The sequence below is a fragment of the Coptis chinensis genome, chromosome 4 (assembly GCF_015680905.1).
Source record: "Coptis chinensis isolate HL-2020 chromosome 4, ASM1568090v1, whole genome shotgun sequence".
In the NCBI taxonomy this organism is placed as follows: Eukaryota; Viridiplantae; Streptophyta; class Magnoliopsida; order Ranunculales; family Ranunculaceae; genus Coptis; species Coptis chinensis.
In genome coordinates, this window is record NC_141459.1 from 89,452,369 (window position 1) to 89,524,457 (window position 72,089).

The following is a 72,089-nucleotide window of genomic DNA, read 5'->3' on the forward strand; positions in this document are numbered from 1 at the left end:
TAGCTCTTCCAAAGTGATTGTGGTTCGTTCTTCTCTCTTTCATCGATTTTGAACTTTTCATAGTACAAAGTTTTCGTTTTTGAGTTCTATGCGATTTTTCTTTTGGGAATAGGGGAATTTCTATGCGTTCACACCTACTCTGCCTCTCTCATACGATAATATCCACTTGAATCGAGCAAGGTACGGGTTTTCATCTGATTTTGTTTGGAAATTCACAATTATCATCGAGGTCTTTCTTTTGAATGGGTTAACTTGTTCTAGTTTTTCTAATTTATCGATATATTTTATCCATTCAACTGCTGACTTGCTTGTATAACTGAAGTTTTAGTTGCTTTACTCTTGAGGAAAGGAGTTATTTGTTTATGGAGTTCTTGTTCTCTCTATTTTTTTTTGGCTGCATTTTTGCATTTCATGAGTTTGGATTTCGTTGACGAATACGGAAGGAAATTTCGCATCCAGTGCACTCTCTTTACAGAGATTTCAAACATATATTAATTGATTTTTGTTTGTTGTTTTCTGTTAGTAAGTTTTGATAATGGATGGTGTTTTTTTTTAATGGATGTGTGGTAGCACAATGACAATTTGATATTTTTTTTCAATTTTTCATAAGTCTTTGTAGTGAGAAATTTCTTTTCTACAGATGACACTGATGGAATTCAAATATTTTAATTAAATGAGCCCCATAATGAAGAGACAAGGCATTTTCTGTTTATTTCATTATCTCATGCTCTCTGTTTTTCCTTTTGGGTCTGGGATTAATGATTTGCAATATCCGGGAAGAGGACATCGCCATTGAGGATAAAGGTTGCAAACATTGCTATTGAAGAAGGTCAAAATGCTTGAAATTGTAAGTCATGCGGGGGGTGATAGTAACTATTGAATAATAGTAAGCCTTCAATTTGTTTTGACCATGTGCACTTTATTGTTGGCAGTTTTGTGAGTGCTTTTGCTTTCTTTGGAATATATTGTCTTTGAACCTTGTGCATGCCAAGGATGCTTTAACAAACCTGAATATGAAGGTATTGTTCTTGGAACCCGACAACAAATTAAAAAACATAATCCACTTTGCGTTTTGCTTAAATTGTGCGTCATGTCGGCATCCCCATCAAAGCGGTGGAGTAAGGACTCTATTTCTATTGTCTTAAAAAGGAGCATACATTTGCAAGATGTCCATATGTACGTCTTGAAAATATTGTGACTGCTTTCTGGTTTATGCTTGTTAACTAGCTAGTTGAAGTGGATCCGTATTTGTTACTCAAGTTATTAGTTCTCTTGTCTATGTATGTTTACTTAAGTTATTAGTTCTCTTTGCCTATTCTTACTCCCTGTTGTGGCACCCACATAAAATGCAATACACCGACAGTGACGAATTGTACATTAAATCGGAGCCCATAATGAAACTCTGTTAAGAGGAAATGCCTAACCTATATGAAACTTCAACCAAAAATGAAAATTCTAGAATGCTGAATTTTACCAACATAAAGAGTTTGGCTTTAACGGCATAAAGAGTTTGGTGAGCGGTTAGATTGACTAATGTCGGTTGCAACTAGAGGGAGTAAGTATAGGGAGTATATACAAAGGGAGTCATGTGATACTTTATTGCTATAGTAATATTGCGGTAATCATTTTTTGTAATTTAATTGTCTTTATTATTGTTACAAGATTTCCATTTGCTTATGTATATGTATTGTTGTTGCTTTGACCAATTTATGGCTTTGCCTCGGGGAGATCCTTTGTGTTTCAAAAAGAGCTGTGGGACACAAGGATTTGTTTTATATTGATGACAATTAAGGATGTTGAATTTAAAGATGTAAGATGCTCTTATTTTAAGAGGCGTTCAAAGGCTTTCCATCATGACGGTGTACTTTCTTTGGGGTTTGTAGGTGATCAAAGAACCTATACCAAAAGTACCACTTGATCTGCAGGAGCTGCCCATTGGTTAGCTATTGAAGAGTACAACCTACCATTCCAGAAAATGCTCCATTGGAAAGGTCCGTGTCTTAGTTTTTGCATTTTTTAGTTTTTCATCGATAAAAAAGAATTGCACTCATACAAACATAACTATTACAAGATCAATACCAAGATTAACCACAAAAGGTGAAGATCAAGGACCAGACCTCATTACACCCAAAATGGTGTAGTGGACTTGGGACATTCCTCATTCTTGCATTATTTTCTTTATTTTTGGCAGGGTGCATTTTCTTTTACGTTGGTTAGTATAATGATGTTTAGTTCTAGTTCACGTTAGCTAGTTCAATGGTGTTGAATTTTGGGATGGTTGTATATATGCTTAATCTAAGATAGTTGCAATGATGTTTAGCCAACGGGACAAAATGGTAAATATCTGAGATGATGTCTTTGGGAAGTTGCATCCCTGTTATGTAGGCACCACTGATTTCTCTCTATCTTGTAGGATGAATAAAAAAGCAGGTTGAGGAGGGAACTTTGTGGGCAATTAAGGCGTCCCCCCACTCTAGTGTTGGGTGCTCGAAGCCTTGATGGTCATGTTAATTAGAGGCTAGGAGATGGAGTTTGAATGGATTTTAGTTACATTTCCGTGGGTGTAATGTTTTCATTCTTAACTTGAAGTGCATTGTTAGGCTGTAAGAGGGGTCCAAAAGGAAGCTGAGAAGTTCTCAATCTCCAAGTTGGCATGCCATCCGGTAAAACAATTACAGTCACTATATATCTATGTACTCATTGATTTAACTAAGTATCACATCCCTAATTTTCAATTTCAAATGTTGTTTATATATATAGGGCCCTGAGCAATCGGACAATATACAATGCGGTATTCATCTTGCAGAAATAATGGATGATCCTTCTCCTCCATTGAAAGTGAAAACAATAAAATTTCACATTTTTACTTTAGTCATGATATCTATACCAACGGTGTTTTATCTTTCTTTTTATCTCTACCAATTGTATTTCATATATAATGTATATGTTGTTTCTTATATTTCAGATAAAGATTAATCTTGATCATGAAAATGCTTACACCTACAAGGAGAGAGATAGATGAAGTTTGAAAAGACTTCGTTCAGTTCATAGAAGAATGTATTGTGAACTATCCTCATGATGAACAACCACAACGCTAAGATGACGTGAGTGATCGACTTTGGTGAGATTAGGTTCTTCTTTTCATTTGGATTTGGATTTGGATTTGGATTTGGATTTGGATTTGGATTTAGATTAGGATTAGGCTGATTTATATATATTAGATTGGGAATGTATTATTTACTTTATTGTGTTTTATGAAGAAGTACAAATATATATTGGTTATGTTATCCAGTTATCCAAGGGGATTGGAATGTTTTAATGGAATTAACACTTTATGAGTATTACTTGAAAATTAACGGATAATAATATTCAGGTATGTAGTTTATTCAGGTGTACGTGTAGTTTATTGCAGGTCCCCAATTTTGTGAGTTTTCATATATATATATTCACATTTTTTTTTTCTTTTTTTAATAAAAAAAACAATATATACATATCATGGTTTTACCCAAACCGTCATGACTAATGGTACTTTTTATGACCGTTAAAGGATGAATGTATAACTGTTTATTTAAAACCGTCACAAATGATATGATTTGTTGTGGACGGTTTTGAAAGCGAGCTTGTTAATTTTTATGGTAGACATATGCTAGTCCGGAACAAATATTTGTGACGGTTTTGGGAAAAAAATAAATGACTCTCACTCCGTCACGGTTTTGGAAAAAAAAAAAAACAGTGACAAAAGACTTTTTGTCACTGTTTTTAACAGTGATATAAAGCCTTTTTTCTTGTAGTGTAGTTACATATTTGTCTAAGAGAAAAATGGTTAGGAAACCTGTAGGGTTTTTACCGATATCTCATGCATGATTCCTACGATATGTATAATTACACTATATCACATGCATAAAATAGCGTAGCGGAAACAGAAGATCGTACCTTGGTCACAACTTTCAATTTGAAGTTCCAAGCTTTGATATACAGGAGAAGATGATGTTCTTGGCACACTCAAGATCTTCTTCTTCTCAACTTAGCTGGAGTCAAGTTCCAACCACGAACGGGAAACAACCTTTGTTCATGAACCAAGAACCGACAATGGCTAGGGAGGTTACCACCTATGGAATCTCCACAAATTACTAGCTTCTTCTTTAGAAAATGTTGGAGGCTACCATTAAAGGAGAGAGAGCTTTTCTTTGTTGGGATGATCAATATGTGAGGGGTGGGGGGTCTATTTATAGAGCTCTCCCACCTCCTCAATATTGGATAGGATAGAGTCCTATACTCATCTAATATCAGATAGGATAGAGTCCTACACTCATCCTAATACCTGGTGGTTATCCTTATCTTGGTGGTTTATCCTTATCCTGGTGGGCGTTTATATAGCCTTATTTCCAACATCTCCCACTCGCCCACAATGGCGAAGAAGGTTTCTAAGATAAACATTTAAGTAGAATGCTCAGCCATTTGTGTGTTTCACACGGCAAATGGTTCGTGTGACCCTAGCACACGTATCATGATATCTGTGAAGTAGCAAGTCGCAATGAAAAACACGACACAGTAATCTACCATGAAAGTGATCTTAAAGAAGACAAATCCGGAAACCTAATATCCGGAGAGTGTGTGTATACCCCAAGATCTGTTTGTTTCATCACTTTGACAAATAGCACTCATCCCTATGAGTCCACACCATAAAATCAAAAAACGTATCACATGATTCACAATTATCATCAATTGTCTTGGCGGGTAGAATCCCGGTGATTGTGTGATAAACCGCCAGTTCTTTTACCTTTTGCCGCAAAGTCATTGTCGTCGAGTTCTACCAACTTCCGGTATGCATCAGTCGACCTTTTAGTAAGAGCTTGTGGGGAGCAAACCAAAGTTTACGAGTAGTCCTCTTTATTTTTCTTAACAAGGTCAAAAAGTTCAAGGAGGGTACCATCCGATATGTCTTAAACAAAAAACATATCAATAGAGCTCACATAGCAAGAATTTTTAGGGATATTTATTTTCTTGCTCTCAGGTGGTCAACTATATACATGTTGTGTGAAAACATGTCATGGCAAGAGTATCTAATTTGTTTACTCAACAATAGATATCTGTATGTCCACTCATGGCAACAACTGTTTGTAGGTTTAGACAGAATCTTCTCTATGAAGTCTGTTTCTTCTTATCCAATTATAAGAAGGGGCATGACTCGGCACTAGGTCCACCCTTTCCATAAGGTTTAGTGACTTGTCAAGCTAAACTCCCACTGTTTAAAATGGAAGTGACTATTCATGTGAGTGAACCAGTCAACCCTACTGACATACATATGAGATGATAAACAGTATAATGAGAGTGCAATCGATCTGGAAAAAATGCACGTTTATTCATTAAACCATCAAAGTGTTCTTAGCATAATCACATCTTCTTTAACCCAAGCATTTTTACATGTGCAAGGAAGAGTTCCTTTGGAATAGGTTTGGTTAGTGGATTCGCAACCATCTGATTAGTGGATATATGTTGTAGAACCACTTTCTTCTTCAATATCATTTGTCGTACGTAGTGGTACTTTAACTCTATATGCTTGATTCTTCCATGGTACTTTGGATCTTTAGCATATGCGCGCAAGAGCAGCCATGTTGTCAGTCTAGATGTGAACCGGTTCAGTAGCTCTTAAGAACACTGACAAGTGTTTGATGAATTATCGAGCCCAATGACCTCTTTGGTGGCGAGGAATATATGTAATATACTTTCGAGCTTCCATAGTTGAAAGTGCTATGGAAGTTTGCTTTTCTTTGCTCCAGGATATAACACCTCCATTCATTATGTAGGTATATCCTGAAGTTGACTTCCTATCATCAAGGTCTCCAGCCCAGTCGGCATTGAAGTACCCAATCAGCTTAAGATCTTTCCCTTGGTAGACAAGTGAGTAGTCCACGGTGCCTTTAAGATACCTCATTATCTTCTTGACAACCTTCCAGTGTGCGACCCCAGGATTTGTTTGGAACCTTGATACTAACCCAACTGCATAGCAGATGTCTGGCCTTGTACACAACATTGCATACATAAGGCTTCCGACTGCGCTTGAATATGGTACCATTTTCATAGCCTAAGTTTCACTAGGATTCTTGGGAGACATTTTAGACTTACTGGGAGATCCACTTGCTTGCAATCAGTTATGTTGAATCTTTCCAAAATCTTCTTGATATATGTCTCCTGAGACAAAGATAACAAGCATTTGGGCTGATCCCGAGTTATTTTAACTCCTAAGACATAACTAGCTTCACCCATGTCCTTCATTTGAAGTTTAATGACAGCCACTCCTTAGTGGAATTTATCAATGCCTTATTGTTACCTACTAACAAAATTTCATCCACATATAGAGATAGAATCACAAAACCATTTTTAGATGTCTTGACATATATGCAATGGTCTTCATTTACCATTTCGAATTTGTCTTGAAGCATAGCTTCATGGAATCTCAGATTCCACTGTCTAGAGGCCTGTTTTAAACCATATATGGATCATTAGGTTTACACACTTTGTGTTCGACCCTTGATTGAAAAACCCGATTGGGTTGATCTATATAGATTTCCTCTTCCAATTCTCCATTGAGAAAAGCAGTTTTGACATCCATCTGGTAAAGCTCTAAATCTAAGTGGGCAACCATTGACAAGAGGAGACATATGGAGGCAAAATCTCACTCTTGGTGAGAAGGTGTCCTCATAGTCTATTCCTTCTTTTTGGTTGTAACCTTTGCAACAAGCCACGGCTTTGAATTTGTCTATGTTCCCTTCCAGTATTTTTCTTGATCTTGAGAACCCTTTGTTTCCCAATAGATCTCTTTGTTTGGAGGTAGATCAACTAAGTCCCACACTTTGTTTTTCTTCATCGACTCCAATTCTTCCTTCATAGCTTCCATCCACTTACTTGTATTGGACCCAGAAATAGCCTCCTTGAACATTTTAGGTTCATAAGATATTTCTGTAAGTGCATTGGTCATATTTATCTCCCCTTCAATCTCAAACCGACGTTTGGGGATATGGCCTCTAATACTCTTACAAGGTTGGGATTGATCAATTAGTTGACCAATGTCATTGTCACTGGAATCAGGGTTGATGAAAATTTCATCTTCGCCTTGTTCATCAGCAGTTATAAGGTTGTCAACTTCGTAAAGTTGTATATCCTTATCAACCTCACCCCTCATTGGGTATTGATCCTCTAAGAATCTGACGTTACATGCTTCTATTTCTGTGACATGCCCTTGAGTATCCTCCCCTAGGAAGACATACCCCTTAGAAGTCTCACTATATCTTATAAAGACACACTTCTTTCCACGAGCACTCAACTTCCCAAATTCTCGATTTTGAAATGTGAAAGGTTGCACACCCCCATGGTCTAAGGTAGTTCAAAACGGGTTGTCTACCAGTCTATAGTTCATAGGGTGTTTTGTCATCAGATTTTGAAGGAACTAGGTTAAGTATGTGCACAGCCGTTTACAATGCATCACCCCAAAATGAGATGGGCAAGTTAACCTGAGCCATCATAGATCTAACCATTTCCAGCAGGTTCGATTCCTTCTCTCAGAGACACCATTCTGATGGGGTATAAGGAATATTTAGCTGTCTAGCTATACCCTTATTTTCACAGAGTTCCTTAAACTTATCAGAAAGATACTCACGTCCGCGGTCAGTTCTTAAGGCATTTATTGTCCTATCAAGTTGATTCTCAACAAGGTTCTTGTACTTTTTAAAACAGTCCAAGGCGCCTCGATTTGTGAGACATCAAATTACACGGTCCCATAGCGTGTATAGTCATTTGTGAAGGTAATGAAATATAATGCCCCATGCCTTGCTGTTACATTCATTGGTCCACAGATGTCAGAGTAAATAAGTTGTAAAGAATAAGTTGCCCTTTGGTTTCTTGGTGGCTTTTCCAAAGAAGACAACTTTCACTGAGGTTTCCATTTTAACAGAGGTTAAGTTACCTAACAACCCTCCCTTGCTAAAAGCGGTCTATCCCATCGCGTGTCCAATATGTCCTAGTCTAGCATGCCACAATTGGCAACCAACCATTTTAGACATAAAAACTTCACTTTGTGCTAAGTGTAATGTCATAAAAGAATTCATTAAATAAGCATGACCTATCAAACTGTTATTTAAAGATATCTCAAGCGAGTTCTGGGAAAAATTAAACACATAGGATTCTTGAAGTAATTTCAAAACTGATAGAAGATTTCTCCTAATTGAGGGTACAAAGAGTACTTCTTCAATAAGGATGGATCTCCCACTCGCAAAATCCAACCTACAAGTGCTTGTGCCCAAAACATCAGCTACACTTTGGTTTCCCATGTGGACTCTCCGAGTTCCTTGTGGAAGTTTTAGGAAATCTTCAAGCGGGGACCTATCGGCTTATGTGTGCATGTCATTTGCTGATTCTACAATCCAATATTGTGATGAATCGACACGATAAAGATGAAGACTTATCACATTGACAAGATCTTAAAGTAAAACTTACCTCGAGGAGAAGGACATGCCCCTAGTATAGTGTCCCATTTGATGACAACGGAAGTATTCAACACTAGTCATGTCCATCGACTTCCTAGGTTTTTTTTCTGCGTAGGTGGGGCTTGGCCTTTTCCTTGCCTTTCCCTTTTCCACTTTTCTTGTTCCAAAGAGCCTTCCTATTTTTATAGTTGACAACATTTGCTTCAGTTTGAACAACAGGCTTTTCATTGAGAAACCTTTGTTCCTCAAGCTCACATTTCCTCTGCACCTGTGCAAAGTTTGTGATACTGTCGTCATGCGTTAAGATAAGACTAAATTGTTCCCAAGTTTTAGGTAAATACCTAATGACAGCTTGAATTTGCTGTTCATTTGACAAGACCTGTCCTGCTTGGGCTAACTCAGCAACCATGTTCCTCATCACTGTGCAATGTTGTGTCATAGAGGTATGGGGCAACTTGATAAATTTGTCAAAGCTCATTTGTAGCCTCCTCAGCTGTGTAGTAGTCGTACCCCCAAGGTCCGCCTTTACTGCTTCATATAGCTCTTTAGCCAATCCAAGGCCATCATACCGTATCATGAAGTCATTCCTCATGGTGCCAAGTATGGCAATTCGGGCAACATTGTCTCTGCTTGTATACTCATTGTACTTCCTAAGTGTAGCAATTATAAGCAACTTGTGTTATTCCTTCATGGTAGGTTACGCATCGTCGGTTATTACGTCAATGACCTTTATTACGTCAATGACCTTCCTAAACCAAAGTTAAGTAATTAGCCTAAGTCCTTTCCTAAACCAAAGTAGCGGGGATTTTCTTATCGCCATTTATCCAAGTCCTTCCAAAGGTAAGATATTAGAACGGAATTTTATCATCTCTTAAAATAAATCTAAGTAATCCACATTTTCACATATGAGATGATCATGATAATCTACTAGCATGATTCTAGCCATTAAATAAAATCAATGCATTTGACTATCAATAGCATAGAATATGCAAAAAATCTACTACTTAAATTTCCATTTAATAAAATTGTTTCTACACAAAGGAGTTTTCTATCTTTCAAAAACAATGTGGAACTAAAAAGAGGCAGTCAACCATGAACATAGAAATGTCCTGGGTGCCCAGGGGAGTCATCCTCATCCTCACAGTCACTATCAACTATTTGAAAATTACTAGCCACTTCCTCTGTTTCCCTGTGAGGTGGGAAAATAAACCCTGATGACACATCATATGGATTTGGTTCCTCAAAGATCGTCCCATAATGTCGATGTAGGAGAGATTTAAGTGGTCGAGCCTCTCATCTCATTCCTATCTTGAATAATGCTTTGGGGCTCTTTTGGTGTATATTCGGTGATGGTGGCTCTGTCTTTATCTTATCGATTTCAAGACAAGATATTTGCAAAACTCTCCTATATTCCTTTGCAGTCATGCGTTTCTTGGAAGCCCGTCTCCCAAGATTTGGTTCAATTTTCCTACAAGTCTCGGGTCTATGCGACTTAGGCATTGTGCCTTAGTTTTCATATGACCGTTGATAGAAAACATACAATTTTATTTACATGCAATAGTAAAAATCCAGATTTAAATAATTACTACATGGTAAAAATAAATATCCTAATGTCAAATTTTAATCGTGGAAAAATAAAAAATTTAAAGGAAAAAATTTTTCCTAAAAAAAATTTCCACTAAAATAGCCAAATTATTTCCCATAAATAATTTATTTTGCAAAAAGAATTAAGCAAATTCTAATTAATTTTAAACAACCTAATTATTTAAAAATTAATTAAAAGATTTTGAAAAAAAACAGTTTTCCAAAAAAAATGTAGATCACAAGATCAAAACTACAAACAAAAGCATGCAAACCATGGAAAACCTGGCTCGATGCCAATGTAGGGTTTTTACCGATATCTCATGCATGATTCCTACGATATGTATAATTACACTATATCATGCATAAAAAATAGCGGACATAAGCGGAAGATCGTACCTTGGTCACGACTTTCAATTTAAAGTTCCAAGCTTTGATCTACAGGAGAAGATGATGTTCTTGGCACACTCAAGATCTTCTTCTTCTCGGCTTAGCTGAGTCAAGTTCCAACCAATTTAGCGGGAAGCAATATTTTTTCACGAACCAAGAACCGACAATGGCTAGGGAGGTTACCACCTATGGAATCTCCACAAATTACTAGCTTCTTCTTTAGAAAATGTTGGAGGCCACCATTAAAAGAGAGAGATCTGTTCTTTGTTGGGATGATCAATATGTGAGGGGTGGGGGGTCTATTTATAGAGCTCTCCCACCTCCTCAATATCAGATAGGATAGAGTCCTATACTTATCTAATATCAGATAGGATAGAGTCCTACACTCATCCTAATACTTGGTGGTTATCCTTATCTTGGTGGTTTATCTTTATCCTGGTGGGCGTTTATCCAGCCTTATTTCCAACAAAACTGGATATTGGTTGGTCTCATGGCGTACCATTGGATAACAACAAAGGGAAGTTTAAATGCAATTACTGCCAACTAGAATTTCATAGTGGTGGGGTCAGTCGCCTAAAACAGCACTTATTTGGGGTTGGTAACCAAGTGGCAAGGTGTAAGGAAGTCCCTCGGACAAGTAAGAATTGTAATGCGAGACCTACTACAGGATGGCACAAATAAAACACTTAAACGAAAGCAGCGTGAAACTCGAGTCGAGGAGACAATGTGCGCAAATTTGGACGATGATTCCAGTGATTCTGACGCAGAAGAAGAAGCAAAAGCATACGAAGGGAGGGGTTAGGAGTTTTAGGGCATGCAACATGCACGAAGAAACTCTGTAGCTAACCAATGGGAAGAAAGACAGCTAGAAAGGGAAGGAGAACATGCAAGAAATTTTTAGGCATCGTACTACTTTTGTGTTAGGAAGTGGCTCTGGATCAAGCAACAAAGGAAAGGGATTCATGGGTTTGCGGAAGTCCAAAACCATGAGACAAGAAACAATTGATCCATACACTATTAGACAGCCGGGACACGACCAACCTAGTGTCAAAGACATGGGTAAAATGAAGACATGGAGGCATAAGTTGGGTAGATGGATCAGTTCATGGTTCAATTTTGCCGGAGTACCTCCACATGCATTAACGACAAACAATCCATACTACCAACCAACTATTGATTTAATCACGAAATGTCCTACTGGAGTGAAAGGACCAACTGTTGAAGAGGTACTGGGAAAATATTTAAAGATGGAAAATGATGATATCGACAAATTCGAAATGGAAGTGGCAGAGAAGTATCCAACTTATGGATGCACCATCATGTGTGATGGTTGGTCTGGGATAAGAAAGATATCCCTCATTAACTTTATGGTCTATTGTGATGGGGAAACAATTTTCAAGAAGTCTTTCAATATCAGCATTGAGTCGAAAGATAACAAAATCGTATTTAAGTTAATGAAAGAGGTTGTTGATGAGATAGGTGCAGAAAATGTGGTGCAGATAGTAAGCCCGATCAAGGTTACGCCTACAAAAGGTTGGAAAATTGCTGATGAAGACATCAGGATATAATTTATTTTGGACACTGTGTGCTTGTCATTGCATAGACTTGATGTTAAAAGATATTGCCAAGTATCATCGGGTGGCGAAATAGTTAGATCTGCAGCAACTAGATTCGCCACAAACTACTTGTCTCTCAAAAGTCTCCAGCAGAAAAAGATATCGCTTAGGCAGATATTCATGGATCAAAGATATCTCGACACCCCATCGGCTAAGTCTGTAGAGGGTATGATGGCTGTAGAGCAAGTCACTCAAGAGCATTCTGGAATGATGTTAACTATGTTGTACAAATTCTTGAACCTTTGTAAAGATGCCTAAGGTTGTTGGATGGTGACAAGAAGCCAACAATGCCATATGTACAACAAGCCTTTGAAATAATGAGGGAGAAGATCTCTGAAATCCCTAGATGTGGTTGGGTCCTTGATATTATCGACAAAAGATGGACAAAACAATTACTGTATGTGCTACACACAGCTGGTGAGTTTACTTGATTTAGTTTGAGTTAATTAAATTATTTCTATTTCAAATATTCCTAAAAGTTATGTTTATTTCTACTAGCAATGTATCTGAACCCCGATACACATTGAAGCTCGGATTCTCCGATCTCCACAAACAAGCAGTTATAAAAGTAGCAAAAGTGCTATTTAGTGATGGTAGAAAACAAGCAAAAGCATTGCATCAGGTAAAAATAAGAATATTGATATTCTCAAGTTAGAATTTGAATTTTACATTTATGCTGGGTCACTAACACTTTGGTCTATTAGATGATGTCGTTTCGGGATCATGTTGGGGAATTTGGTACACATGCAGCGTAGGCTGGAATAGCAATTTCACACCTTGGTAAATGAAATAATTTTTTCATACTCTCAATCACTCAAATGCATTGTCTATAGATAATTAATATGTGTTTTTTTTTGTTTAAATAATGTAGCTGAATGGTGAGAGTTGTATGGTGGTGATACAGAAGAGCTAAAGGAGTTGGCGATCAAAATCCTTTCTCAAACAACTTCATCATCTGGGTGTGAGCGCAATTGGAGCACATTCGGCCTAATTCACACGAAACTTATGAACCATATTGGCACGCCAAAATTGATGATGTTGGTGAAGGTCCATGTTTCGACCCCCACCTACGTGGCAAACGTTCATTAGTAGGGGTCTCTATTTTATTCATTTAATCGACAGGGCTAAAGCCCAATTTGCAATATCATGGATCAATGTACATGCCCATTAACTCATGTGTCTAAGGCTGAACCTTAGCCACATGGCTTGCCACTAATGTACATTGATTTATGTCCAGATTCATTTCTTATCAAAGAGATAATTATCAGTTGAAAGTTATAGTCTATCACAATTACTCAAGCTACAAGATTACTTGAGCTACAAGGACTCTCTACTCTACCTATATAAATATCAAACTATTTTTCATTCAGAACTACGTTCTTGAGACTTGATCCCACTGATAATTTGGGTACGTAGGCAACCACAAGGTACAGTCTCATCATTCCCCCGATCACCACTATTTTTCTAATTACTTTTCTACGTTCTTCGTCTTTTTCATCAACACTTGGTGTTTTGATCATATTTGGTCGAAACAGTCCATTACAACTTGCGTTTGAAGCAAAGACGTGTGCAAAATACAGATAATGATCAAATTATTGACCTCACCCAAGTATTTATGTATAGTGAACAAGTTGATCCATTGGCTGATTGGGTTATTGATAAAAATCTTTTAGCGCATGTGTTGGATACGGAATCAGGTAGGCCTGACCCAGATGTTGAAGATATGGTCGACAGAGTAATAAGAGAAGATGACAATGTGCCTAGTTTCAGTTTGGGCCCCGAATTTGACACACCTCTCCAAACACAAGATAATTTGTTCGAGAGCATCTCTGGTGATGACGAGACACAAGAACCTGATACTGATGATGATGATAGTGGTGGTGGTGATGGTGGTGGTGGTGGAGGTAATTTTAACGTTCAATTGCATGACTCAACTGATGAGGAAACTCCATTGGACCCACAAGTATATGAGGTTGCACCCAGAAACAATAGTGGTAGAGGAGTTTTTAATGACAATTCCCAAAAAATGTATGAGCCAGGGCGTGGAAGTGTTGGTAAAAGAAGACAACGAGGACACATTATACGAAATGATGTTGATATTGATTCAGTTTCTTCTAATTTTGAAGCAATGAGTATGAGTTTAGGGACACGTGACCATGACAGTGAGAGTGTATATGGTAGTGGTTGGGGATACAACCAATCAAGAGATAACAATTATTCTAGGGGCATGATCAGTCACCCTGCGGTAGTGCGTCATATGGTTCTTCATATGGATATTGGATGGAGGTTGATCAACAACCTTATGGCGCACCACAACTTGAACCAACATATGGACAACTCTATCCAAGTTATGAACCTGTTGGAACTACACCTGGATTTGTTGCATTGCACCCAATGTATAATTATACCAACACTCCTCGAATTGGAATCATGTTAGAATTTCCAACACAAAAATATGAGTGGCATGTTCGACAATTTCTCGATGGTGGGTATAACTCTGTATACACTTGGGTAGGGTATTGTGAAGCAGTTAGGATTCAAGAATCGGGTATGGAAGTTGACCAACCATGTCACTCGTTTTATGTATTGATGACTTGATGTAACTTATTTATCTTATTTTGTAATTTGAGATTTTGAGTACATTAGATTATGACATTGTGGTTAATTATTTGTCAATATTTTTTTATGGTTTTCTTGACAAATAAATGTTGCTATTATGTCTTCCGATATTTCCGATAGTTTGGACTGGTCACGAAAAAAATAGATATATCCGATATATATCGGTTTTTGGATACACCGATATATTTATCGATATCGATATTTTGGGCGTTGCTCCAACGAAGTCTCTCAAAGCAACTGGAAAGCACGTCTCTTTCTCTCCGCTCTCACCTCGTTATTCTCTCTTTCTATCTAGTATCGCTCACTTGTCAGTTTTCCCCACCCTTAAATCTAGAATATTTTAGATTTAGAATTTCTAATAGTTTTGGTTTTAATTAATAGTTTTGTTGTTGATTAATTTGGGGGCTTTTTTGGGTTTGTCGTCAATTTCGCCAATTTCTCGTTCGATCTCTAACCTCAAAAATTTCGTTTAGTTTATTTATTTATTTTTTTGTGTTTTTAGGAAGAGGCGAAGTCAGTTGGGCTATTGAGAAATGAGATGTTGGCTAATTTGATTGGGTGTTGTTGTGAAGGAAATGAGAGGTTGTTAGTTTGTTTTTATGCGAGCTAAACGCTTAGCTAAGCATCTTTTTCACTGTAAGTAGTTTTTTTAGTTGATTTAAACAAATGTAGGTTACTACTTATACTTAAGTAGTAATGTGCTTAGTTATAGACTGTTTTGGACTATTTGTGCAGTACGTATGAGTTTGATTGTCTGTGTTATTTCTTACTAGTTGATGCCCGTGCGGACGGCACTCATGACACACTAAACCACCACCAAGAATGGCAAATACAATCTAATTTTACCACCAAGAGATCCAACCACAATTGAACCACCACCAATAATGGAAAAACGAAAAGTTCGGTCCCTCTAGAAAACCGATGTCCGACGGATGTACTCTCACTTGTAGATTCTGAATCATATCTTTTCGATCACGCTTTATCCCACCTACAAATCCTATTATCATCCAAACCCAAGAATATCGATGCGAAGGGTCCAACTGAGACCCCTTACTATTGTTAGTTATATCACTCATTGTAATATCAGTCCCGTCTTTCTCAAACTTCCATTCCAAAACTATCCTCCTCATTTCAATGTCAAGCTGATGAAGCCCAGTCGAATAAGAACTAACCTCACCCGTAGTCGAGTTCATATGCAGTGTATTAATCTCGGCCCTCATAAGAAGAGCTTTTTTCGGTGTTGAAATCGAATGGCCAAAATGTGAACCAAATCTAGAACTCCCATTATCAAACTTCACATAAACACCCTTCCCTTAAATCCCATCACTAAAATTCTTAACAACCTCAACACCAGAACCACCAACCAAAAAACTATTCTCCAAGCACCCAATGCCAAACTCTGTATCCCTCCTCCTTGTGCTGCCTCCTCAAACTCCTCTATCAAATTCTGAGTAGCCTCGCCGACCCACCCCCATCCTCTACACCCTCCCAAATTAAAAATCATCCGCCGCCTCCCCCTTTGCCAACCTTATAAAGTCCTTCCCATAAACCTTAACCTTATTAGCCTCATTAGCTACAACCCCTTGAACATTCTCAAACAAATAGTCTTGAAACTTGGTAACAAAGCTTGGATACCAGGAGGTGTTTTTTTATATTTCTAGTGAGTGAAAAAAAAGGAGTGCCCAAAAAAAAAACGAAATTGATGCTGGGCTCTAACTCGAACCCGCGACTTGGTGTGAGAAAAGCCCGTAAAAACAAAGTGGAATTCGTTCCCGTTAATGTCATATTCCAACAATTAAATTCGAACCCTTATCTTGAGGATTCACAAAAATTTGGAAACACACAAAGTTAAAGAATCAAAACGGAGCTCTAATCAAAAAGCACGGCGAAGACTCAAAGTAGTAAATAGTAGAACACCTAATTGAAAAGCACTGAAATACATTGACTTTCATATATATATATTTAGGAATTAACATATAAAATTCTAATTCAATTAAGTCTATTATTCAGCTTTAGTATACATTGACTTTGATCTCGCCACAGTTACAGGAGTTTAAACATTGGAAAAAAAAGAGAATAAATATTAAAAACATGCATTTTAATCACTGAAGAATATTGTAAAAGGGTCGATTGAATGTAGAAAATATACTAACATATTTCTGAAACACACTGGCTCATCGAATGAAGGAGGTGATTAGGGTTAGTATGAAAGTAATGGGAAATGCTCCCACCAAAATCAACTAACAAATAAGATTCCATTCTCTGTTTTTCTCTGTATTTGAATAATTCCCAATTTCCCACATTCAAATGGCTTACATAGGCATGAACTGAGTTAATAAGTCATATGAGTTATTTAAATGTGGCTCAAACCGGACTTTTAACTTGCCAACGAGATTTTGGTCGAGCCCTATAGGCATATAGCTAAGAAAAGCTTTGATTATCGAGATGGTGTGATCAACAATCCTGTGTTTAGCGGAAAAAATGATCAACAATCATGTAGCTGACTGCGATTACACATACCATCACTGGTCTTCATCAACTCTTCAATAGCTTGCCTCTTCATCAACCCTTTAATAGCTTGCCTGACATCGAAAATCCTTAAGTGATAAACAATTGTAAAAACTGAGATAACAAACTCACATTGATATTTGAGACATTTTAATAACATTGTTTCAAATTGCTGAAGTGAAAATTTATAGAAAGTGATGTCTTTGGAGTGAAAGAAATTCGTGCGGGTCTGCAAACTCTTAACTAATGTTGACTAAAACTTTTGTGAGCTGTTGAGCTAAACTTTATTTACCTTCATGCTGCATGATACTCACTTTTGGAGTGGAGGGTTTTTTATTCTTTTTGATGGTGACGGAGTGGAGGGTAAGTAGTGGAGTCCCTTTGTGTGTTTTAAGAAGATTTGAATAAAAAAAAACCCAAACTTCGTCGGTGTTCTCTCGGCTCGAACATGACTTGACTTGTCTTGCGAAAAGCCCATAGAAACCAAATGGGATCCGAAGCAGATTGTCCTGTTTCAAAATTCTAATTAGAACTCGTATCTCGAGGTTAATCACTACTCAGTAACCGTGGGATGGTGATAAAAATGATCCTGACCGTCTTTTATTATAGTTTTGTCCTGTAGCTAAAAAAAACACCCTATCTTATTAGATAGATATTTGAATTGGTTTAATTGAAATGAGTTTGGCTGGAAATGGTTAAGGGGACGCACAGGCCATGAAATGGGCTATGAGATTGAGAGTAGCGCTGTATTTGGCTCAAGCTTTGGACTATTGCAGCAGTAAAGGGAGAGGTCTGTATCATGACCTCAATGCATATAGGGTCTTGTTTGATCAGGTATAATGCCTCTTTTAGAAAAATGCTTATTTTCTCAATGAAAGGTAAGTTGCTTCCTATTGTCTGGACCTTATTTTTTAGACGGTTGTTTGTGGGATGGTAATCGAGTGCTCTCATGCTTTGGTCTAATGAAGAATAGCTGAGGCGGGAAGAGAGTTCAAGATTGAACTTGGCATTTACACCTCCAGAGTACATGAGGACAGGTAAATACTACTTAATGAAGAGGCGATTAAAGGGGCGTATGAAGATCCGTTGTATGTTCATATTGTGATGGAATTATGTTATGGGGGAGAGTTGTTTGATAGGATTATTCGAGAGAGGGCATTATAGTGAGAGAAAAACCGAAGTGACTAAGATTATTAATGGGAGTTTTGAGACTTGTCATCGGGTTTGGTGTTATACATAGGGATTTGAAGCCGGAGAATTTTTTGTTGGTTAATAAGGATGATGATTTTTCGCTTAAAGCTATTGATTTTGGACTTTCGGTTTTCTTTAAACCAGGTATCGATAACAATTGATTTTATTTCCTTTTAAGCTTTAAGTGAATTAGAGTTTGAGTAAATGCGCATTAAGGATCTTGAGTGTGTATTATATATTTGTTATGCATGTTATACTAAAAGGCAATGTTTTCTTCTTTGTCGGATAATAAACCATTTAGAGAATAGTATTTGTTGATTTATTGCTTCGAGAAATTGAGAAGCGGTTTGTGTTGTATGTTTCCTTTGAAGGGTGATTTTGCAAATCATCCTCTCTTTATGTCGATGTAGGGCTATTATGAATCATGCATATAAAGAAAGAAAGCCCCCTTTGGATGGTCTGATTTCTAGAGAAGTAGAGAATTATATTATAAGGTGTACCTAACTAAGAGCATGCCACAGATAAGTGATAGGTGGGAGCATTTTAAGATCATTAAGCCATTTGTTTCTTCTTGTATTTTTTATGGTGGTTATGGGAACATCATGTTTTAGAGGTGAATAGATGTTCGACTGCCCAAATGGATAGAGAATGTTGGGAGTTGGGAAGATATTGAAGATAACTCTTTACATGCTTATTGACGGATGCATTATGTTCACAAGGATATATTTACTTGTTTTAAGAATATGCTCCTGGGTTGTTTAACTGCATTTGATTTTTTGGTATTGCAGGTCAGATTTTCAGTGATGTGGTTGGAAGCCCATATTATGTTGCCCCTGAAGTACTTTGCAAGCATTATGGTCCAGAAGCGGTTTGGACAATTTGGGTTGATCTTGTATATTTTCTTTGAGTGGTGTACCGCCTTTACGGCAAGGTGTGTGTTAATATTGCTCCACACTTTTTAGTTCAACAGATTAGTGATTTTTTTTTTTTTGCATATTAAAATACAGAAACACAGCAGGGATATTTGATTCAGTGTTGAAGGGAGTCATTGACTTTGAGTCGGACCGTGGCCTTTAATCTCCGGCATGTGCCAAGGATCTTATCAAAAACATGCTCGTTCTAACCCGTCGGATCGTTTTGATTTGCTCATGAAGTCTTATGTATGTTAGCACATTTTATTCCCAGGAATAGTTTTTTTCATCTATATTTTGTATAGTATATGCAGGAACATGGTGATGAAATTCATTTCCAGTTGCTTCATTTGGCAAAAAATTCATTTTACATCTGTTTATCTTGATACGGATAAAAAAACAACATTTATTTCTTTCTATGTTTTCTTAAATGTCTGCTATTCGACGTTTTTGATTAATACTTTTCACATTTTGTAATAGAGTGTCTTCATTCCTAGGCTATTTATGTCTCGTTATGACAGTGAAGTGTCTGCAATCTCTGTTGAAAAAGTATTATTCATATAAACGTAAGTTCCTTCCATGCTACAATGTCAGGCTCATCGCACAAGGGAGCCCTCTCAAGATCGGATTAGCTGTTTTTAGGCCGCCTTGTGCACCCGACAAACATTTAAGAAGAAAAATTATTCTGGTATGCTACAATCTTGTGAAGTCTTATGTCTCACTAAATTTAGTGAGGGTAAAGCTGGATATAGAGTATACGTCAAGATGTAGATGACTAGTCTAGCCGTCCAGGGCTCCCTTTTGCTTATATATGAAATGCAATTCAAACTATGCCCAAAACAGACCTTAAGTTTGATGCAATACTAATCTAAAGATGCAGACTTGGACAGATTGATGTATATACGTATCTTATTTTTATTTTTATATTTTGAAGTTATCTTGTTCCTTCACTAAGGCTAATAAGAAGAAGGATATGCCTCCTGAGTCCTTCCAGAATAAGTGACTTGTTAACAGTTTATTATCATCACTGAGATGCATTATTTTCATTCCCTTTTTATTTAGGTCATCCATGGATATGTGAAAATGGAGTTGCTCGATGATCGTGCGTTAGATCCAAATTGTCCTTTCTCGCCTTAAACAGTTCTCGGCTATGAATAAGTTGAAGAAAATGGCATTACGGGTAACTCTTTACATTTGTATATGATACTGAGGTATTTCTATATTTAGGTAGCTATATACATATTTTAAGAAATCACCCAAGAGGAGGGCAGGGTTTTGGCAGGATCCTTACCAATTTATTTAAAAATAAGAAACAGACTGATTACAAGGTGTTAATACTACATGGATGCGTAGTATTAACACCTTTCCTAAAATCATTGGGGAGCGGATAGTATTATTTCCATTATTTGTATTGTAAATATGTAATGCACTATTTATGTCCTTGTGTTCTTGCTTACGAATTCTATTGTCTGAAATTTTTATCAACTACAAGAGTGAAGCTTATTCATATTTGGTTGATGCTTCATATCATTATTTAGAGTTGCTTCATACACTCACACACTTGCATAATTGAATACACAGATATGTTTTAATTGCTTGTTCTAGACGCAAGTCATTTTTTTCCTTAAATAAAACTAGTACTTCTTTAATTAATCTTTGTCTGTTATTAGGTAATAGCTGAAAGCTTATCAAAGGAGGAGATTGCTGGTTCGAAAGAGATGTTCAAGGCAATGGATACTGACAACAGTGGTGCAATCACATTCGATGAACTAAAAGCTGGTTTGAAAAGATACAGCTCTACCTTGAAGGAGTCTGAGATCCGTGATGGATCTTATGGATGCTGTAAGTTTTGAAAAAGTTATGAGGACTTGCTAGTTGATTTTTTGGCATATATTTGGTATGTTTGACATCAAATAGTTTGGTTGGATATGGGCATCCAGATGTGGATTAGTTGAGGGCAAGGGCAGAGGAGGCAAAGTCTCAACTTGAAGAGTTGCGAGCATGGAAGGTAGCGGCTGAAGAAACACAAGCAGCACACAAGACACAATTTAAGTAACAACAACGACAGTTGGACTATCTCATGGAGAAGCTTGGTGGTCCTCTTTCAATGTGGTATGATTTATGAACTTAATTGTTTTCTGATCTATGGTGGTGTTGATTGATTGGGTTTTAATTTGTTTGAGGTCCCATACCCATAGAAAGCTAAATTCACTGCACCATTGGAATGAATAAGCCTCCGTATCATGCATCGCTATCTGGGTTGCCTTCATTGAATTTTCTGCCTGGGCTTTTCACTATGATGAAGTCAGTGTAAACCTGAATATCATACTTGTATCTCCTCAAAGGTGTAGTGGAATATGTATTAGCAATGTCGTCACTTCCTAAAGTAGGAGTGAATGATGGCTATGTTACTATTCTACACTAGTGGGATCTGATGTTGAATATGCTTGTTCAGTTTATTGGCTAAGTGAACTCTCCTTGATCAGATGCTATTAGCATGTAATGTGTATGCACTATGAGGCAATGGGCTATATGTATTTCAAATCGGGACATGATCACTTAGTTAATATATTTAGTTAAATATGCTTGACAGATGCCTAATAAATTAGATAAGTGGGTTAAGGCAATATTGTTTTCTTATTTGTTATAGGAGTTTGTCATGTGGTTGTATGTGAACTAAACACGTATTTTATGAATCTTATTAGTTTGGGATATGGGGGACTTGTTAGGTGTAGTTTTCTACTATATTGCATTCTGTTTTATTTCGCATGACTTGTCCTTGATTAGCATGTTATAACATTGAACTACTTGTAACCTTTGTTTTTGTCTGTAAGACTGCTACCGGTCAATGAGCACTTAACTGACACTATTCCAGTGAGTATATGGGCAAAACAAAAAAAATAATGTAATCCTTAATCTTTCATCTTTTTTTTATTTTGCCGATTGGATACCAACATTGGCAAATGGGTGTAATTGTATTTATATGTCTCTTGGTAGTGGTGCTGCATCATGTTTGGTGACCTATCTTAGTTGAATTTTTGCTTTCTTAGTTGTGTTCACTGGATTTTAATTTTGACGTGACGAAACTATTATATTTTTGGTTTCACATTTTTTTCTAGGTGATCTAATGGATAACATCTTAATGTGCAGATAATCTTACGTCAAAAGAGAAGTGATATTATTTTTTGTGAAGAAATGGTGATAAGGAATTGCAAGAGGCTTCCAATGAATCTAAATGCTATTGGTTCAATTTTTTATTTTTTTTGTGAAGATAGTTTCATTCGCATATTTGAGGAATGTTTAGAATTGTGTTTGTTTAAGTTAATACTTTTATTAAGATGATTATGAAAGGGAATGATGTAACTCTCTTTTGTTTCTAATTGAATGAATTGACTTATTTTTATTAATTGAAATTTTGTTGTGTATTACATATTATTAAATAATTGATGTTCTAGTTATTTTATTTTAGGTTTATTTGTTGAACAGTAATTGGATGGGAGGGGGTAAAAGGTGAAAATTGTACAAATGGTGCAAAATTGACGACAATATTAGTAATGAAAATAGTCTCATATCTATTGCTTCTAGCGATGATTAGAATGTTACTTAAAACACTCAAAATTCAAATATTTTATAGCTTTGACGACAATAAAAACATCACTTAAACACTCAAAATTCAAATATTTTAGACCATTGACGACGATAACAATGTCGCTAAAAACACTAAAAATTCAAATATTTTAGATTTTTGATAACGATAAAAACGTTGCTAATAACACTAATTTTTCAAATTTTTTGGATTTGTAGCGATGATTAAAATGTCGCCAATAATACTAAATTTTTCAAATTTTTTGGGCATTTACTGACAATAGAAATGTTGCTAAGTAAGGCCTCATTATCGACGATTTGGCAAACCGTACAAAACATTTACCTTTTTCGACGTTATTGTATTGAGAACGTGAAAATAAATTAGCGACGAAATTAGGACAATGGCGACAGTTACCATCGTCGCTGAAGGTGCCACATTTAGCGACGTTAAAAAAGTGGAGCTCTATATAATTGCCGACTATATCATTGGCTATGATGTGGAAACACTCCAACAATCGGCGCTAAATATCATGGGCGACGTTTTATCAATATTCAGTGACGTTTATTTTTGTCGCTAAAGATCTTGTTTCTTGTAATGATTATCACACCACCCCCAAACAACATTTTGTTTGTCTTGAAGCAAAGATGAGACCATAAAAACAGATAAGTGTCAAAATATGTATAATCCTAACTACTTCTTGTTTCACGGAGTGCGGTTGCATTGACCATATACAACAAGACCTTAAACCACTAGGAATTCCCTAGTGGATGAACCATAGCCTCGTACGCGTGAGAGTTTTCCAGGAAAGATACTCACAAATTTCATATATATTACAATGACCCAGTTACAAAGTTCTTGTTCTCACTATACATCTCACTAGTGGTGAACGGGGATTGATTCCTTTGAAACTTAAACTAATATATGCATAATAACCAAATCATCTAAAGATAAATATACATGCAATGAATTATGAAACGCATAAGCAGTGCCGTTTCTGAAACTTTTGGGTAGCCTTAATTTGGGTTCTCACAAGAATGTGTCAAGACACAAATTCTCTCATAATTTTTTCACTCAAGTTTCACTTACTCTAGTATGTGCAGTGGGCACACTCTTTCTCACAATATCAATGACATCCAATGGAGCTAAGGTTGATCAATCACAACTACCACTTACAATCACACCATCTTATTCCTAATTGAGCTAGAGGTCTTTTATTAGGTGTTGCAAGATTTAGGTTGTGGTTAGGAAGAAAATGAAATAGATAGCAAAGAATGGTAAGTTTGAGAAAATGGGGTCTTCAAGTACTTATAACTAGCTAGATAAACTTTCTTGTTCTTTTGCTTCTGTGTTCCATACTTAGCCTTTTTCTTTTTTTGGCTTTTTATTCCTTTTGATTTGACTTTTGGGAATTCTAACTTTGATTTTTCTTTTAGTGTAACTTTTATTTTTCTTTATTTTCATTTGAAGCAATTAACTGATTTTGTTTTTGCATAGGTCTTTCTTTTCTCTTTTATGCTCATTGTAGGGGTAATATTCTATCAGTGTCCTAGAGACACGTGGTGGAGTAAGATTACACCGAATGATCATTATTAGAAAGAGAATGGAGCATAAGATAATGGCTCTAGAAATGATTTGGTCAGTTCTGATCAATTCCTACAAGTTCAGGACAGTTCCTTTAGTTAAACTAGTCAGTTCCGCGAAGTAGTTCGAGAACTGTGCAGGTCAGTTCGAATTGGTCCAGAACTGGATAACGACCTTGTACAACTGTATTTTAGTATTAGAAGGACTCTTGGACGTGTTTAGAATAGGTGTTCCATTTATAGCATACTTCTAGGTTTAAAGGCTTATTATGGAACCTAGTCCAACTATGTCTCCTTATATGTGATAACTTCTATTATGATGTTGATCCTATCTTGACAAGAAAATAGGAAACCCTAGCGAGAGGATGGTTTCTTGGTAGCCAAGGAAACCTTATTCTAGGGCCTTCCATAAGTCATTATAAATAGGAGGCATCAGTATGGGAATAGGGGACGGATCCCTAATGGCCAAAATATAGAGGCGCGGCTCTTTGGAGGCCGACTTCTGGTCATCTTTTCTTCCCCACTCAGTATGCTATTCAGCCCCATAAAGAACAACTATGACATACTTGATTTCTGAAAGAGGATACGTAGGCAGCCACTTCGTGGTTCAGTCCATATTATCGAACACTTTTATTGGTTTCGGTAGATACGCTTTGAACTAGAACACGGTGTGAAGACATCAGCAGAGGATTGTGGGATACTCAGAAAATCCCCTACATCTTATGGCACCGTCTGTGGGGACTAGAAGATATTTGTGATTTTCTTGTCTGAAGCGTTAACCGACAATTTTAGGTGAATGTTTTCGCTGAAAATATCATTATTCAAGTATTAAGTAGTGGTGTGCATCAGATGATTAAGAAAACAGATTTGTTAAGAGTTGATATTTGCATCATAGCCACTATTTTTTGCTTTCACTATTTCTATTTCGGGTTCCGCATTGTGGACACTAGGCCACGCCGAAACACTATTGATGAAGAGCTTTTGGTTACAGTTGTGTTTACACTAAGTGTGGCGGCAAGTTTTTAGGTAGCCATGGTCACGCTCTTTGTCTGCAATAAGGCTTTTGCTTGCTCTGTACCTGTCGGTGTTTCACTTGATAGAGAAAACACGTACTGGAGGTAAGCTTATTCATTTTCTTTAGGCGTTAGTTTGGTGGTGGACACTAATTGTCCAGCCACATCTTCTTGCTATTAGTTGGTATAGCTGAGCATGAGATTTAAATTCTTGATGTGAGAAGTCAGAAATTTGTATGCTTGATTTAAATTTTCTCTGTCTGATCCCAACGTAAAAAACGGTTGTGATCAGAAATTCCAAATCTTGCTGGATGAATTTTCACCTTTTTGTTGTTTATGGTGCTACTTTAGATCTGCTTAGGTATAATAATCTATGATCTACGATTTGAAAATTTATCTGTTACATCATGTATTCGTATCAAACACGATCACGAATCTTTGAAATCACATGGCGTTCAAGGTCATAAGTAAGAAGTTTGTCTTATCAGTATATAAGTCGGGGTAGTCCAGGCCAAGTGTTACAATGGTGGTGGTCGTTCGGCCACTTCCAATCTTAGAGACATCTTCACGTTAATGTTCGGTGGGGGACTTGTGAAGTCTAGCCACACCTATATGATACATCAATCTGGTAAAAGTGACTCGTCAGCCATCGAGGGCTTGATTGGTTTAAAAGTCGAGCTTCACCTTTCGGTTGTTATCAATTCTTCAGAGTAAAAGTATCGAGCTGATCTACTAGAGGAAGTCTGGTTCAGTGTCTTCATTTGTGAATAGTTCCTACTTGTGGTGACGCTGGAATATAGAGTGGAAATGGAAGTGAGCCTTTCCTAACCTCATGGTTTGTACAACCTGGTGATGAAGGTGGCATGTGCTGAAGAAGCCTGCCAAGCTTCTCTTAAGTTTATTGTCCAATCTTATTTTGTACAGTGTTCTTGCTTTAACAAGGAATGGTTGTTTAGTTAATATGGATATGGACGATTTTCATGTATAAGAGCTGATTGAGTGGTACTACCACACAGGGGGGTGGTTGCCAAACCACTGCCTATCCTGCGGTAACTCAAGTTCTATCCAGTGTTTGGTGGGGGACTGGTGCAGTCTAGACACGTGATATTTTCCTAATTGAGGTAAGTTGAGATGAGTTTTGATATTTTAGCCACAACTTTGGCTACGGTTGTTAGAATTAGGCGTGTGACCCTAATTCAGAAAGATCTCGGCGACGCGCACGCTACCACTACTAAGCTATGCTATGTGGTCACCATTTTCAAGGTCAAAATCCACTGTTTTCCCTTCCAAATTCATCATTTTTAGATTTTTACCGTTTTGGAAGTAAATCTGAGTCTGATTTGGGCTAGATTTTTGGTAAATTACTTATGTTATTATTTAGTTCATTATCTCTCAGCAACATGAAAAATCAAAACATGGTAGCTTTCATGAGATTGAGCTCGTGGTTGAAGTTGTCTCTTCTGATCGGGAAGTGTTTCTACTAGTTTCAGAGATGTATTGACTTTCTAGCTCTATATTACACCGGGGGTGTTTGTTCGACCACTTCCGATTCTAGCAAAGGACAAGTTCTTCTCGTTGCTAGGATGTCATGACCCATGAAAATTAGTGCACAAAATAGATAGATGTCTGTTGCGCATGTGATGATGGAGATTATATAACAACTTAATAAGTTCGTATTCAGTTTGGAAAAGGAATAGTGACATCCAAGACAAATTGAACTTTGAGCTTGTACAACACATGGCGTTGCTGTGTTTACACAAAGCAAAACTTATTGTGTGGAATTTGGTTTAGTAGTATTGCCACATTGGGCATGGTAGTCCAAGCTCTGAACCAACTTGGTAGGCCAATCACTTCCAACATTGGTTACAACTTGGTTTATGGACATCATTAATTAGTAGGGAGAGGGGAACTCGTTGTCCATCCACGCACTAATAGTATGTTTATATTAGCTTCAATTGTGACGACAACTTGGAGAAGTATACTACAATAACTCTAGCTAGTTTGCTGGTCTTGCTACAATGGGGATGGTCGTTCGGCCACTTCCAATCTTGGAGACATCTTTACTTCAGTGTTTGGCAGGGGAGTGGTGCAATCCTGCCATGCCTACATGGAATTTGATTCAGTATGGTGATTCGTCAACGACCTATGGAATTGAGATTTCAGTGATGGGATAATTGAGTTTCACCTTGTCGAAAGTGAGACGTTGTAAGGAATCGCTAGAAAGGGGTTTCTAAAGATGATCATGCAGGTTTGTCATCTTTGCCATGCTTTAGTATGACACCAAGAGCATTATATCACTTTCGGGGGGGTGCAAGATTAAAAGCTCATGGTGAACTTTGGAATTTCTTGATTGAAATGGTTCATTCATGCACTTAGTTTCGACAAAGCTGCGATAGCGATATCTTTTTGTACAAAGCTTGGTTTTGCAAGCGGTTATTTTGGATATGGTGCAGCATGGTATAGCTAGCTCCCTCATGGTATATGGTGCAGCATCCACTTCTTTACCAGTTTGCACAGGAGCTCAAATTCTTTTGGGCACTGCAGACTGAAGTTTTAATCTTGATGACAGTTTCAGCACGAGACGAGAAACGGGCATATCTTCCTCTCTGCAGGTCGGTTTTGCACGCCATTTCTTATGTTGGAAACTAGATTACAGTGTCTTTCTGGTGATATGAGGCACTACACTTGGTTCTTATGCATTTGGTTCAATAACTTATATCTTTGGACGGAAGTCACAAATTGGTAGTTTTGTGGAGGAACATGTATAACATCCTCCCTTAAGGTCCGTTTTGTGAGATGTTCCTTACGTTAGAAACTAAGTTAGTTACCTTTTTAAAGGTTCATAGCACTACAAAAAGTTCTCCTTGTGATACATTAGGTCGGGTATGCAAGCTGTTGAATGTTTTAGAAGATAGACTCAGAACCTTTCCATTGGTATATGAGAAAATGTCTTGTTCTTTTGCAGCTGGTACAAAAATCCAGATGTTTAGATGAGTGTGAAGAAAACTAGGAGTCTAGCCAACTTTGACACATCTCATGGATATGGGCACCTCTTTCTCTATTGAGATTGGAGCTACAAGCTAATTGTTTCTAGTATGGAGCTGGTTATAATGTTCACAAAGGCAAATAGTTGCCTACCTATTGTACTGAGGCTGTAAAACCAACTCTAATCTATGTTCTTAAGAGTCGAGAATTATGATGGAACTATTGGTCTTGGCTTCTTGACTTTCTTATGGAATGGGGGCAATTTCTATACTATCCGCCTAGCCATAATAAACAACTTCACCTCCGCTCGGCCTAAGAAAAACTGGGGGTAAGTGTATATCTTACCAATGTTGCTTCCAACTTTGTTTTTGACAGGATTCTTAACGTCGTCGCTTACAACTTTGCATAAGTTTTCCTTTGACCGACCAGTGAAGATTCTAACTCTAAAAGCATGCGACGCGTGACATTAGGAATTAATTGAACATGGTTGGTCACATGAAAAATTGACTCCAATGTTTATATTAAGTTATGGATAAGATCCTCGATGGAGTGCGCCTCCAGGAAGGGTAATCACTAGCATTTGATCAGTGAATTGCATGCCAGTTCGACCTGGATCTAACATACTCATTCGCATTTGATCGGTGAACTGCATGCCAGTTCAACCTAGATCTGAAATGCTCGCTGGCATTGGATCGGTGAACTGCATGCCAGTTCGACCTGGATCTAACATGCTCATTCGCATTCGATCGGTGAACTGCATGCCAGTTCGACCTGGATCTGACATGCTCACTAGCATTGGATCGGTGAACTGTATGCCAGTTTGACCTGGATCTAACATGCTCATTCACATTCAATCGATGAACTGCATGCCAGTTCGACATGGATCTGACATGCTCACTAGCATTGGATCTGTGAACTGCATGCCAGTTCGACCTGGATCTGACATGCTCACTAGCATTGAATCGGTGAACTGCATACCAGTTCAACCTGGATTTGGCATGCTCACTAGCATTGGATCGGTGAACTGCATGCCAGTTCGACCTGGATCTGACATGCTTACTAGCATTGGATCGATGAATTGCATACCAGTTCGACTTGGATCTAACGTGCTCACTAGGATTGGATCGGTGAACTGCATGCCAATTCGACCTGGATCTGACATGCTCACTAGCATTGGATCGGTGAACTGCATGCCAATTCGACCAGGATTTGACATGCTCACTAGCATTGAATCGGTGAACTGCATGCTAGTTCGACTTAGATCTGACATGCTCACTAGCATTGGATCAGTGAACTACATGCCAGTTCGACCTGGATCTGACATGCTCACTAGCATTGGATCGGTGAACTGCATGCCAGTTCGACCTGGATCTAGATGCTCAAATTTTTGATGGATGGCACTTCTACGAAGTGCAATCATCAGCGTTTGTTCGGCGAACTGTATGCCAATTCAACCTAGAACTTGGAATCCTCGATGGGTTGAGCCTTTAGGGAAACAACCATCATTATCTGTTCAGTGAATTATATGCCAGTTCAACTTGGAACTAGAGATAGTGTTTCTGGGCGAACAAAGTAATAAGACTTCAATTAGTACTCCAGACATCACCCAAGGAGTTGCTAGGAAGTTTCGGGTTGGATCCATAACCTAACACATAGTTGTAGCCTGGACCTGTGTCGGCATAACTATGCTGAAGAAGACTCCACCACTCTTGACTTAGTCAACAGTGTCATCCTCGATGGGTTAAGCCTTTAAGGAACATGACCACGCTATCTGTTTAGTAAATTATATGCCATTTTGACTTGGAACCAGAGATAATGTTTCTGAGGACCTGAGCTGTATGCCTGTTCCTTGTGTTCCCATGACATCACCACCGGGGTTGCTAGGAAGATTTGGGTTGGATCTAAATCCTAGCACATGATCACTGGCCTGGACTTCTGTCGGCATGATTGTACTGAGGAAGACTCCCCCACTGTTGTTCTAGCGATAACCTATTTATTTTTTAAATAAGCAGGACCTATCGTTATTGAACGCAGTGTCGTGCTCAAGGCATCGAGATACCATCGTATAGAGATCCCATCCGATGCTATTTCTCTCCTACGATCGTGATCTCTATTATGGTTAAACACCACTATGGTTAAACATGATGGCTCCCAGGATGTCCTAATCAGATTCTGGTTATGCCTCTGTTTTACCAATTCAGCCTTTTAGGGTTACCTATATTGTTCCAAATAAACTTTGGGGGAATCAGAGGTAGAATATGCATATTAGTCCATGTTATGTCATATAACAACGGAATTGTTTAAATGCATGCATAAATAAGCATAGAACTTAAGTGAGCTTAAATGCTCAATCCGGTATATTCGATTGAGATATGGAGTCGCAAGTGTATCCTAGAATAAGTTGTTTAACAGTTTAATCTGAGCATAGACACTAGGTTATGGGCAACTTCAGAGAACTTCTCGCTCAAAGCTAGAGTTTGAGCTTAGTCCAGGAGTGGATTGGAGTTCACCACATATGAGCATTAGAGGTGTTAGTAACACTTATTCACTCAGAATTCAAACTAGTTATTGTTGGAGATCAAGATAACATGGATCTAAGCCAATCAAAGTAAAGTTATGAGGTTAAACATAGAATTCATAGGAGATCTCCTACCAATAGTCACACCTCAGTGGTGTCAGCTGACTCTTGACAGGAGAGGAGGCATCTGTAGGGGTAATATTCTGTTAGTGTCCTAAAGACACGTGGCGGAGTGAGATTACACTAAATGATCATTATTAGAAAGAGAATGGAGCATAAGATAATGGCTCTAGAACTGATTTGGTCAGTTCTGGTCAATTCCTAAGAGTTCAGGATAGTTCCTTTAGTTAGAGAGTTTACGACTATTTAGTACCGCGTATTTTCACTTTTTTTTTAAAATGGTACCTATACTTTTTTTCTCGTATATTCGTACCACGAACTCTCAATTTGTTTCAATTTAGTATCTTAGTCTCTTTTCCGTCCAATTCCATCTAATTTCACTAACGGTTTCGCTAACGGCGTTAGCGAGCTCACGTGAACAGTGTTTTTTTTTTGGTAATAATCTTAATTAATCTTAAAATTTTACGTGAACAGTTTGTTTTTTTTTTTTTTGGGTTTGTAATAATCTTCAATCAATCTTAAAAATTAATTCTTAAAAAAAAACACACTATTCACGTAAATTTTTAAGATTATTACAAAAAAAAAAAAAAAAAAATGTGAGATTGTTACTGGTCTTGAGAGGGAGTTTGATTTACTGGTCTTAAGGAATCATGGGATGCTTGCAGTCGGAACACGCAAAAGATTTTCTACTTGCTATTCTGATGGAGGGACTTGGACAGCGTATGTCGCCGGTGGAGTATCGTTCAATTCTCCAATACCGTCTCATGATTCCTTTGTACGTACTCTAACGGTGGTTTATGCCTTGTTTGCAAAAATAGTAGATTGGATGCTTTCGGGGACCATGCAGACATTGTCGACATTTTCCAGGTTTCAAATAACGACATGATCATGTCAAAGACAGTTTATGTGATGCATTTTGGAGAGCTGGGGTGCAAGTGAAGAAAGAAGCTCATGATAACTTTCTCACTAATCCGAATGAGGGAAGATCGACTTTTCGGCCTGCGGATGTCTTGATTTACAGTTGGTCTGAGGGAAAAGATGCATGTATTGATGTAACTGGAGTCTCTTCGTTGGTAGGGTTGGAGAATGGTGACTTTGAGGTGGGAGAAGCAGCTAAGAGAGTAGCGACAAGGAAGATGGTGAAGCATGAGGAAGCTTGTAGGGCTAACCAGCATTGTTTCATTCCGTTTAGTTTCGACACTTTTGGTTTCTTGGAACAACAGTCTGTTGAGCTTCTCAAGAGACTTCAGAAAGTTATGAACAATAACGTTATGACAGCTGGTTCTAACGAGTTTGTTTTTAGAAGGATATGATTTGCTATTCAGAAAGGACTTGCGGCATAGCTTGTTGCACGCTTGTCCTAATTTTTTTTTGTAAAATTCATTATTAGTAAAAAAAAAAAGTAAAAAATGCAAGTTTTTGCTCCAAACGACCTAGTTAGGTCGCATATAAGTGTTCAAAACGATCTGAAGAAATTGTTTCCAGAGAGATTTGCCCTTAGAAAAAAAAACACACACACACACACACACTGTTCACGTGAGCTCGCTAACGCCGTTAGCGAAACCGTTAGTGGAATTGGACGGAATTGGACGGAAAAGAGACTGAGGTACTAAATTGAAACAAATTGAGAGTTCATGGTACGAATAGGCGAGAAAAAAAGTACAGGTACCATTTAGGAAAAAAAGTGAAAGTACGTGGTACTAAATAGTCATAAACTCTTTAGTTAGACTAGTCAGTTCCGTGAAGTAGTTCGGGAACTGGGCAGGTCAGTTTCGGAATTGGTCTAGAACTGGATGACGACCTTGTACAGCTGTATTTCAGTATTAGAAGGACTCTTGGACGTGTTTAGAATAGGTGTTCCATTTATAGCAGACTTCTAGGTCTAAATGCTTATTATGGAAACCTAGTCCAACTATGTCTCCTTCTATGTGATAACTTCTATTCTGATGTTGATCTTATCTTGACAAGAAAATAGGAAACCCTAGCGAGAGGATGGTTTCTTGGTAGCCAAGGAAACCTTATTCTAAGGCCTTCCATAAGTCATTATATATAGGAGGCAGCAGTATGGGAATAGGGAACGGATCCCTAATGGCCAAGATATAGAGGAGGCCGACTTCTGGTCATCTTTTCTTCCCCACTCAGTATGCTATTCAGCCCCATAAAGAACTACGACAGACTTGATTCCTGAAAGAAGATATGTAGGCAGCCACTTCGTGGTTCAGTTCATATTATCAAACACTTCTATTGGTTTCGGTAGATACGCTTTGAACTAGAACACGGTGTGAAGACATCAGCAAAGGATTGTGGGATACTCAGAAAATCCCCTACACTCATCATCCTATTTCTCAAACTTGTCAGATATATGTCAGATAGGTGGGCCTATTTTATTGGTTTTGATGGGGGTAAGGAAGTGGGGTAGTGAATAATGGAAAGGCTTAATGAAGGATCAACGTGGGAAACTATGAATTATTGTGTAGGTTTGAATTTTATGGTTATATCGATCCAAAGAAAGCCTAAATTCTCACCTAGGATGTGGTATGGTGACCAAGCAAGTGGACGTATGATCTTTTTACTCGAAAAAACTACTTCTTTGTGTCATCACTCAAATATCACTTATGTTGAGGCTTTTGGCTAGATTATCACCAGATTTGGAAAGGTAAGAAATCTAACCATAGGTCCTAGAAACTATTTGTTGTGTACAATCAATGATACTCATGCAAGACATTATTTATGAAAAGATGCAGAGACTATTGTATACGCATTAATCTAAGTTTCTAAGAATGAATCCTAATTCTATTGCTACAATGAGATTTCTAGACTATTTACATCATAGTAAAGGAAACAAGACCATTATTACTAAGTGCAACTATTTTTTAGTTTTTTGAATATTTTAAGAAAGAAAAATACATAATATACAACTTAAAGGTGCCTAATTTTTGCAAATATTTCTATCCCTATCCCCAAACAGATAGACGTTTTGTCCTCAAAGTGTAAAGAGATATAAGAAAAGAGATTACCATAGAAACGTGGGAAAAATTAAATCTAGGTACAACATGCAAATATTAAAAACAACAAGAGAAAAATCCTAAAAAGAAATTAAAATGTGGACTAAAGATCCGGTGCTTGCAACCACATACTCCAAAGGGAGGGACCGGTTTCCTTAATGGTGTACTCCCAGAAGATGAGAATAGAGTGGAGTATACCGAGAGAAAAACTGAGTCGTTTATAGTCAGATACTCGAGACTTTTCCCTGAGACTCATGCACATAATGATGGTGAAAATATTTTTGGTGTACAATAATAGGTGGAGGAGTTGAGGATTGTTCGAAGGGAAAGAGATAGAATGGTCGCCCTATCCCATGGGATGAGATGGCATGTCAAAGAAAGTAATGATGATCTTCCTTGATTGACGACTATCATAATGTATGTAAGGAAATGGAATAGACCATAACAAGTTTGTACCATGAAAATATTTAGACGTCAGTGAAACCTGCGACACATCATGAGGCTCAGAGTCTAGGTTTAACGTTTCTTGCAAGAACTTTTTACAGTGTGGGTTCAAAAAGTCATAAAGGACTTTTGATGCCAACAAGTCCAGTCTATTTGCAGAGTTTCTTAAAGATGATCGATCGACGACAGAAAAACATTTTTCAGGTACTTCAAAGGATAATGGGTCATACAAATCAACGGTATCACAAGGGGGTAACTCATTATGTGTTAATGACCCAAAAATATACGCAGTGGCAATGTCATGAAGAGTTGGGTCGCTAGACTTTGTGAACTCCTGAAGGGCCTCTATTATGTCTATGTTTGAAAAATCTTGCGAGCATAAATGAATAAATTCCTCATCGGAAAAGGGTTCATCTATGTGATCAAGAGGTATTATGCCTCCCTTACGCTCATCAACATGTGAATGGTCAACAAAAGGTGCATTTTCTATTTCTTCCATGAAAAATGAAAGGATCTTCCATGAAAGTTTGAAAGTTCATTAAAGCAAAGGTGTGAAAATACAACATTATATGATGCTTCATTTGAACAACAACATTTGGGCTCGGGTGCACTAAGCTAGGAGCCTTAGACAAGGACAGATCACAAGTCTCAACTTGATTCTGTACGCTTAAAGTCTTAGGATCACTAGGCTCTTCAGAGTATGTTATATGATCACCCTTAATGGAAGTAAAGGATCCTCCTCATATGATTCATGAAATGGTGGATTAATGACAATATCATCATAAAAATCAAGACTAAGAATGGCCTGATTCGTAGTCTGAGTCAAATGCACTTGTTTTTCCATATACTAACAAAGAAGATCCTTGAGAGCATGATTTTCTTGGGGAACCATATAAGTATCATCACAGTGAGTGTGCAAATTATTAATGTGTGCAAGTACTTGTGAGTGCTCATGTTGAGTGATGAAGTGTGTCAATAAGTCCTCCAAAGTTAGAGTAGAATGATGGTTATCATGTGAAACATGATGTTGCAAATGTGAGCCATGAAAACTTGTGGACCACGGTGATGACATAGTGATGGATGCAGATGATCGATATTCTAGTGTATGATGCAAAATACAAATGTCATTCAATATGCAATCCTAATTATTCAACAACTAATAGGGTCATTTCGCCTCTTTCAAGTTGTGTTCCTATTCGAGAATCGGAGTTTTCACCGTGGGCTGGAATCCAATCTTCACTGAGCGCTTAGATGAGCAAGCCTGAGGTCAAATTAATACCCCACAACAACACTCACCCCAACTAAAAGGGAGATCGATTGATGTGGAGTTTTCCCAAAGTCCTTCTCCTTAGTTGGTTCCTAGTAATGAACACCGAGCTAAATTCCACTAGCCATGGTTGGTTTAATTTTAATCAAGTGTACCAATTGGCCATTGGAACCAATGGTTGATCAAACAAGGCTAGTTATTGTGTCGGTGAGTATCAAGTCCGACACCTAGTCTCTTTCGGCCGGCCTTAGGCCTTAGTCCAGTTTAGGAATTGAAATGACAAGTGCAAGTATGTGATTAAGTGCAAATCAATCACCAAATATACTTACTTAGAACATTCAAATATCCTCTAACTTGGGATTCGAGGAGGGTGAAAAGTTACCTCCCAAGTTGTGCTTACACACACTTGGGGTGGAGTTGACTTTGCGTGATCCTTGACTTGTACTATTGACTTTTTGAGTCAAGGTCACTCATTGATAAGTACCAAAAAGTGTAGTTTACACCCCTTAATAGTATTACATTTAGGCCAATTATGTTTATAATAAATAAGAGTTAGTAATGTTTACGTGTTTTTGTGTATTTCAGGTCTTGAAGCTGTTTATGTGCTTAAAGATGTCATTTTTCATGGAAAATAAGTCAAGATGATTGATGAGGAAATTCTACGTTTAAAGCCCAAGAATCATGAAGAAAAGCCTTTTTCAAGCCCAGTCAAAGTCAATTCGGGTAGAAAAAGAACAGAAATGTCAATAGAACTTCAAATGGGCATATCCTTAAACTCGAGCCTTGAATAATCTTTCCAATGGACCCAGCTTTGCCCCAATCAGAGCTGTAAAAGTGGACAAAAAGAGCACTGAATAATTTCTAGCAGAATTGGCCCTTTTAGACTTAACCTAATGGACTTTGGGCTCACATTAAAGGCCCAAAGTCTCCCTTTTTGACACATGCACGAAAATGTAACCCTAACCCTCTCCTATATAAAGAGGGTCAAGGCTAAACTTATTCCTCCCTTCCTCTCCTTAGTTAATAATTAGTGTAGTTGTAGTTTAGTTTAGGGTTAGAATTAGGTTAGCATTGTAGCCTCCATTAAAACCTTATCAAATAAATCTTTAGTTTATCATATTTAAGTCTTATTTTATTATTTATCTCTTTAATTCACTATTTTAGATTAATGAATCCAATGAAACAAGGCTAAACCTCCATTAAAGGGGGTTTATAAAGTCATTTGAGGATAATTAGTTAATAGTTGTTATTATTTTCGCATTAGAACTTCAAGTCTATTGTTGTGAGTTTCTAGAGATAGAACTCATAACAAGGGGCTAGAGATTAGAAACCCCATCAAAGAGATTTGTGGGGGGTGCTAATCTCTCTTGCTAATCAAGCAATGACTATAGAGATGTAGGTTGTTTGCTAGGGATCAAGAAAAGTAATTCGATAACTAACTAATAATAGTCAATCGAATTGCATGGTGGATTGATAAGAGCCCAAAACTATAGTTTTAACCCCTTAATATCATTACATTTAGACCAATTATGTATATAATAAATATGAGTTAGTACTGTTTACGTGCGTTTATGTATTTCAGGCACTACACCAGAATGGTCAATTCCTAACAGACCACTTTTTTAATTTCTAACGGATATATCCGTTACCAACCTTCTTACGAATATATCCGTTACTTATCAAGTTTTTCGTTAGGATATATTCCAAATAAGATATTTTAATTATTTTTTAATATATGTTTAAGTGAGAAAAAGAAAATAAAACAAAAGAACAAAAAAAGTAGAGCATCTAAATGGTAAAAGTTTAAAAAAAAAACCAAAAAAGAAAGAAAGTAAAGTTTAACGAGGAAGACAATGTTTTCCTTCTGATCTATCACTCGAAGAGGAAAGGCTCGTCATTTGTTAAGAAGAACAAAGGTACTCTACCCTCTGATTTCCTTATTGTTCTTAGATTTAATCCCATGCGGTTTTCTTAAAATAGTGTTCATAGATTTTAGGGATTTTTTAGGTAAAAGGCGTTTCTCTCATTTGTAATGGTGGAGACAAGGTAAGCTCTCGCTCGATCTGTTTTCTCTCATTTGTCTAAATCTATTTTTTTTTTTTTAATTTCACTTCTATTAAGTTCCAGCTATTCAACTTACCGCCATGCGCTTGGAGCACCAATCTATTCAATGGGGTTTCCTAAAAAATTCTCAATTTGAATTCCTTTTCAATCTCCAAGAGTATTACGGCAAAGAATTAAGTATTACGGCGTTGTGTTCATTGACACTACTTTAAGGGCATAATGGGGAGGTCTTCGGTCTTGCTCTTTCAATTGGTAGGATATCGACTCTAATAATTGTATATAATTTGCCTCTAGTTTCTTTTTGATTACCAGGCTTTGAAAACAAATTAGGGTAATGAAGATGTAGATGGGTTTTTTTTTTCAGTACTGTAATTTGTTGCTTTAGTTTTATAAAGTAATAAAGTCTTTTAAATTTTTATCCTATTTCTGAAAATGATGAATAGTTAGGGATGTGATTACTGTGCTTGCTTGAATATATATAACCTGACTTTGAGTTTTCCTTTTGCTCATCAAAGTTACCGTAGATTTTGTGAACAAAGGATGCGGTGGTGTTAGTCGTTTAACTTTTTTTTTTTTTTTTTTTTTTTTTTTTTTTTTTTTTTTTTTTTTTTTTTTACAGCAGACTGTGAGAGGCACCATGAGATTGATCTGGGTGATTATAAGGATAACAATTTGTAGACAAAATGAATATTGTGTTGAAGGTGTTGATTTTTTTTTCCTTTTCACTTTTGTGGTCTTGAGTTTGAAGTTATTGAAGCCCCATTAGAGGAGAAATGCTAAATGACAATCTCCCTTGTTTCTTAGAACTTCAAGTATTCGACACTACAATATGCCATGGATCATTTAACATTGCCAACAAGATTGGATTAGGGAGGATTAGGGACAAGATACAAGGTAAGTTGCAAAACTATGCAGATATAAACATTGTTATTGCAACTTGCAATGGCCAAAAAAACATTCATAAAATTTGAAATAACGGAGACTTTTGACATATCATGAAAACCACTTTTACTTTGTTGGTGATCAATCGGTGGGAGTTTTAGGCCGATGGAAGAGAGGTTCTTTGTTAAGAGGCTTTTGTTAACAAATGCATTATTGTTGGAGATTTCTATAACGAAGTCAACCTAATAGGTTTAGGGCACAAAACCTGGTAGGGTTGTTGGGTTAATGGGTTGAGGTTGTTCAGACACGAAAGTCTTCGTCTATGAGTTCCTCCCAAACAGGAGCTTAGATGGGGTTCCTATTTGGTACTTTCTTAAACTTACGCCTACTTTTAATTATATGCATGTGAACAAAGATGTCAAAATTCAATAGTTTAACTATGGTATATTCAATAGATCGACCGCAAATTGTTAAAGTCCGAGATAATGCATAGGACCATCTGAAGCGTGATTCAATGCTTTTTTACACTTACCAACAAACTAGATTACCAATGAAACTACTCTTGTTGCCTCACTTTTGATAAATATTCTTAAAATGAAACTAAGTTTCAATTTTGAATCACATAAACAAAGATACATCGATCCAGGAGGAAAAACATTGAACTGGAAGAAGAGATCCAAGATTATTAAAGGCACTCTGGTGAAGGGATGATTTTGCATGAGAACTTCGAAGATTATAATCATTCACAGAGATATAAAGGCTAGCAATCTCCTTTTGGATTCTAAGCACCAAGCTGAAATTGCTGATTTTGGGTTGGCAAGATCTTTCCAAGATGACAAAGGCCATATCAGCACCGCCATTGCAGGCACATTGTAAGTGGCATTCACTTTTTCAATTCAAAATAATTTAAAGATATATATATGTCAGCCTACAAAATGAGTTAGTTTCCATAGAATCGTGTTGTACCACCTCTTACTTACACTCTCCATATAAAGATCATACATAATTCCATATATGTATTATTATGAAGAAGCAAAGATTAGCACATCTCCTTTCATATATGTTTACTAGAGAATTTATGAACAAATTTATGTTTATAATGAGAACATATTAACTTTTTTTTATATTGCAGAGGATATATGGCTCCGAAAAGTATCTATCACATGGTCAATTAACAGAGAAGGTCGATGTTTATAGCTATGGGGTGCTTCGATAGAGATTGTTACTAGAAGACGTAATAACATGAGCAAAACCTCCGATTACTTTCGGACATCTTGGTCACCGAGGTAAGCTTTTATGAAGTCATCATACTAATAAAACCATCATTATTGAAAACTTACAATGCTTTTCCCAATTTGTTTCATCAGCCGAAAAGAAAACTAAGTTCAACTATTCAATTTGTTTATCAATTCATTGTCTAATCTTCCGGGGATATATTTTTGTCCCAACTTGATCTATAGCATTTAAGCATAATCTTTTATGTTTTGAAGTATTCCGCCTACACCATTAGTGTGTGCGTGTGGTGTTGTGTCTTTGGGTGGATTCTGCCGGCCGGTGTTGTTACCGCTGGCCATTGCTGTTGCCATGGACTGGCCGGGTGCTTTGCTTCTTTGGGTGGAGTGTGTGTTGGTGTCTGTTGTTGGGTACCTGCCGCACGCTTGTTTGCCATGGATGGACTGGGTGCTTGCCGTGGTGGGTGGTGGTCTTTGGTGCCCTTGGTGTTTAGTTCTTCTGTGAAGGGCTAAGTATCAAAAGCCTTTGGTACTTAAGTATTTTGTGTTTGTGTTTGTGTTTGCTAGTGACTAGAGAACTTTAACAGTGATAGAATGAGTGTTATATTCTTGAATGAGAATGATGGTGTACTTGTGCATTTTATGGAACTCGTATGTTCTTATTTGGTCTTATGAATTATATTTTGTTATTTTGGCTTACTTCATTTTTGTTTATTTACTTGCTTTCAATTTTTGCTTGATTAGAACAAGTCTTGTTTCCAACTTTCTTTTCTTGTGTTGAAAAGAAACCTTTTTTGTTATTCATTTGTTAATTAAGTTTGTGGAATGTGTCATTTATATCATATTTGCTAAAACTAGATGTGCATGGTGGACATTATTTGACCTAGGATTTATTATTATTTTTTTTAGTGGCTACAGTTTACTAATGGATATTTCCGTTACAAACAATAGTTAGTAACTAGCATATCCATTACTAACGGATATATCCGTTAGAAATGACATTTAATCGGGCCATCAACAATTGGCTATCTGTTACAAAGAATTTTAGTAACGGATATAACCGTTACTAAAAGTATTATCAGTAACGGTTATATCTGTTACTAAATTTGGCCTAAGTGAGAGTGACGTCCCAGAGCTAACGGATATAACCGTTAGTAAAAATATAAGTAACGGATATAACCGTTAGTAAACGCTTTTTCTGGTGTAGTGAGGCATTGGAGTCAAATATGTGAAGAAACATGTCACTTTTGTGAGATAACTGAGCAAATGTTGGTTGCTAAGAAGTTCTATGATTAAAGGCCAAGATTCAAGAAGAAAAAGCCTTTTTAAAGCCAGGTCAAAGTTGAAAAGTCAAAGTCAACGTGGGCTGAAATAGAGCATAAAAGTCAATAGAACTTCCACAGGCCGTATCTTTGGACTCAAACCTTGGAATTGGGCTTATTATATGTCAAAACTACTGGCTCGGAAAGAGCTTTCTAACGGTCTAGGCTTTAACCCAATCAGAGGAGCAGAAGTAGACGAAAAGGCTGTTGCAGTAATTTTCAGCAGAGAAACCCTTTTTGGACTTATGTAATTAGGTTTTGGGCTTGATTTAAGGACCCAAAACATGGCTCCAAAGCCCATGCACGAAAATGTAGACATAGCCTCTCTTATATAAAGAGGACTAAGGCATATAATTAGATATACTTAGACTTAGATAGATATAATTAATTAGAGATAGATAATTAGGATTTAGACTTAGTTATTAGTTTAAACCTTAGTTAATTATTGTTCTTCAGTATTCATTAGTATAATAAAAGTTCATTATTGTTCTTCATTATGTCTCCTTCTTATATATTTGTTTATGATAGTCTAATGACCTCTAGCTAAACCTCCATTAGAGGGGTTTGATGAAGACTTGATATGTTAGTTAGAATTATTGCTTGTTAAGAGTTTCACTCTAGAAAGATAGTTGATTCGCCATGAGAATGGGTTGGACTTTCTCACATGCTAATTATTAGTTGGCAGAGATTGTCATGAGTAATTAGGGATCAACACTTAATCTTATTTGATTAGGACTGCAATAATCTACACTAGCATATTAGGAATACATCAAGTGGATTCAAATTCCCCTAATTTCTTCTCCATATTCACATTTCAATATTCATTTATCATAGTATAAGTTAAACATCTATTTAAGTTCACTTGCCATAGTAGTATAATTTCAATTCATTACTCTCAACTATTTTGTTAGTATCGATTAAGCCAGCAGAAACTTACGTTTGAATAATTCTCTACTCAATTTATTGCATGATTCAAAAGAGTAGATAACTTTGATAATTAAGAGTAAAATTATTATTCTTTACTTATGTTTAAGTTTAATTAGTTAAGTAGGAGTAAAGGATAATTCCTAGTTTATCAAATGGCACGCTGCCATCTTAGTTCTATTTAAATTCGTTTCCTTTAGTATTTTCGTCCCTACCAAAATCTCATTAAACCCACCCACCCTTGTTTGGTTCTGACTGTGTTTGTTTGGCTTAAAAATATTTTTTTCAGAAATCTACACAGAGTGCGCCCGCGCCCATAGTAGGCTATCTCGAGAGGCGTAGCCCTAAAACACTAGACATTGGTTGGTTAGGGCAAGAGCCTTCGCACCCTTCACTTAGTTCAAAGCCTACCATACCCACGAATTTGCCCGATTTTCATAAGTTATAGTTTCCAACTCATTTCATTTAAGTTATTCAATGTTTCTATCTTCGTGAATACACTAAACGCGTAGCAAGGAAGCATTCAGGTACTCCTGCTTCCACTCCTCGCCTCTTCTGTTAGAGAATTAATTCTAGCATATCAGGGTTTGTTGACTGTTTGTTCGTGGTTTGTTTTATATTGGCCTTAGCCTTGTTTGAAACTAAGGTCCGGTACTAGTAAACCATCTTCGGTTATTTATCGTAAACGCCAACGCACATGCCTATCTAGAATACCACACACTACACCTGCACAAATGGCTGACGAAACAGAGACTCCTCTCTCTGATTTTTTCAAAGCCCTTAACGATAGCCCTAAGTCTTGCATCGTTATTGCAGACCCAGTGGGGGATTTTTGAATCCCCCCGAATATATTTAATTTGTTACCAGTTTTTCATGGGTTAGACCATGAGAAACCTTATCAGCATATGCATAGGATAGAACAAGTTCTTACCACATTTCATCATCCTACTGTTGGTTCAAAGCAAATTAAATTGAGGGTGTTTCCCTTCACCCTCACCGATAAGGCGGCATCTTGGTCAACTACCCAAGCGCCTAACTTTGTGGACTCATGGGCCAAACTTGTTCAATTATTCATGGAACAGTTTTACCCACTGCTAAAGACAAATGAAATGCTTCAAAAGATTCATTTCTTCAGCCAGAATCCTCATGAATCCTTTTCAGAGGCCTGAAATCTATTCACTGATCTTCTCATTGAGTGTCCACATCATAACCTTGCAAAAGACACGCTTGTTCGTGCCTTTTTCAAAGGGCTTTTACATCACCATAAAGAGGTTCTTGACATAATGACTCGGGGTAGTTTCTTTAGTAAAGGTGCCTCTGAGGCTTATAGGTTTTTGGAAGATCAATCTAAATATCAAAATAACTGGGGGGGTAATGACATCCCCCGCTCCAGTAATTCTTCTTCCATAGTTAAGGCTGCTAGTATGTTTGAGGTTAAATATGATCCTGAGCTTAAAACTTTAATCGAATCTCTCACTAAAAAGGTAGAAGTCATTTCTATCCAATAACAACCTACTCCTGTCATGAATGTCAACACTCTTCCATATAATTTCTATTACAGCCTTGAGCATCCCAACTCCTATTGTCCTCTAGTCTATGAACAACCATCCGCTCAACCGGACAATGTTTATTCCATTAATAGCAATCCTAACGTGCCTTGGAGACAACATCCTAACTTCGGTTGGAAAAATAATCATCACGTTACACCTCCAGGGTTTAATAATCAAAATGTTAGGCAAGCGCCAAATTACAATCAAGCTCAACCAAGACAAGGACAAGGACAAAGTAATTATAATAATTTATAATAATAATTATAATGCTAATAAAGGTATCATTCCGGTTACTAATAACTATCGCAACCCACCCGTTAATAATTAACGTGAGATAGTTCCAGTCACACCACCTATGACCACTACACCTACACAACCGGATCATCTCGACGCCTTCATACAGGTTAGCCAACAACTTATACAATCCATGAATCAATCTAACTAACAGGTTTTACAATCCATTAATATTTCCATCCAGCAGTTAGCCCAAGAGAAAACCCAACCAAAGGGTGTGTTTCCAGGTCAAGCCGTACCTAATCCTAAAATGCCAAACACAGCCTTTGAAGTAACCGGTAATCTTAGTAATGACAATATTAATGTAAGTGAGCTAAATGCCATCACCACTCTCCATTCTGGCAGAGTGGTCGATAACACCGTAACTATGCATGTTGTTACCCCACCAGTGGTCCTTTCACCTGATATTTTACTAGATACCGAAGTAGTAACTGATGATCCTACTCCTGTAGAGGTACCAGTTAAACATCAACCCAAAAGGAAAATAGCCAAGGTTAAAACTCATATTGATCCATATGCTAAATATAGAGAGAACCCACCGTTTCCCCAGAGACTAGCCATGTTACACAAGGATACTAACTTTGATGAGATTAGGGAAGTTTTTAAAAATCTAACGATTAACCTACCTTTTTTTGACGTTATTAAAAAGTTACCACAACATGCTAAGTTTCTAAAAGAGTTGTGCACTACTAGGTGGAAGACCAATATACCAAAAGAGCTTTTTAACCTGAGCGGTTCCCAACTCTATATCGAACATAATGGAATCGTTAAGTATACAAGGACCATGGTCGCCCCATCGCATAATGCACCTTGGGGATACCCATACGACGATCGCTTATTAGACACGGGGCAAGTGTTAACTTACTTCCTTATTATTTATATAAGCAAATAGGTCTACAGGAGATGCAACCTACTAAAATGACGTTGCAATTAGCGGATCGGTCTATTAAGTATCCTAAGGGTGTTGTTTAAAACATGCTGGTTAAGGTTCAAGATTTTTACTACCCAGCAGACTTCGTTATCCTAGACACAGAAGTCGCTAATGACTCTGTTCCTATCATTTTAGGGCGTCTTTTCTTGGCAACTGCCAACGCGCTCATAAACTACCGCGATGGTTCGATGTCTACGTCCTTTGGTCATCTTTCTGTTGAGGTAAATATTTTCAAGATGATGAATCAGTTATCGAATTCGTCTATAGATGGGGAGGTTAGCATGATCGAGAGCTTAGCTCAAGATTATTTCAACAATACATTTCCAGAAAATCAGATGCACCAGTTCCTTTCCTTCGGTAGCTCCGATTTCGATGATGACTCCTACTTGGAGGAAGTCAACGCCCTTTTCGATTCTACCCCTATCTTAGATCCTTCTATTGCTCCATTTTCTGAGTTCGAGGACCTCTTACCTAAGCAGGTCTTCACTACTCAAGACGAGGATCCTCCGAAATCCTTTTTACCCATTCCTCCCACCCTTGTGCTTAAACCTCTTCCTGCTGAGTTGAAATACATCCAGCTTGATCCGGATGGTATTCATCAGGTGATCATATCTTCTCAGTTATCTGCTGATGAAGAAGCACGTTTGATTAGGGTGATTAGGGAACATAGTTCCGCTATCAGTTGGTCCCTGGATGACATTAAAGGGATTGACCCTGGTGTATGCACGCATCACATCCATTTGGAGGATAATGCGAAGACTTCAAGCGAACCTCAGCGTCGCTTGAACCCTGCCATGAAATAGGTGGTTAGGGAGGAAGTCTTACGGTTACTTGATGCAGGGATCATATATCCCATTTCCGATAGTGAATGGGTAAGTCTTATTCACATAGTCCCTAAGAAATCAGGGGTTACCATTGTTCGTAATGCTGCTGATAAGAGCCCCAAACTGTAGTTTTAACATTTTAATAGTATTTCTATTTAGCCAATTATATTATTAATAATATAGGTTTATCACTAATTACATGCTTTTGAGTATTTTAGGCTTCGGAGTTGAATAAATGTAAATTCGTTACTAATTAGGCGCTAAAAGGAGCTAAAGTGATTGCTATGAAAGTGCTATGGAGAAAGCCCAAGTTTCATGGAGAAAAAGCCCTTAAAAAGCCCAAGTCAAAGATTTTAAGTAAAAATCAAACCAGATTAGAAAGCTGAAGAAAAGTCAATAGAACTTTAAAAGGCCATATCTTTAGACTCAGGCTTCGGAATTAGGCCCATTTTATATCAAAATGACCAACTCGAGAAAGCTCTTTCCAATGGTCCAGGCCTTGAATCGATCAGAGCCGTATAAGTTGGTGAAATTGCGTGCTACAGTAATACGACCAGAATTTGAAGTCTTGGCACTACTAAAAAAAGGGCTTATAAGCTCAGCTAAAAAGTGAGATGTTAGAGTTTTTACCTCGGTTTTCTAGGAAAAAACAATCGAGGTAAAATCCACTGAGATAATAGAGTTCTATAAAATCGAGATAATAAGCTACTAAATTATCTCAGAAGTTTGACATCTTATCTAACTATATTATCTCAGTTTTCTAAATAAAACCGAGATAAATTGTTGATTGAAACCAATTAGTATAGAAGAAAAATGAGATGTTTTTTTTATTGAAACCGAGATAATATCAAAAAATAACCGTGATAAATTCTTTTGGAAATGCCGGGAGATTATTGGACAACCTTTTATCTCACCCTTTGTCATTTTTTGCTGGTATTGCTCATGACAATTAACCAGCAAACAAAAACCTGTCCCAAACCACCACATTCCCTTTCATATTCATAAACATCACCACCAATTAACAAAAGCAACCCAACATAAGTAAATTCTTTGAAGAACTTATTTCATTAAGATAAGAAAGAACAATGTCAAACATGATCTTAACTTTAGTAAGTGGAGACGAATATCAAAGATGGTCCTGATCCATAAGAGAAACATTATTTCAAACAAACTCATCCTGTGCTAACTTCTTAAAGAATGACCAATGTTTAGGATTATGGTTTTCCATGTTCATGCTCAATCCAGTTCCATCACTGTACAATGGACTTATGCTAGAGGAGTCTTCAGCCAATCTTTCCTTTGAAAATATATCTGATAGGAAATCCCGAGGGAATCGGTCATTGATGTCAATAAGAACATCTCCACGCTCTGGAGCGGAACGGTTGCATTGATGTCAATAAGAATATCTCCACGCTCTGGAGCGAACGCTTGGCAATTGAGGACTCAACTTGAAGTGCATCTTTAGTGGAGGCCCCTACCTGAATATAATTATTTGATTGCTCAAGAACATCATTACTATGTGTGCCACTGGAAGTTATCTCACCCCTATGAAGCTCTGGTAGGATAGATACAGGGTCCTCACATTGCTTAGAAATTACTTCTAAGCAATAGAACCACACAATAAAAGAGAATATAAACAAAAGAAGAAGGGGGAAAAAAAAGGAAGGGTTAAACAAGTATAAAAATGTTGTAGCAGTGACCTTACCAGAAACTTTGCCAAACTATGTCCCTACATACCTCCAATAAAGGATTGACCTCGTTAAATATCATCTCTGCAAGAGAAATTTCAGCAATGATGTCGTCCTCCTTGGCGAAGAAATGTGCTTCTACTTTCATATCAATTGGAACGGTGGCCAAACAAGTGACGTCCCCTAGAAGCAACCCGATAAATATAACACATAAATTAATGGCACTAAAGATGACATATCAGAATCCAATAAAAAACCAACAATTTTTAGATTTGAATAGTTTTTATCAACATTTAAAACATTTAAGGAAAGGACATAATATGGTACAACATGAGTGGGGTTTGTGCTAAAAAATGAAGTATAAAAAAAAGAGTGAAGCAGAAGTGAATTATTAGAGAGAGGAGAGTACCTCTATCGCCGGCGTCTTCGGAAAGGGCAAGCTTGATAAGGGTATTGAAGTGATCTATTAATATAGCTGTGCTTTTCCCATTACAATAACTAGCTTTATCCACACAACAATAACAAAAGGTTCTAACTAGGTGTGTTAACACGTAATTGATGGTCATACAATAATAAAAAAATTCTAACTAGTTATTGACCAACCTTTGAGCTTAAATTGGGAATCGGGTGGTGAGAAAGCAATTGAGACAAACAATACTTTTGCCTTATGATAATCACTTGTTACAGGAGCAAATGTTGCATTCCTTTCTCTCGATCGCATCCTCTTGAAAAACTGAATCAAAGTTCTCATAAGTAGTGATGTTACCTGTGCCTTTACTGCTAGATCATGTTTCTGATGTGACCTGAACTACACTTGATGAATTTGATATATCAGGCTTTTTCTTCCACTCATCACCCTCCCCGAAGTTTTAAAACCCTTTTTACCTCGATAGTCACTAGCACAGTGCAAACATTCTCAACAAGTTAAATAAACAGTCATTATCAATCATTTGTCTTATTTCAATTCTAAAATTGTTTTAGAGCTCCCATCGGAACCCTAGATACAAACAACATACAAAACACTCAGGAATGATTAAGAAGCTCTTACTTCATTTCTAGAAATATTCCTCACAATAGGTCCGTGCACCTGGAAAGAGGACACGGTAGGTTTTCTAGCCAACTTGTAAAAGTAAAAACATTCCCTACATTCATCCAAATCACATGTAACTTGATTATTTAGAAACTAGGTTATGTAGACTTACTTTTTTAGGTAGAACTCAAAGTTCCAATCTCAGCCCATCTAGAAGAAAACTTAGGTCGAAAACGGTAAAAATCTTGATTTTCAGCAAACTAGATTTCTAACAGACTATCTTCGGAATAGTACAACTCTTTCCACAGATATTCGAAAGCAGCGAGGCTTTTTGCGTTATAAAGATAACACACAGACCTTACTTCTTTATGTTTTACGAAAATTCTCAATCTCGTTCTAAATATGCTAAAAGTAGGCTCGAACACAGTGCGCAGAAACTGATTTCTGACGCATTGTTTTCTGCCAACCAAACTTTTAGACATCTTAACTATCTCCACAGGCCTTGGAATACACCGAGACCAACTGGGTTGGAAAGAAGACACACGGGTCTTACTTTTTCATGTTTTAGTATGGGTTTAAATCTCAGCCAAACTACGTGAAAATGTGGCTCCAAAACTGACGCAGATCCTGATTTTCAGAAGACAGATTTCTGATGGTGTACTTTATCGACTTCCTAACTGTTCACACTCCCAATCAAATGAAGAACGACTTATTGTTATAAAAAGCATACCCAAGAAACATGGTTTTTCATGTTTTGAGGAAAATCTAACATAAACTCAAAGTATACAAACATTAGCTCCAAACAGGACACAAGTATTAGTGTTCCAGTTTTTTTGTTTCATGAATGATTCAAAATGTTCAAAACTTAAAAAATGGATACAAGTCACAAATACAACTAAAATTATATTCTCTGATATTTTAAGATGTAAGTCTAACATTTCCCACATATGATTTTAATAATACTAGGCAATCAAACATAGTGTGCCAACTCATGACCAGATTATATACACTTGATAAACACCACCTGAACAACAATATATACACACCAAAATTTATATGAAGAATACAATGAGGTGAGGGATCAACATCAACGTTAAGCAAACCATACAGCTAGACAATCATACCACATACTCAAACAATTAAATCAACTAAGTAATAATATCAATTGGTTCAAATATCTCCTCCACCATAGTCCATGATTTAGTAACTATGTGTATTCATAAAAGCAAATCAAAGAAAAATAATGGTATAGGTAAACCCAAACTTTCAATTCCAAAATCCACAAGAAATTGGTAGAATGATTACTCACCGATTAGCGAATTCCCAACTCCAAGAATCGACTTCGAGCTACCGAGCTCCAAGTTTTGACGTCAAAATTCGATGATTTTCCGCTTCCACCTCCTCATCTTTTCTTTCCTTATAATATTTTCTCCTTCTTTCTCACTCTTCTTCTTATAATATTTTCTCCTTCTTTCTCACTCTTCTTCTTCTCCCTCTTTCTAATTGGAAAAGATACTTGGTTCTGTACCAACCAGTGGCCAGCCCAAGATTAGATAATCGGTTTCTAAAAAACCCAATCCATAAAAGTAAAAAATTAAATTTTCATACCTGAAAGGAGTAGGAATTGTTTTTGAGTTGGAGAGGGCAATACAGATGAAGAGAGAGTTGAGTTGGAGAGGGCAATATAGATGAAAAGGGAGTTGAGTTGGAGAGTGGAGAAGCGAGATGCTTGGGAGGCTGGGAGTATAATGTGGGGCGTGGTTGCCATCCTGAGTTCGTGCGAGAGAGTGTGAAGAGTGGGTGAGAAGTGGGGTGGTTGCCATTATCTAAATGTGTCCTCCTTTTCTGCGATTTCTGTTTTCTATTAATCTATTTTGCCTATCTATTCTGAGATATTTGGTTTAACATCAATTATATCAGTTGAGTGCCGAGATATTTAGTACAATTTCAATTATTTTGATTGAGTGCGAGATAACTATAATTTCCTATTATATCAGTGCCACACCATGCGAGATAATTATATTTTGGTTTATCTCGGATATATAAAAATCGAGATGACATAATTCTACTCATAGCTAATAACTAGTTTATGGGACATATTATCTCACTTATTAACATAACTGAGATATTGATAATTTTATAACCGAGATAAAAACCCCTTTTTTTAGTAGTGTGGATTTACCCAATTGGGTTATGGACTTGATTTATGGGTCCATAACCTAGCCTAAAAGCCCATGCACGAAATTGTAACCTAACCCTCTCCTATATAAATAGGGTTAAGGCTAAAACAAAGATTAGCTACTCCCTCATTAGTTTATTATAAATTAGGGTTCTCTCTCTCTCCTTTTTAGTTTAGTTTAAATTTATAGCCTTCATTAAACCTTTCAATAAAAAACTTTAGTTATCATATCCAATTCTCCTCTTACTTCAAGTTCTTTTATTATGCTTTCCCTTTATTGTTTAAGTAATTTCAGTCCAATGGATCAAGGCTAAAACTCCCATTAGAAGGAGTTTTAATGAAGCCTGTGTGAGGATTGTTTATGATTTTGTTGGTTATTTGTGTTTATGCGTTTAAAGTTTAAAGCTTTCATATTTTTAGATATAAAAATTGTTAGTTTTGAACTAGAGTTTCGTAATTCTATACAAGAGATTGATAGATGTACTATTCTCTCATGCTAATTAATTATTAACTAGAGAAAGTAATAGTTGATTAGGGATCTTACAAAGTTGGAATCTTTATTTCATTGCATTACGGAATTTGATAGAGATGATGACTTATTAATACATGAACTAAATGAATTATGAATAAACTTGCATATATGGATTTATTACTTCCTCTATATTATTCTTTTCCATCAAAACCTTATTTATATTAGTTTAGTTTATTTAGTTTACGTTTTAATTAATAACATAATCATAATTAGTTTATTATCAATATAATTATTACTCTCACCACTTTCCTCTTGATTTAATTAGTTGAATCCTATTAAGTCTTGGTAGTTTAAAAGTGGAACGAATCCATACTATTATCTATATTGCTTCATTATTATTTGAGAGAGTAAGGAAATATAATTGATAACATAAAAATGGTAATATTACGTATTAGTGTTGTTAACATTAATATTAGTGTTTAACTGTTTTTATGTATATCAAATGGTGTACTCTTTATATATTGCATAATGAATTGAGAGTAGGAATATTAATCTAAGCACTTATTTAGTTAATTGATTATTTGTGTTAAACTCTTTCAGGACAAGAATTCAATTGCTTGAATCCAAAGGACAATCCCCCATTCTCAACCCACCCACCCTTTTAATTTTTCATTCTTATTTCTTGTATTTTCGGTACTGTTCACTATTTTAGGCATAGGGGTTGTGGATTCACAGAGGAAAACACTGCAGTAAAGGTATTTGTAAATTTCAAAAAATTCTGAACAGTTATAGGAGTAATCCTTAAGGTGTTATTGATTTACTATAATTTTTTCACATTTTTCCTAGTTGTTTTACCTAGTGAACTAATATGATATTTACAGTGCTGCATTTCAGTTTTCAAACCGTAAGTTCTTGAAAAACAGACGAGTAGGGTTACTTAGGAAGTTCTAAAAATTTTAAAATTTTTACAGGAGTATCTATCATAAGTCAAGATTTTGCAGTAAAACTTTGACGAGTTTTTATTTGTTTTGACTACCGAACTAGTGGATTGTTTTCAGTGTGTTTCTGCAGTTTTGCAAACACTTAATTTGTGGAACACCAGCCGATAAGGAGGGTTTTTAGAACTCCAATTGCTCTAAACATTTTACACGAACACGTAGGATCTGTCAGGAGTCTCCAGTAAAAGTTTGGTGATTTTTGACTCTATTTTGATTGGTTAACCATTCGGTTGCTTGTATTGTGTCTGAAAACTATTTCACAAACTTTGAAAGTAGAAGGACTTTCATTCCTCCGATTGATCTGAAATTTTACAGAGTACTTGATAGACGTCTTATCAAAGTACAGTAAAATTTTCAAATTTTTTGGAGTACGTTAAACTTACTGGACATTGCCGAAGGCAAGAGCGCGACCTGCACCCGTGTCAGTCAAATTCTGAGATCCCCCCGCGCTCAACTCATTGGAAATCGCCTCAGGCACGAGCACGACCTGTGCCGTTTACAGGCAAATTCTGAGTGCCCTCCATGCTCAACTCACTAGAAATCTCCTCGGGCACGGGCGCGACCTGCGCCCTTCACAGCAAATTTCGAAGGCTTCGCGCTAAAGCGCTGGAATTGAAGCTAGGGGGGCCGACCACCTACTACTAGGAAATTTCTCGAAATGCGTACCCTCGCCCTCTTCGAGCGACTCGATCTTCACAGGTTAGTAGAAGCTTCCATTTCTTCAAGTTATTCAGTGTTTCTAATTTATTAAATAGACTGAGCTCGCGTATACAAGACGTTATTCATAAGCGTAGCAAGGAGGCATTTAGGTACTCCTTACACTCCTCGCCTTTTCTGTTATAGGAGTTTCAATTCTAGTATAATCAGGTTTTTTTTTTTTTTTTTTTTTTTAGACACAATATCACACGCCTATCTAGAATTTCACACACTACACCTGCATCAATGGCTAAAGAACTAGAGACACCTCTCTCTAATTTTTATAAATCACTAAACGATGGCCTTAAGTCGTGCATCATTCTTGCAGACCTAGTGGGGGATTTTCGAATTCCCCTGAATATATTTAACTTGTTACCGGTTTTTCATGGTTTAGCCCACGAGAAGCCTTATCAACATATCCGTAGGATAGAACAAGTTCTCACTACATTCCATCATCCTAGCGTAAGTCTGGATCAAGTTAAACTTAGGGTGTTTCCATTCATCCTAGCCGACAAGGCGGCGTCTTGGTTAACTGCCCAAACGCCAAACTCTGTGGACTTATGGGCTAATCTTGTTCAATTGTTCATGGAACAGTTTTACCCACCATTAAAGACCGATGAAATGCTTCAAAAGATTCATTTCTTCCACTAGAACCCTCATGAATCCTTTTCAGAGGCCTAGAACAGTTTCACTGATCTTCTCATAGAATGTCCTGCATCATAACCTTGCAAAAGACACGCTTGTTCGTGCTTTCTTCAAGGGGCTTTCACATTATCATAAAGAGGTTCTAGATATCATGACTGGGGATAGTTTTCTTAGTAAAGGAGCCTTGGAGGCTTATAAATTCTTTGAAAATCAATCTAAGAGGAACAACAATTAGGGAGGTAACGACTCTTCCCACTCCACTTCTTCTTTTGTGGATAAACTTGATTCCAAGCTTAAAACTCCTATCGATGTCCTCACTAAAAAGGTAGATGTTCTCTTTGTTCAACAACAACCCACTCTAGTCATGAACATTAAATCTACTCGTTGTAATGTCTGTTTTAGTCTTGAACATTTCGACTTCTATTGTCCTCTTGTCTATGCACAACCACCACCACAACCATCAAAATTCAACCAGTTAACTCCATATCAAGGACAAGGAAACTTAGGTGACCAAAATAGAGGTTTAGTGCCCATGACCCAGAACTATCAACATCAAGACATGAACACTCAACAAGCCTTAATTCCAGTTCAACCATCTACAGACGAAGTAGTAGTCACCTTGTTGGAAAAACAAAATCAAATTATGCAACAAAACTCCAACTTGATGAAAGATCAGCATGATCAAAACTCTAATATGATGAAACAAACGATGCAAATGATGCAGTCTTTGTGCCAAAAGGTTATTGATATGTCTCTTAACCAAAATAATAACCAAACAGGCGTGTTTCAAGGTCAAGCAGTGCCTAATCTTAAGTCAACAAACATCGCCTTCGAAATAAAAAGTATTCAGTGTAATGGTAATATAACCCCAAGGGACCTACAAGCAATCACTACCCTTCGTTCAGGGCGAGTAGTTGATAACCAAGTGACTATGCCTAAAGATCACCCGCAAACAAAAAATAATACCATACCAAATACTATAATAGAAACTGAAGACCCTACAACTGTAAAATTACCAATTAAACCACAACCAAAAGGGAAAACCTTATAAGACCCAATAATAGAAATTGAATACCCTACACCTATAGAGGTTCCAATATGGACACCTAGATGGAAAACGGCTAAAAATAATGCAAAGACTAATAATACTTTTAAACCTTATGCTAAATATAGAGATAAACCACCATATCCCCAGAGACTAGTTGTGTCTAAAAAGGACGAGAATTTTGATGAGATTAGGGAAGTGTTTAAAAATCTGACTATAAACCTACCTTTTCTTGATGCTATAAAAAGTCTACCTAGACACGCTAAGTTTCTAAAAGAGTTGTGCACTAAGAAGAGGAAAACCAACATACCCAATGAAGCCTTCTTAACTGAACAATATCCCTCTTTATCTGAACATAATGGAATTGTTAAGTACAAGGACCCTGGTCGTCCTACTGTACAATGCACCTTAGGTGATACCTTTATAACAACTACTTTATTAGACCTGGGAGCGAGTGTTAACTTACTCCTTTTTTATTTATATAAACAACTAGGTTTAACAAAACTTCAACCAACCAAAATGACTTTGCAGTTAGCCGATTGTTCTATTAAGTATCCTAAGGGTGTAGTTGAAAACATTCTCAGTTAAAGTTCAGGATTTTTACTATCCAGCCGACTTTGTTATTCTTGACACAAAAGTTGCTCATGATTCCATTCCCATCATCTTAGGGCGTCCTTTCTTAGCAACTGCCAATGCCCAAATCAATTGTCGGGATGGCTCAATGACTCTTTCTTTTGGGAATCTTTCTGTGGAAGTTAATATGTTTAGACAAAAATAGGAACAACTAGGTTTCCCTGTAGAAAGAGAAGTGAAGTCCATTTAGAGTTTTGTACCTCACATTAGTGCGGCTGACGCTTTAGTCCCCACACTAGTAGATACCCCTCTTATGGAAGAAAACAAAAATCACAATTTCTACTCCATAGACGTAGATAACATCAAGGAAGATTTTTTTTGACTCTTTTGCAACCCTTCTTTGCCACCTCGCGAGTCCCCTCCTATTGACATCCACTCATCTCTTGACGCTATGACGAAAGAAGATTTTTTCACCCTCTATCCCAGTGATTCTTCTTACCTACCTATTGAGGAATGTCCTACATATCTTAAGGCCTCTGATGATATAGAACTAAGAACACTAGTTGAGCACCATTCACCCACCTCACATCCTCATGTCACTCATTCACCTTCCATCACGAATGTTCCTCACCCTCTACCTTTTCAAAGAATCATTGAGTTTGTACTTGACCTTGTTTCTCCTATGCTTCATAACTTTCTAAATCCATCTGGTGAAGAAGTAACACCCAAGGACAAGCCACCTGACACTTTTTCATTTTTTCCATTCCTTCCTTCTCAAAATTATCCACATCCCACGTATCTTCCATAACTATCAATATTCTCACGTTCATTCACTTGGCATCCCTTTCGTAGGAGGACAAAGAAGAAACTGTATGCTCGATTAGGTTCTAGATCTATCAGGCTTCGCTCTCATTCCACTAAGTCACGTCATAGGAAATGTTTGTGCTTAATTTTGTTTGATGGTGCTTTCCATGTAAACTATTTATGGAAAGATCCACAATTATTTAGATTATTGATATATGGTAAACTGCATGTTAATACATATATATCACATTAAGTCTAGGGAATCTGACTTTAAAATACCCAAGTTTTTGTACACTACCACTTTTCTGGAGTATAGGCCAAACAAAAATTTTCAAACTTAAAAGGAGTTTTCCAATTTTGTTTGGGGGTGGCGTATTTTGGTATTTCATTTCAAAATATTTTGCCACCCATTGTTTGTCATGTTTACTCCAATTTAGTTAGTACGTAACAGTTTAATTGTGCTTCATGTTATCATATCATCTTTATAATATTTCTGTTACAGGTACTGCCAATTTTTGCCATATTTCTATGGTAAATTCTTTCCTTATATCTTTACACTTTGAGGACAAAGCGTTCAATTGTTTGGGGGTGGAATAGAAACATTTGCAAAAATTAGGCACTTTTATGATGTAAATTACACACTTTTCTTTAAAAAAATATTAAAAATCATAAATATTGTTTATACTAGGCACTTAGTGATAAGGTATTGTTCCCTTCTCCATGATAATATTACTCTAGAAATCTCACGTAGTACTTGAATTAGGATTTAATGTTTGAAACTTAAATTAATATATAGGTAATAGTTATTGCATTTTTTCACGAACATCTTGCATGAGCATCTTTGATTGTACTTGGCAGTATTTTTCTGAGACCTCTGTTAGAGTACTGAATACATATCCTATGAACATCTAGCCTAAAAGCCTCATAAGAGTGAAATATCTGAGTGATAACACAAGGGAGAAGTAAATTCCGAGTAGAGAAATCACACATCTATAACTCATCCACTAGGAAATTCTTAGTGGTTTAAGGCCTTATTGCATATGGTCAATGCTAGTTACATAATATGATTTTTTCCCGGACTTGTTTTTTGAATATCCATTTCCTTCCTTCTTTAACTAACACATCAGGTATCAAAGACAAAGACTAGTCAAAAATACATTTTTGGCCACTTATTTTAATTTCAAATATTTGCTTAAGGACAAGCAAAATGCTGTTTGGGGGTGGTTTGATAAGAGCCTAAAACTGTAGTTTTAACCCTTTAATAGTATTTCTATTTAGCCAATTATGTTATTAATAATATAGGTTTATCACTAATTACGTGTTTTGAGTATTTCAAGGGCTTAAGGGAGTTGAATAAATGTAAATTAAAACTGTAGTTTTACTAATTAGCCAATTATGTTATTAAAAGGAGCTAAAGTGATTGCTATGAAAGTGCTATGAAAAAAGCCCAAGTTTCATGGAGAAAAAGCCTAAGTCAAAGCTGTTAAGTAAAAGTCAAACCAGATTAGAAAGCTGAAGAAAAGTCAACAGAACTTCAAAAGGCCATATCTTTGGACTTAGGCCTCGGAATTAGGCCCATTTTATATCAAAATGACCAGCTCAGAAAGATCTTTCCAATGTTCTAGGCCTTGACTCAATCAGAGTAGTATAAATTGGTGAAATCGCGTGCTACACTAATACGGTCAGAATTGGAAGTCTTGGATTTACCCAATTGGGTTATGGACTTGATTTATGGGTCCATACCCTAGCCTAAAAACCCATGCACGAAATTGTAACCTAACCCTCTCCTATATAAAGTGGGTTAAGGCTAAAACAAATATTGGCTACTCCCTCATTAGTTTAGAATAAATTAGGGTTCTCTCTCTCTCTCCTTTTTAGTTTAGTTTAAGTTTATAGCCTCCATTAAACCTTTCAATAAAAAACTTTAGTTATCATATCTAATTCTCCTCTTATTTCAAGTTCTTTTATTATGCTTTCCCTTTATTGTTTAAGTAATTTTAGTCTAATGAATCAAGGCTAAAACTCCCATTAGAGGGAGTTTTAATGAAGCCTGTGTGAAGATTGTTTATGATTTTGTTGGTTATTTGTGTGTATGCGTTTAAAGTTTGAAGCTTTCATATTTTTAGAGATAGAAATTGTTAGTTTTGAACTAGAGTTTAGTAATTCTATACAAGAGATTGATAGAAGTATTATTCTCTCATGCTAATTAATTATTAACTAGAGAAAGTAATAGTTGATTAGGGATCTTACAAAGTAGGAATCTTTATTTCATTGCATTACGGAATTTGATAGAGATGATAACTTATTAATACATTAACTAAATGAATTATGAAAAAACTTGCATATGTGGATTTATTACTTCCTCTATATTATTTTTTTCTATCAAAATCTTATTTATATTAGTTTAGTTTATTTAGTTTACATTTTAATTACTAACATAATCATAATTAGTTTATTATCAATATAATTATTACTCTCACCACTTTCCTCTTGATTTAATTAGTTGAATCCTATTGAGTCTTGGTAGTTTAAGAGTGGAACGAATCCATACTCTTATCTATATTGCTTCATTATTATTTGAGAGAGTAAGGAAATATAATTGATAACATAAAAATGGTAATATTACGTATTAGTGTTGTTAACATTAATATTAGTGTTTAACTGTTTTTATGTACTATCAGCTGCGGGTGAATATGTTTCCACACGTGTTCGTATGAAATGGAGGATCTGTATTGATTACAGACACTTAAACGCCATAACACGAAATGATCACTTTCCTATACCCTTTATAGATCAGATGCTCGAACGTCTAGTTGGTCATGCTTATTATTGTTTTTTAAATGGCTATTCTGGCTATTTTTAGATCATTATCGATCCTAATGACCAAGACAAGACTACCTTCCCATGTCCTTTTGAAACATATGCGTATAAACATATGCATTTTGGTATCTCTGTAATGCTCTTGGTACCTTCCAGCGGTGTATGCTTCATATCTTTAGTGACATGGTGGAGTGCTTTATGGAAGTTTTCATAGATGATTTTTCTATCTATGGAGACTCTTTTAGTGAGTGCTTGTCTAACCTTTTGCAGGTGTTGACACGATGTGAGAAGAAAAATCTGGTTTTAAATTGGGAGAAGTGTCATTTTACGGTTAATTAAGAAAGGGATAGTGCTAGGTCATATTGTATCTAGTGATGGCATAGAAGTAGATAAGGCTAAATTGGATAAGATAGCATCTTTACCTATACCATGGACTGTCCATGACATTAGAGTCTTTTTAGGCCATGCAGGTTTCTATAGGCGTTTTATCAAGGATTTTTCGAAAATAGCTAGGCCTTTAACTAATCTGCTTTTGAAAGATGCCATCTTCGATTTCAATTTTGACTGCAAGCAGGCTTTTGCAACTTTAAAAACTGCTTTAACATCTACACTAATTATACAGCCTCCCGATTGGTCTAAACCTTTCGAGCTTATGTGCGAGGCTAGCGATTATGCTGTTGGTGCTGTGCTAGGACAAAAACTAGATGATAAGTCGACGATAATTTATTATGCTAGTAAAACTTTAAATGATGCTCAACGCAATTACACTACTACTGAAAATGAATTTTTAGCTGTGGTTTATGCTTTAGATAAATTCCACCATTATTTGGTTGGTTCTAAAACCTTAGTCTACACCGACCATGTAGCTTTTAAGTACCTTCTCACCAAGAAGGATGCTAAACACAGATTGATCCGATAGATTCTTTCTTCGCAAGAGTTTATCCTAGAAATTAAGGATAAACGAGGGGTAGAAAATGTGGTTGCAGATCACTTATCTAGACTTACCAATGATAGTGATAGTGATTCAGAGTCCATACATGATTCTTTTCCTGATGAGCATCTTTATGCTATTTTTTCTGCACCATGGTATGCCGACATTGTGAACTATTTAGCTTCCTATATTATTCTTGATATTTGGTCAAGAAATGAATGTAAGAAGTTTTTTGCCAGAGTTAAGCTATACTACTGGGATGAACTCTACCTTTTTAAGTGTTGTGCGGATCAGATTATTCATCGTTGTATCCCCCAGTGGCAATATCATGAGGTTTTATCCTTCTGCCATGATAAAGAGTGTGGTGGCCATTTTAGTGGTATGAAAATGGCAGCTAAAATTCTTCAATGTGCTTTTTATTGGCCTACCCTGTTTAAAGATGCCCAAGTTCATTGGAAGACGTGTGTTTGTTGCCAATAACTTGGGCGTATTACTAAACATAATATGATGCCATTAAATCCCATTTTAGTGGTAGAAATTTTTGATGTCTGGGGCATTGATTTCATGGGTCCTTTTCCTATTTCCCACGGTTTTGTTTATATTCTTGTTGTCGTGGACTATGTTTCCAAATGGATAGAGGCCATGGCCTGCCGTAACAATGACCATAAGACAGTTGTGTATTTTTTTAAGGAATATATTTTCTGTCGATTTGGCATTCCTAAAGCCATCATCAGTGATGGTGGAACGTATTTTTGCAACAGAGTTGTTGCTTCATTAGTTAAAAAGTACAGAGTTACCCACAAGGTGGCAACTCCTTATCATCCACAAACTAGTAACCAGGTAGAAGTCTCTAAGAGGGAAATAAAGAAAATATTAGAAACTACAGTAAATCCTGATAGGAAAGATTGGTCTAAGTGTCTTACTGATGCCTTATGGGCATATCAGACTGCTTTTAAAACTACTATAGGTATGTCTCCCTTTAGACTTGTGTTTGGAAAACCTTGTCACTTGCCCGTTGAATTAGAGCACCGTGCTATGTGGGCTATAAAAACCCTTAACTTCAATTATGATGAGGCAGGTGTCAGACGCAAATTACAATTAAATGAGCTTGAAGAAATCCGTAGTGATTCTTATGATCTCGTGAAGGATTATAAAAGCTAACATGAAACGTGTTCATGATAAACAAATTTTGCGTAAGGAGTTTGTGGTTGGTCAAAAAGTCTTGCTTTACAACTCCCATTTGCACATTTTCCCAGGAAAATTAAAAACCCGTTGGTCTGGTCTTTTTATGGTTACTGAAGTAACTCCTTATGGAGCAATTACCTTGTTAAATCTCAAGGACAACAGTACCTTAAAGGTTAATGGAAAACGATTAAAACATTTTCACGAGTTAATGTCCCCAGATGTGGAGAATGTCCTTTTACAGGACCCTGATGGTAAATGTAAAAATGATAGTTTTACCTATGAAATGAACGATAAAACTCAAAACGTAAGTAAAACTAAACGAAATAAGTTCCTAGTTTATCAAAGATTGTTCTACTCTCTATCTATTGAACAGATATAGTAGAGTAGGAAGTTCGTTCCACTCCTAGTTCTTTCACATAGTAATGTTCTCTAAGTATAAATAATCTTAACTAAAGTCTAATGATAGATTTACGAATTATAACTACGATGTAACTACCCACAAGATACGACTAATTAGCTACTGAATGCTACGTTGATTCTATGATAAGGAATTAGGGGGGATTGATTCCACCTTAACTCAACTTAACTTATTAACGACAAATCGTCGTAATCCGAATTGAACTGCCACGCAGAACAATTGGTTCTTCCTAATCCCTAATTACACATGGCACTTCTACCAATTCATAACTAGCATGTGAACGATTAAACCCATTCTCATGGTGAATTAATCGTTTCTAGAGTGAAATAGAAATTACGACGACTCTACGATAATCGGAATCAAGCTTTCATCAAGGCTTCTCAACCCCCACTAATGGAGGTTTAGCCAAGAATCATTCCGCAATCATTTCCATATGAATCTAAACTAAACATAATATCAAGATTCCAACTTTACTAATTTAACAAACAATACTTGAAATCTAATTAATAATTAAGAAATGATATCAACAAGAATTTAAACTAGATCTATAAATGTAATGACAAAGAAAAACGAATTGAATAATAATAAATATTTTATTAATCTAATCAAATGAATAACAATATTTTAAGGGTTTAATCTAAAACAAGGAATGAAATGGAACTAAACTTAATTAAAAACCATTAAAACTAGATCTAGAAGCTATTCTAATGGCTACTTTCTATCCTAAGCTCCTAGATATCTTAAGAGTTAAGTCTTCTTTGTTGATATGGAGGAAATCAGATACAAAATCGTATATGGGCTTGGAGCCATATTTTGGGCCAGAGAATCAGGCCCAAAACCCAATTCCTTCAGTCCACAGACCCCTTTTTAGCTGAATTCGGTTTCAACAGACTTTTCATCCACTTTTGCTCCTCTAATTGGTCCAAGGCTTCAACCATTGGAAAGCTCTTTCTGAGCCGGTCGTTTTGACATAAGGTAGGCCCAAATCCGAGGTCTGAGTCCAAATATACGGTCTTCAAAAGTTCTGCGTTGACTTTGTGCACTGTGGTTTTTGCCCGCGTGGACTTTGACTTTTCACCTTTTGACCGGGCTTTACAAAGGCTTTGTCTTCTTGAATCTTGGCCTTTAATCACAGAACTCCTTAGCAACCAACCATTGCTCCTTTATATCATCAAAGTGGCACATTTCTGCACATAATTGACTTTGAAGCCTAAAACGCATAAAAACACGTAATCAGTATTAACTCTTAATTATTACTCACATAATTGGTCTAAAAGTATGATTATTAAGGGTTAAAACTACAGTTTTGGGCTCTTATCAAACCACCCCCAAACAGCATTTTGCTTGTCCTCAAGCAAATATGAGAAATTAGAATAAGTGACCAAAAATGGAGTTCTAACTACTCTCGTTTCGCTGAGTGCGATTGCATTGACCATATGCAACAAGGCCTTAAACCACTAGGAATTTCTAGTGAAGGTACTCACAAACTTCATCTATACTACAACGACTAAGAAATAAAACTATTGTTTCCTTATTCATGCTCCCAATTATCTATACATCTCACTAGTAACGATACAAAGAATATCAAGTCGAAACCTAAGTTAATATATGCATAATAATCGATCATCTACTTAATAAACATATATACAATGAGTAATACTATGAAATGCATTAACAGTCCGTTTCAAAACTTCGAATAGCGCCCTTAAGTAGGTTCTCACAATAATAGTCAAGATACAACACTCTGATTTTTCCACTCAAGTTTCATTTACTCCGGTCTTGTGATGGGCACACTTTACCTTACAATCTCAATGACAAAACAAGGAAGCGGAGTCGATCAAACACATCTGCCAATTACTATCACACTAACCTATTCCTAATTGAGCTAAAGGTCTTTATTAGGTGTTTGCGGGGATTAGGAGATGGTTTAAGAAGGAAGAAAATGGATATTCAAAAGGACAAGTCGAGATAATAGAGTCTTCATATTATGTAACTTAGAGAAAACCTTGTTATTTTCTTTTGCTTCTATACTTTGTTTCCATCCTTAGTCGTATTTTTCTTTTTCTTTTTCTTTGGCTTTTGACTCCATTTTATTCTATTTTTGGAGTTTTTATTTATTTCTATTTTTCTTTTTCTTTTCCTTGGATGGAAACTTCTTTTTTTTTCAAGCAACTAACTAATTTTTGTTTACACGTGTTTTTTCTTCTTCTTTTCTTCACTCATTCTATTCTCGGACTTATTCTAGATTGGGTAAGTTGATTTTTTTATTTTGTTTTGTTTTTGTAACAGGGTAAAGGAATTGTGGTTTATGGAAGGCTAAAGAAAGGCTCAGAGGGGCGACTAGTGTTTAATAATTCATAGGTTTGAATTTCTGGCTATATCGATCCAAAGAGGGCCTAAATTCTCGCTTAGGATATGGCATAGTGATTAAGCAAGTGGACGTGTGATTTCTCTATCCGGATTTTACTTATATCCGGATCTAAAGAATGCTTATATTCTCACAGGATTTGTAGAATAAGTACTTTAGCCTAGATTTCAGAAACTTATTGCTAACAATCATAGATACTCATGTAATATATTTATAGATAGATGCAAAGATTATTACCTACATATTAACCTAAGTTTCTAACAATTATTCTAATGCAACACTACATGAGACTTCTAAATTATTAAGAGCATAGAGAAAGAACAATACCGATATTCCTAAGTGTATAGCATAAACTTTTTTTATTTATATTTTTGAATTTTTTGAAATTTTATTAGAAAACAAGTGCATATTATACATATCTATATCCTTACAGATGCCTTAATTACACGTGTTTCTATGCCCACCCCCAAACAAGAAATATGCTTTGTCCTCAAAGTATTTAAATAAATAGGGTAGGAAAAATACCATGGAAACGCGTGAAATTCTAGAACATCTGCAAAACAAGGTTAGAACATACTAAATATAAAAAAAAAAAAAAAAAAAAAAAAAAAAAAAAAACCGACGCAACTCTATAAGAGTTCCACCCATTATGGGGTTAACAGAATAAAATTGCTTGGGACATAAGCAGACACTAACTAGAATTAAAAACTGACCTTATCTCCCGCTTTTATTCTTCATCCTCCTCATCCTCTTCTTCTATAAAGAAGTGAGGTTCCTTCGCGTCCTACCATGCCATGATAATTTGTCAGGCTTCCCGCCATTTATCATCTATTATTGCTAATCTATTAAGCGCCACTTGGTCTGACGGGGTGTAGGGTGCAACCTGATGAGGTTGTATCCTCCACCCTTGCCAAGTCATTGCACGGAAAGATCGAATAATACTATTGGTGGGTCGTACAGTGTCGACCGTAATCCAATCTGTGAAACGTGTACAAAAAATAGGAAAGAAACATAGCATTTTACGGAAAATTAGAACAGGCATAAGAAGGTACTTATGCCTCATGCTATGGGCTTGAGCTAAACTAGACATCAAGGTTCTGGGAAGGTCATGGCACATACGTCCCGTGGCTAAAGCAAGGAAGACGCTGCAAGTGGCATCATTCATAGAAGAAAAATGTCATTCCCCTAAAATGTTTAGGATGATCCAAAACATAACAGTTCCTATGTTCATGGACAAGCTACCAAAGGCGACGTTATATTCCCCTTGTTCCTCGATACGGAATATGCCTGCCCCATACGACTCATGCAAAAACTCATAAGTGTAGACATGCATATTATCTACCCAATAGCACCATGGGTCTTGTATTTCAGCGGGCATAGCAAGTCCAAGAACAAATGCTAGCAGGAACATAGTAATTTCCATTGGTTCATCATTAATTTTGATGGAGAACACATCCGGTCTCTCAAAGAAAATACAATTATCATAAAAATAAGATGCAAGTGCTAGAGAATAAAGTTCATCAGGTCTTACCATAAGCGGTTCCCAAAATTTCTACGATTTGATCACCTCACAAACCAAGCACCATAAGTAGTGTTTTGGAACAAATCTTGAAAGACTGTTCGGTATTATTGTAGGAGATGTCATCTCAAAAGCGACCCTCTAGAACATTTGTGAACGATCCGGGAACAACCCACAGAAAACTGGAAATTTATGGTCTACGGAGGTCATAGTTTTTGAGAAGATTTGCAGCTCAACTTGGGCGCAGGTGCACTTGGGTGCTTTTTTTGGATTTCGGGATGCGAGGAGGAGAGAAAACTACATCACCATTCCGGTTTTTCGACAATGGGCTTAGTAAAGCAACCCGAGGTGAAGAACAACGGGAAATATGGGAGTGAAAGGTGAGAGATGGAAGTTAGGTGTAGTGTAGGTTGTGAGTGTAGAATGGATGAAGTTTTTATAGGTTTTAAGTTGCTAAAACGAATTGGGAAGTTGCCAAAAAGCTTTTACGGCAATTTCCAGAAATACTAAAATTTTCAAACCCGAAACGGAAACAACTCATATTCTTGATTCTAAAACAACCCTAGTATCTTTGAGGTTGAATTTAGGATAAAACTACCTAACTTATCGAGATTTCATCCTAACCAATATTTATTCATAGATATGCCCAGATCGGCAATATTCTCACCCTAACTCCGAAATAACTTCTAAAAATGAGGGTCATATAAAAATCATGCTAGAATAGATAATACCACCCCCAAACAATTTGGGAAGGTGGGATCAATATTAAACAACCACGCACAATGAAAATAACCGCATTATATTAAATTTTTCATTCAAAGTACATTTCACTACAAAATTCAAATTACCGAATTAAAACTTACATTAAAATAACTAACAATAATAAAACTACAAATAAAAATCATCAAGCTATACTATCCCTAAACACGTCGGTACTGGTAGCGGAGGGCACACGCTCAGGAGATGGCTCTTGAGCTCCCGATGGGCCAGCACCATTCGTCTTTCGGCGACGACGCTCGGGCCTCGATGATGTATCCTCAGAAGGAGAATCCCCGTGAGGTGGAAAGGGTGCAAGCATATCGGCTCGGAACTGGCGTTGAGATTCCAGCTCATCCCTCATCCATCCCCCCCGCGCTCATCCTCTTGGGGGTGCGAATCTCGAAGTTATGGTGCATAGTAGCATGTCGAGTCGGAGGTCTTTTGCAGATAGTATTGAGTGAACGATGCCACGATGAATCACAGCCATGCATTCTTCATCGACCAACACCCTCCCAAGGCATCGACATCAAAACATGTCAAGTCCTCCTCATCCTCCGAAGTCATTCTCATTTCCGACGTCCTCCTCGTCGACTACCCTATCCTCAGGCAACCTCCAAACTTGTTGGATACACTCCTTATAAATCTGAGGATTTCGGTGTAGGGTGAGGCAAATCCTATCAGACGTCGGAGTCGCTCTCAACTTCAGCATGATCTTGGTTATCAAAACAAGGAGAGGTGCAATAGACTTCCCCACTCCCCTAATCATGTTAAGCAAAAACTCCAAGATACAGAACTCATACTTCTGCTCTTGGAGTATCCATAGAATGTGAAGGTAGTTCAGACCGATGTCGCTGACATTCTCCTTCCCTATGACATTCCTACCAATCCATCGAGCTACCAAATTTGGTTGGCTCGAGGATGCTGGCGAACACAATGCGAGCTCACATTGTAGTTCCTTCGGTGCTTCCCAAAAGGAAAGGGAAACAGCGTGCATCAAAGGCTCTACCCCATTATATTGGGACTCTGTAGCGTGGCATCAAGATGGATTCTAGGCGGAATGCCTAGAATCTCAACCAACAACCCGAGTTACTTTTCCTCCTCTTTGCCACCGTAACAAAAATTCTATTCCCCTCCAACTCCCTCGTGTTGTAAAACCGTCGGACTAACTCTTCGTGGTAAAAGGTGTCGGTCGAGTACCACAAGCTATTCCAATCTCTACTAACCATTTCGTCCACAAGTAAAAGCGGGGGTAACCAAGAAGCGAAGTGGTCGCCGATAAAGACTTGCGGCGCAAAATCCGGTGTTTTGAGGTTTTGGAAGTTTTGATAAGGTTAGGGGGTAGCAATGAGGGACAACCTCACTAAAAAAATGATGGTGGTGGTGGTGTGGTGGCGCGGCAGCTCTAATATTTGGATTTTTCGGTGGCTTTTGGTTTTGTAAATTGATGGAGGTGGTGGTGGGACGGTTTTGAGAAGATTTGGAGTGGGTTTGGATGTTTAGCGTTGGTGTAGTTAGTTTTCTTCTTAATTTTAATTTTTGGTTTAAGGTTTGAAGCTTGTTTGCTTGTTAATGGCGGCGGTGAAGATGAAAACGCGATGATCGAAGGTTTAAGGTAAAGTTTAGCGCCGTCGCACTTAAAAACCGGTGGCGCGTGAGTTGGGCCCAAGCCCAATTCGAATTTTTCGAATTTTTGTCGATTTTTAGCGCGACTTCAAACTAACATTGCCGCTTCGTTACCGGTCCGATTTTTGCGAATGAGATATGGAAATAATCAGGAGAGAATTTCCAATCCAATGATCCATAAAACACTCTATTCCGACCGTGGATGACATATAAGATAGTGGAAATGCCTCAAAGTGTGTGCATGACGTAAGTTATGCGAACGAATGAACTCTAAATTCATAGATTATGTCAACCCAAATCGGAATACAATTAAATGGCCTAAGTAACTCTAATGGGACATAAAACATTCTAGGACGGAAACACGAACACCCCACCCCCAAACAAATTTTTTACAACAGAGTTTAGAAAATTTTTTTTTTTTTTTTTTAAAAGTGGGTCTTTTAAAGTCAGATTGCCGAGACTTCCTAGATTACTATGTTTATTATTTTATATATATATATTTTATAAATAAGGATTAATATATAGAAAAACAATAAGCAGATACTCGAGACTTTATCTAAACATATGTATGAACATGCAGTTTATCATATATCAACAACCGAAATAGTTGTGGATCATTCCATAAATAAATATCACAAAAAACATACCCAAACACAATCAAGCACCAAGATTTCCTATGACGCAACCTAGTGAAATGAAAGCAAAGTCGGATAAACCTATAACGTAACCTAGCATGCACATTCTTTTTCATCTTTGAACGAGAGGGTGTCCTAGTGAATAAGTGTGGAAAAGTGAATGGTTGTGGAGAATATGGTGGATATGGATAAGTTGTAGAAGGAAAGCATGGAAAAAATAAGGATGTGGGTTTAGCACAAAACTCATTCATGGTATAGGTAGGGACTGTCTCAATTATGAAAATGAAGGTGTCAAATGGTTTGTTCTTCTGAAGTATTTGTTTTCTAGGAGGATTTAAAAAATTATGAAGCATAGGAGAAACAAAAGGATCGAGTGCAAACTCGAGATTCTTTTGAAAGGGTGGAAGGAGGGGAGTCGAGACGGATGTTGTGCAAAGTAGTTCTTGATAGGGTGACTCATCACCTGCTCTAAAAAACTCATCGAATTCCTCATCTAGCTTGGTCATATCCACATTACTATGGTATTCCTCTATATCTTTGAGAAAGTCATCTATCTCGTCCTCATCCATAATATGTGTATCGACTAGTGTAGGGATGAAAACATTAGAGTCTGAACCAAGGAAAGAAATTTGGGCATCTGATTATCAGGGAACGTGTTGTTGAAATAATCTCGAGCGAAGCTCTCGATCATGCTAACCTCTCCATCCATAGACGAATCGGGTAACTGTGTCTTTGGTTTAAACACATTTACTTCAACAGAAAGATGGCCAAAAGACATGGACATCGAACCATCGCGACAATTTATAAGCGCATTGGCAGTTGCCAGGAAAGGACGCCCTAAGATGATTGGGACAGAGTCGTTAGCGACTTCTGTATCGAGGATGACGAAATCAGCCGGATAGTAGAAATCTTGAGCCTTTACCAGCACATTTTCAACCACACCCTTAGGATACTTAATAGACCGATCAACTAATTGCAACGTCATTTTAGTGGGTTGCATCTCCTCTAGACCTATTTTTCTATACAAATAAAATGGGAGTAAGTTAACACTAGCCCCCAGGTCTAATAACGCGGTCGTCGTATAGGAATCTCCTAAGGTGCATTGTACATGATGGGATCGACCCCGGGGTCCTTGTACTTAACAATTCCGTTATGTTCAGATAGAGTTGGGAATTGTTCTGTTAAAAAGGCGTCTTTTGGTATATTGGTCTTACGCCTAATAATACACAACTCATTAAGAAACTTAGCATGGTGTGGTAGCTTTTTAATAGCTTCGAGGAAGGGAAGGTTTATAGTTAGATTCTTGAAAACGTCCCTAATCTCCTCATAATTTGTATCCCTAGTTAACATGGCTAATTTTTGTGGAAACGGTGGTTTCTCTCTATATTTAGCATATTTATCACCTGGATGTTTAACCTTGGCTTTCTGTTTCTTAGGTTGTGTTGTAACTAGTACCTTTACCGTGGTAGGCTCTTGATTTCTATTTCGTATCTAGTAAAGTAAGCAGGTGTAGGGATACTCTTGGTGGGATAACTATAGTCATAGTTACTTTGTTATCAACCACTCTGCCAGAACAGAGAGTGGTGATGGCATTTAGCTCACCTACGTTTTTATTTTCATTACTAGTATTACCGGTTATCTCAATGGCCATGTTTGTTGTTTTAGGATTAGGTATCGCGTGACCTGGAAACACACCTTTGGGTTAGGCTTTATCTTGGGCCAACTATTGGCTTAAATTATTAACGGATTGTAGAAGCTGTTGGTTAGATTGAGCCATGGTTTGGAAGAGTTGTTGGCTCACCTGTATGAAGATGTCAAGATGATCCGGTTGGGTTGGTGTAGTGGTCATGGGTGGTGTGACTGGAACTATCTTCGCGTTGATTATTTATGGGCGGATTGTGATAATTATTATTTACCGAAATGATACCTCTATTAGCATTATAATTATTATAACTACCTTGACCTTGTGCTTGACCTTGTCGAGGTTGCGCTTGGTTGTTATAATTATTATAATTACCCTAACCCAGTCCTTGTCGTGGTGGAGCTTGGTTATAACTGTGTGTTGGCCTAACATATTGATTATTGTACCCTGGAGGTGTGACTTGTTGGTTATTTCTCCAACCGAAGTTGGGATTTTGTCTCCAAGGGGCGTTAGGTTCACTATTAATGGAACAAGCATGTTCATAGGCTATAGGACAGTGGGAGTCAGGATGTTCAGGACTCCAACAGAAACTACATGGATTGGAATTTACATTCATGATGGGGATAGGCTTTTGTTGCACAGAAATGGACTCTACCTTTTTAGTGAGTGATTCGATTAGAGTTTTAAGCTCAGGATCGTGTTTTATCTCAAACATACCGGGGGCCTTAACTGTATTAGAAGAACTAGCGGAGCGGTGGATATCGTCACTACCCCCCCAGTTGTTATTTCGCTTAGTTTGATCCTCTAAAAATTTATAAGCCTCCGAGGCTCCTTTACTTAGGAAACTACCCCCATTCATTATGTCAAGGACTTCTTTATGGTGATGTAGAAGTCCTTTGAAAAAGGCACGAACTAACGTGTCTTTCGCTAGGTTATGATGTGGACACTCTATAAAGAGATCGGTGAAACGATTCCAAGCCTCTGAAAATGATTCATGAGGATTTTGTCGAAATAAATGAAACTTGGAAAGCATCTCATCCATCTTTAGGAGTGGGTAAAAATGTTCCATAAACAGCTAAACAAGTTTAGCCCATGAGTCCACAAAATTAGGCGCTTGGGCAGTTAACCAAGATGCCGCCTTTTATGGCTAAAGTGAAGGGAAATACCCTGAGTTTAATTTGTTCAGCACTCACCGTAGGATGGTGGAATGTTGTAAGAACTTGTTCAATCCTACGCATGTGCTGATAAGGTTTTTCATGGTCTAAACCATGGAAAACGGGTAACAAATTAAAAATATTTGGGTGGATTCGGAAATCCCTCACTGGGTCTGCAAGAACGATGCAAGATTTGGGGCTATCATTTCAAGGCTTTATAAAAGTCCGAGAGAGGAGTCTCTCCTTCGCCGTCGGGCAGGTCGTAGAGTATGTGGAATAGTAGCTAGAGGTGCAATGAGTGGTATACTAGATAGGCGTGCTTGTTGACGTTGCCGTGTAATTACGTTAGGTGTTTTTGTTCGACCAGACCTTAATCTCATACAAGGTTAAGACCAAATTTAACTAAACACGACAACCTCCAAACAATCCTGTTTTTTTTTTAGTATAAACCTCTAACAGAAGATGGGAGGTGTGGAAGAAAGGAATATCTTATTGCGTTCTTGCTTCGCTTATGAATAGTGTCTTATTTACACGTGTTCAGTGTATATAACAAGTTAGAACACTGAAAAACTTGAAAAATCGAAGTTCGAAACAAAACTCGTGGAAATCGGCAAAAATCGCCTAAAATGCAGGGCGCTCACTTTGAAGCATGCCAAGTGCACTCGGTGTAAACTTCGAATTCTGAGGTGTTTTGAACACAGGTCGCGCTCTGTTTGGGCTCGGGTCGCACTCAACTTCCAGTAACTTTAGCGTTGAGTCACGCTCCTTTGGAGTGCAAAGCGCCCGCGGCAATTTTTCGAGGAAGTTTAATCTTTGAAAAAGACAACCACAGTTAGAATTGAACAAGGGTGGGTGGGTGAAATGGGACTTTAAGAAGAGTACTTATACTACGAAAACAATGCGAAAGTGAACTAAGATGGCAGCGGCGCCATTTGATAAATGTAAAAATAATAGTTTTACCTACGAAATGAACGATAAAACTCAAAACGTAAGTAAAACTAAACGAGATTACAATCCTACTTTATCAAATATTGTTCTACTCTTTATCTATTGAACAGATATAGT

The 72,089-nt window shown here is 37.0% G+C and overlaps 1 long non-coding RNA gene and 1 pseudogene across 1 annotated transcript; one reads left to right on the plus strand and one right to left on the minus strand.

The window, feature by feature from the left end:
- Nucleotides 1-13,685: 13,685 nt before the first annotated feature.
- Nucleotides 13,686-22,613, plus strand: LOC147505511 (calcium-dependent protein kinase 26-like; annotated as a pseudogene).
- A 24,273-nt stretch (nt 22,614-46,886) lies between these two features.
- Nucleotides 46,887-48,383, minus strand: LOC147505512 (uncharacterized). The gene is made up of 2 exons (XR_015220614.1): nt 47,938-48,383; nt 46,887-47,711 (listed from the first exon to the last, which is right to left on the minus strand). It is a non-coding gene; the product is annotated as an uncharacterized LOC147505512 (long non-coding RNA).
- Nucleotides 48,384-72,089: the final 23,706 nt, after the last annotated feature.